The following is a 70877-nucleotide window of genomic DNA, read 5'->3' as shown; positions in this document are numbered from 1 at the left end:
CTCTGGCCCGCGGACCCGTCCCGGGAATAAAAAAGACTGCGAGAAACGCAGCTGTCCGCGTTGCCAAATGCAGTCTGGCAACGGTTTATAACTTAAATTAGTTTTAGCTCCGGCAGCTGATTCCAAGACCGGAGAGACTAAAGGGGAACCGCAGACAGAGCCAAACTTATCCATTTAATGTCAGAACGATTCTTTTTTTGGAGGAGGAGACATTTTCTGCAGGAAATGCAAATGAGGGGGAACAATGTGGCATCACACCACAATGGGTTCAGTTTATTTTCCAGCCTCAGATTCAGATTCATTAAGGAACATGTTTTACGACCAGTGTTGGGAATAATGGGGTCAGTAACAGCAGCAGGCATTACTGTGTGTCTCCTGTTTCAGCCTGTGTTCTGGAGGAGGAGGGGTTACGAGGGTAAAGGGGACAGAAGGGTTGTATTTTTATAAACCATGTGCTCTCCTGCACGCCTGACAGTGATAGAGTAGAAAGGTCCTGGAGTGGAACTGGTGTGCCTTTCACAGACAAAAGAAAGAAAGAAAGAAAGTGAGGCAGACTCCATTAAACTCCATTTATTCAGACTTTATCAAAGTTAAATAACAACTAAAGGTATCCATAAGAAGACAAACGAGGCAGGGCGACATGGACCTAAAGAACCCGTCCAATGGCTTTGCTTCGGAAATCAGCTTGGAGAAGTTACACAAGATGGCTGCAGACCTGACCCTGCCGGGACGGTTCATCCTCAGGCTCCTGAACGCCGCCCTGGAGTTCGTTACGGACTTGCTGGCGGGACTTTTAGGAAGCAGCCTGGTCAGAAGACACTTCCACCTCATGCTGTCTGCCTTGGTTCTCTTCGGGCCCGTGCTCAGTCTCTGGGTGTCTAAGTACAACATTTTCGCAAACAGCAACCACTACCTGTACAGGTGAGAGTGAAAAACTGAAACGGCTTTAAATCTGCTTTAAATAAGTTAAAATCAATGCTTCATATTTAGTCTCACCTGCGTGCTGTTCTCCTAGCTCCATCCAAACTCACCGATTGCGTTAAAGATCAGTAAAAAGTAAAATATACAGCCACAAAATATATAGTTTATAGAAGAGTAATTGTTATTAAAGAAAAACTATGAAAGATTTATCATGTAGTTCCTCTTACAAATGAAGTTCACTAGACTTTACTGAACTCCTCAACTTGTGTTACATTATAATCCAGCCTTTGCTATTACAATGAAACCATTTGGTTCTACTGTTACATATATATATATATTATATGAACCATTTTTCAGTTATAATTTTTAATTGTTGGTAATTTATTCTTGTTTTTAATGATCTGCTGCCACCATTAAGTCACATATAGAACCAAACTATCATGCAATATTAATATGCTACTTTAGTATAAGTGGTGCATTACTATTATATGTTGAGGTAATTGGACGTATAATGGCACCTATTCAACTGTGGACGTAATGTTAGCTACAACTTACAAAGATGTTGTGAAGTTGTTTTTCTGTTTACAATGTGTATACACCGATCAAACATAACATTATGACCACCTTCCTAATATTGTGTCTCCCTCGTTCTTCTAAAACAGTTGTGACTCATCAGAGAAGGGACATGGGCCTTCTGAGGGTGTCCTGTGGTGTCTGGTAACACAATGTTGTTAGTGGGGGGCCTTTGAGGGGAGGGGCCTCTGTGGATCATCACACAGATACTTGATCAGGTTGGGATCTAGTGAATTTGGAGGCCAGGTCAACACCTTGTGCTGTTCTTCGTGTGTTTTTTTAAAGTTGTTGCTAAAGCGTTCCTGCTGGGGATGGCTGCTTCCATCAAGGAGTGTCATTGCTATGGGGTGGGGGTGCCTGGTCTGGTCTAGGTGGGTGCTACATGTCTAAGTAACATCCACATGAATGAATGCCAGGTTCAAACGTTTCCCAGCAGGAACACTGAATTTTCACAAGATGGTCAATGTTATTTACTTTTCCTATCATTGGTCATAATGTTGTGGCTGATCGGTATATGTAGTACAGTGTGTCTCTACCTGTAATGCTGAGTTTCCTAATTCACCATCCTCCAACAGGAAGTTCCTTAAATCTACTTGGGGCTGGACCTGCATCCTCGCAGGTTCCTTCAACCTCCTCCTCTCCCTCTCCGCCCGTCACTCCCTCCCTCTCTCCCTCCGCCATCTCTCTCGGATAGCTCTCGTGGGCTTCCTCTGGTGGGGCTGCCAGCGCCTCCTGACCCTGCTGGAGGACGCAGCTGGGACCTGTTATGAACCCATGACCCTTGCCCAGAGCTCCCAGAGCTCCCAGGGCTCCGCCTCCCCAGTGCAGCCTCTGCTGCTCCTGCACGAAGACCAGACCAAGGCCTCCTGCCTCAAAGCCAACATGCTGTGGAGAGGCTACGAAGTGTCCCAGGACGTCCTCATCCTCTGCCTGTGCTGCCTGCTGCTCGTCGAGGAGATATCCGTGTTCGGCCTCCACTTGGCCCGAGGGAAGCCTCTGAAGAAGTCGCCCGGTGCTCCGCTGAGATTCGTCTTCCTCCTGTGTGTCGTCCTGCTGGTTTTGTGGATGTTCCTGCTGCTGTGTTTGCTTGCACACTTCCCCAAGTTTCCCTCGCAGCAGCTGGGAGGAGCCCTGGGCTACCTGGGGTGGAGAGGACTCTACCAGGGGTGGTACCGCCTCAGACCGAGCTGGGGGTCTCCAGGTTTGCCAGGAGAAGGAGATTTAACCACCACAGACACTCAGAAACATCATCAGTAGTAAACTAGTAAAACATTGTGTTTGAGGATTGAAGGGTCTAAACAGTAAACATTTTTATAGGTCAGTATTATTCAAAAAATTCACACTCAAAGGACAAAGGAAGTGGAGGGAGACTTGTAGGAATCGAGTTGCTTTATTTTTGTAATGTGAACCAAAATTCATGCGCAAGAAGAAAATGAAGCCATCTCTGTCAGGGCAGGTGTATCGTTACTAGATGAGAGTGTCATACTACACGAGTTGTCGCTTGTTAAAAAGCCGGCGAGCGAAGCCCGGTGTCGGTCTCAGTAGATGAGAGCCTTCCCGTCTCCTCTGGGCTTCTTAATCTTGTCATAGTTCTTGTTAATGATGTCAAACAGCACCGCCTGGAGAGAGACATAAAAAGACGAGTGAGCGCAATACGGAGAGAGGCGAGGAGGAGGAGGAGGAAGAAGAAGAAAGGTGGACGGTGTGGCGAGGAGCGACAGAAAGGTTAGCGATAAAAGAGAGGGGCGCCCAGATGCAGAGCGGCTCCTTTCATCGGCGCCTTGTTCATTAACGGCATCAAACACGGGAGGACAATGACCAAAGCAGAGAGACAAACTGATTAATGGACAGGAGACGGAGCGCCAATCAATTTAACACAAGCACAGCAATTAGTTTAATTAGCCTCCTATTGGGAAGGAATGGATTGCATTTAGCCGCCGTCCCCGCTGCCGGGACGCGGCTGGAATATTTTACAGTCGAGCCATTTGATGCAAAACCCGGCGCACGATCGCAGCAGATGGTACACAGCGTTTAACATGACATGTCTTCAACAGAGGTGTCTTACGTATGTGTTGCGGATGTCCAAGACCACGAGGCGGAGCTCGCAGTACTGATACTGATCCAGCTCGTGAACCAGCTGTCTGTAGTCTCCCTGCAGCACAAAGCACACCCACACATGCCACAGTCAGTCATACGTACAAGCATGAACACGTAATAAAAGTCAGTATTAATGTTATAAATGTCAAGACACTGACCACGTGTGATTGTTTGGAGGCTTTGGCCACAGCGTCGCCTCTCTCGCTGTAATATCTGACAAAACAAAGAGGAGAGAGGGGTCAATTTATGATATTAAAACCAACATCAGTGTCTCTCTAAGTGGATCTGAGTGTGACGTCTAAGTAGGGATGTCCCAGTTTGGATTGAAACTGGATTGAGGAGAGAAGAGATTCCTGTCGCAGAGTCGTGATTTTGTATTTGTTGTGACCGTGTGAATGTTCAAGCTAACCACCACAGAGCTGTTTCCCAAGATGTTTAAGTTTGTTAGCTGTGTATTCACTTTGAGCCAATATACTTTTAGTTTCTGTACTGTTATTTATTTCACATGGCAAAGAAGGAAATGGGAAATCTTTGTGGAATAGCTTGCAGGCAGCTATTCATCTGCTTATTGGCTTGATTTTACAAAACATGCAAAAAATACAACTTTAAAAACTCAAATTGGGGCTTGGATCGGTCCATACTCAATATTAAATTATCAAGATAAGATCAGTGGCAAATAAAACTTCACCGGGACATCCCTACATCTAACAAACTACAGCATTTGAGGAGCATTATTCTACTTTTATTGTTGTGTTTTTTTCACATTAAATGTAGAGTTTGCTAAATTTCACACCGATTGCACTGATGTGTAGATTTTTGCTGTTGGCTGCTTGTAAATAAAAGTCAAAATTTCTCACTTTGAAAGTCTCCAGTGCCTCGTAGATCCACGCAGTTTTTCAATTATTGTGGCTGATTATAACTGACCATGATCATATGTGTGTGGAGTGTGAATTGGGCTCAGAGTGCGTCTAAATCACAGAAGATCTGCAGCTCAATACGTCGAGTGATGCCCGGATTGGTTCCGATATCATCTGAATCTGCATGCATGCATGCATTATATTTATTGACTTTTTTCTTCCTCAGATGTTTATATTTTTAGTGTTAGTGACGCAGTTTCAATCCTCTATATGAGCTGCACATGTGGCAGAACAATAAAGCAGATTTTGACTTTTTAACCATGACTAATTCTCAGTGGAATACTGTTTATACTGTATATACTGTATATGCAAATGTGATGATGATCAGTATTTAAATAAATCATGTATTTTTATAGTTTTTTTTATCGGCTTAAATGAAAATAGCAACAGGTGTTTCCACGACTGAACACTGGCTGACATCTTGAATCCCTTCACGATAAAATTATGAACGTTGGCTTGTAACAGACGCAGATTCACTTATATATACACGAATATTTTCCTCATTAACGATGAAGGCATCTGAAACCCATCATCAAGTGGTGGACTTAAATCCAGTCTGTGCATCAATGGCCTGAACCGATCCAGTGTAGTTTCGCTCAGACATCTGTCCTAAACAGAACTTTAACTAGCTAAAACATCTGGCAATGAGAGTGGACAGTGACCTGAAGAATCAGTCCAGAGCGGGTTATTCACAAACCAGAGAGTTAAGCAGTTTGTACATGCACATGAATGGATGGTAGATGTGTCATTGTCTCATATTAATCCAGTAAAATAAAGATTTAAAATCTACTCTTCAACATCTGCACCTGTGCGAGCTCTTACTTTGAAATCTGGGTCTGGAATGCCTCGATCTTGGTGCGTGTGTTGGTCAGCAGCTCAAACACTTTCTCCTGTTGGACAAAAGATAAGAACAAAGTCAGATGGACACATTCAGGAATTCAGGTTTCGATTATCTAAACACGAATACACTCCGCTGGTTCGTTCGTTTTCAAAAGTCACCAACCTGCACGGCCACTCCGAAGTTGTTACCATCTTCAATTCTAGGAATTTGGAGTTGCACCCACATTGACACCTGCAAGAAGCAAGAAGATTTCATTAATCACAACAATCCTGCATAAAAAATCGAAATCACCCCCTTTTAAAACCTCATACTTATAAACAACGTTGCTATGTGAACTCAGCTCTGTTACTTTAAATCTTCAGCACACAGAGTCGCGTTCCTTTTGCAATGCTTTGCACTAGATAAAAGTTTTCTAACCGTGTTGAGCTTCTCCTTCAGTGTCTGGATCTCGGGTTTGACCTGCTGCAGGAGACTCTCCACCCGCTCGTTGCTGGAGATGGGACCGCATGGAGGCCCTGGAGGACAGAACAAGATCACGGTCACTGCACCTTCGCCTGAGCTACTTTCAGAGTAGATTTCCTTTTTAATAAAAGACAGCGCATATACAGATGGATCACAAGCTCCCTGATGACTACCAGTTAGCTAATAAGTGTGTTTGTCTTTGCTTTACAACCCTCAGTTTTTATATTTATGCTAAGGAATACATAAAAAAGTAATAACGTGTCACAAATAACGTTTTCATGGCATCATCATCACCTTCAGCCACTTTACAAACCCATTTACCTGATTCTTCGTCCTCTTTATCGCTGTCCTTGTCTTTCTTCCCTTCCTTAGCCTCCTTCTGCAACACAAGAACACATCGGGTCAAATTGTTTTTCACCGCCTATTCATCTCCGAGACCGGCTCACCCACGCTCTGTCAACTCTCACGGGCTGAATGCAGATGTCAAATGTTGGATTATGTTTCTCTTGCATTAAACATGTACAGTAACCCAGTTGAGGCAGCCCCCTGCTCGTTGAACAGGGCGTCTGAAGTGACTCCAAATCGCATCGCAATATTCTTCCAACTCCAATTTTTCCCACTCGGAAAATCCGCAACACTGGCAACGCTACTCTCTAAATCCCTGCGTGCAATGTGCCAAGCTACTGGTAAAATTAAATTAAAAGCTTTATACTTAGGAATTAAGTTTATCGTGACTTAACGCTGCATAAAGCACCTTGCAGCGTAATTCTTTCCCTCGCATGTATTCTCTGAGCAGCCTTCGCGTGATTATTATATAAAACATGGGACTGCGCGCAGACGAAGGCATCACTTCAGATGTTTTAACAGATCACCCTACATAAAAAGGCCCACTCGCTGCCAGTTTGCAAAGCATAGCCTTGATTGGTTGCCGTGGCAACTGGGGACTCGGCGCTTTCACTCTTCTGTCTTCACATAATGAAACGCTAAATATAAACCCCCCCGAGCTGGAGGACCCCGAGTCGAGTCCGTGGCAGCAATCCTGGAGAAATTCACAAAGGTTAAGAAAATAAAAAAACGCATAAGTGAAAGCTTCTCGTCACGGAGCCGATTACATTTCTGTAATCTAAAATCCTTTCAGCCTCTTAAACACTCGTCTTACCTCCTAACTAATTGCGGCAACAGAAACAATCCGACTTGAATCGCCACAATTGAGCCGAATTAATTGACTGTACGCTGCGTTTAACGTAAGATGAAGCGCCCACCTCCTCCTTCTTCTTGCGTTTGGCCTCCTCCTTAGCGGGATCTGGTATCGGGATGTCCAGGGGAGCCTTCAAGCATTCCAGGTCGTCGCAGCTGAAAGACGACTGACAAGCAAACACAGACACACGTGGCAGAGTTAGAGCAGTAGCTTAAAACACGAGGTATAGGCTGATCGGGTTCATCTCGGGGGGGATTTTATTAAGCAGAAGAAGGGTTTCATGTTTAGATTAGACTCGCTCCCAAGGACGTCATACACTCACACATTTAGAACAACAGCAATTTCAAACACAGGTAAATCAAATCAGAAATTTAGAAGAGTTACGATCCTTCTGTTGTTATTACTATTACTATTATTTATAATCCATACTACCGCTGCAATAAAATGTAAATATATAATCCCTGTAACTCCGGGGACGGACAGTTTGGAAAGTTTTTGTACATATTGTGTATTGCTCTTTGTTTTATTTCTTTAAAAATGTCTTGTTTTGCTCGCCTTGCTGCTCACATGTGCCTTAAATTGCCTCTCCGGCGACAAATAACGCTTTCTGAATCTGAATCTGAATCTTTTTTCCCCACTTTTCTTTGCAGAAACGCTCCAGATCTTCTCAGACCGTGAGGGCATCTCCTGTCCTTCGTATTTCCTGTAGTTACTATACGTACTATTTCACATGAGCTCAATGAGAATCTGTTTCCAAACACGGCCACGTACCCAGTTATATATAAAAAGGGTGCACAGTCACACACACACTGCAGTACAGTTACTTTATTTATTTATTTATTTTCATTTTTATGTATAAATTGTGTTACTCTGGTTTGTCAGTTGCTTTGCATAGGTTATAATTTTTAAAATAAAAGTACAAAAGTGTTTTTTTTAAGACTACCTTCAGCAGCATCTGCAGCTCTTCAATCTTCTGAGGGAAAAATTTTGAAATCAGCTCTTCTGCCTGCAAATATACAAAAAAAAGAAAGTTTTACACTTTTACATTAATACTTTAAAGCTTATATTCATGGGGCAGCTTCTAATGATTAAATTACCTCCTTGGTGAGTTTCTGGCAGAAGTCATCCACCTGGAATAAAGAAGGCATAATTATTAGTAAAAACAGCATGAAGGACATTTAGCATGATGATATTTACACATTTAAACCGTCTGATAACTGCTCACCTCATTTGACCCCATGCAGGGTCATCAAAAACCAACCCTTATCTGAACATTAGCTCCTGTTAGCATCCCCACAAGCTAACGTGCTGCTATGTAACATTTCATGCTAGCAGACAAGTCGCCCTCACCTGTTTCTTCGACTCGAGGCGAATACCCAGAGAAGCCATGTCGCCTCTGCGGATGAAAACCAGTTCAGGTAAGTTTGTAAAAGCGTTCAAGCGTCAACAAATCGGCCTAAAGGGCAAGAAAAAGCTCTTTAATTGTGTAATTCAAAGCCGTGGACGACACGGACAAGTACTCACAATTACTCAGCAGCAAAAGCGAAAATGAAAGTAAAGCGTACTTTCAGACAGTTCCGTACTTTCCCAGTTGAAGATCTTACATACGCTGCTGCATCATGGGACTTGTAGTTTTTTAGAGAGGATCTCGCTTTTCATTTCCTATAAGAGCCACCGGTGAAAGGAAAAGAAACATTATGAGAAAGAGAAACAAGTTAATGTATGAAAAGTATTTTTCACACTATTGCTGATAATATATATATATATATAGCCTATTATATTTTTATTTTAATAAATGATTTATGACACACAAGGGTACATCTCCAAAAACTCTACATCTATTATAGTGACTCAGTTGAAAATATATTAGATATATTAGGAAATTTATGCACAATACTACCACTATTACTACTACTACTACCAATAATAATTATTATAAGAAGACAAGAAGAAGAAGAATACTGAACTTAATTTAGGGGCTATTTTATTAAACAACGTATTAGCACTGATGCCTCACAGCAAGAAGGTTCATGGGTCTGAATCCATCGGCCGACTGGGTCCTTTCTGCGTGGAGTTTGCATGTTCTCCCTGTGTCTGCGTAGGTTCTCCGTCCAAACTGTCCAGAGACATGCTCATTAGGTTAATTGGTGATTCTAAATTGACTGTAGGTACGAGTGTGAATGGTTGTCTGTCTCTCTGTGTTAGCCCTGTGATAGACTGGAGACCTGTCCAGGGTGTACCCCACCTCTCGCTCCCGATGACAGCTGGGATAGGTTCCAGCCCCCGAGGCGACCCTTCACAGGACAAGCGGTCACAGAAGATGACTGACTCACTGTTTTTAAAGACAACGTGTACTAAATCCAATTTAGTCATGACTGGACAAGCTGATACAGAAGGAGGACTCTGTGGTAGGGGCAGAGCTGGAGTCCCTGACATCAGTGGCAGATGCAAGAACCTTGAACAAACTCCGGTCCATCATGAACAATGTCCACCACCCTCTACACGACACCATAGTCATAGTCAGAGAAGCTTGTTCAGTGACAGGCTGCTGTCTCTGTCCTGCTCCATGGACAGGTTCCATAAGACTATACAACGCCTCCCTGTGGTCACTGATGATACTAATGTATATATTTACACAGTATTATATAACTTAAATATCTATCTGTCAGGCCAGGGCTCAGAATAGGACTCAGATAAAGTTTAACGCCGGATGCCGACTTTATTGAACAGAACCACTTTAAGTCTCTCGAGAAAATAAACAAGCTACAGAACTTTAGAAAAATCAAAATCACTCCTGAAAGAGGCAAACAAAAAATGGCTGTGGAAATTATAAAACTAGATATCAAAACACACAAACAAAAACTCACTCACAAGGATTGAAAAAGGAATCTGACTAAAGCAGCGTGAACAGACTTAGCCGTGGCTTTAAACACAGACTTGGATGAACGGGAACAGGGTGCACGGCAGTACGAAACACTCTGTCCCAGGACAAAGGGAGACACAGACTTTATATCTACACATTAATGGGGAACAGGTGGAAACAATCAGGAATCAGGGAAGACAATCAGACAGGTGACACATGACGGAAGGGCAAGTGACCTGAAACAAGAGGAGAGTTACTTTTCAAAATAAAACAGGAAGTGACGAGACAAAAAAAAGTTACTGATTGATTATTTTAATCTAAATCATTTGCATTTATCAGCTTTAGCCTTGAACACAAATGTGCTTTTTGACAAATAAAGTAAAGGAGCTCTTCTCTGTATCTGAAACAGGACGTGGGATTCATTTAATATTTCAATTATAAATACACACACTTTCCAAACAGTAATCAAGTAAAGGGTTAAGATATATTTATTTGTACCCACAGCAAGATTTGCAAACATTAAATCAGTGCAAATAAATGCAATAGAAGTCGGTGTATATTGCATGTAACTATTATCAGGAAAACACATTGTAAAGTTATTCATTACACACAGAAATGGCTTCTATCAGTGTCCTATTGTTATAAAAGTCATGATATGCTGTAAAGTATTTACAGTTTTCAGATAGATGTAGTGGCATATGGTGGAAGTAAGAGCTGGCACAACATTTACATATTCAGTTACATAAAAAGTACGTTATAACGGTAAGTATTTGAGTAAATGTACTTAGTTACTGTACGACACTTTTTAAATATATATGAATGTCAACTGGCATCAGACTCAAGCAGCCCCAGCAGCACCGCTCTCTACTGACCGCTGCTATTCTGAGGACCTGCTGTCGTACTCCTGCCGTCACTGCGCCTATTTCATCAGCGGTCGTGCGGACAGAGCTGGAGCTTGACCCAGTCAGGCTACGGCGTAAAACAAATACAGGATCCTGAGTGGACAGAAGGGAGAGCCTCCCACTGTAGACAGACAGCGGCCGTGCGTCCGTGCTCACTCTTTGCCAGGTAAATCCATCAGGTCTAATCACAGCAGGAGATTTAATCACACAGCTGATGAGCAGGCGATCGCTCTGCTGTCACCCTGACAGCCAGTCTCTGAGCGGTTTTCCTTTGATCAGTGCCACATAAATCTTTCTTTAATTGCCTATTCTCCTGATTGTTTGTATTGTGTCGTATCATGCAGAGCAACACCATATTAATCGCTCGTCAGACACGATTTCTGATGCAAGGTTGGATCTAAAGGGCAAAGGTCGCACTTGTTTACACTGTGAACGCCATTAGTCATTGACTTTTTGATTTGATTGGGTGAGTGATTAAAAGCTCTGTTTTTTTTACAGCGTGTTATTCCGCTGGGGAAGGCTGTTGAGAAATAGTCTGGACGAAGGTCACGTATCTGAACACAAGTGAATGAGGCACCGAGACAGAGAGAGAGAGAAATAACGTTGTGGGGCCATGTCTGTAAATTATCCTATAGTCTAGTTTTAATGCGTGACGGGATTTCATCACAATCCTTTACAGATATGGACTTATTAACTGAATGCTCAGAATGAACATGCATGAGTGGTACATTATGTATATTTCTATCCCTACATCACATGTTTTAAATGGGAAGTCCAACTGCATGTGTGCCTTCAGCCACTTCCTTCAAAGTACATAAGAAACCAGAAATATTTTCTTTAAAACATTGTTGTTTCAAATTTTATTCACCTTTAAGACCTAAATGATTTCACTAAATCACAGTGTCTCTTGTTGGTAAGTGTCAGCACAGTCTTTATGTCTCTTTGAGGAAGAAAAAGCCGTTATCAGCTATGTACATCAATGCATGTGCAGCATTTTTTTTTACTTCACTGTGTTATTTTCAGCTCTGCAAGTTGCCAAGCATAAACAGTAAAAACAGTATTAAAACATAAAATAAAAACATAAAATAAAAACTGTAAAAAAGGGGCGGCACAGTGGCGTGGTGGCTAACTACATGCATGTTCTCCCTGTGTCTGCATGGGTTCTCTCCAGGTACTCCAGCTTCCTCCCACTGTCCAAAGACATGCTCATTAGGTTAATTGGTGATTCTAATTGGCCGCAGGTGGGAGTGTGAATGGTTGTCTGTCTCTCTGTGTTAGCCCTGAGATAGACTGGAGACTTGTCCAGGGTGTACCCCTCATCGGGCGAGAGGTGGGATACACCCAGGGGTGTAGCACCAAATTCTGGGCCCTGTACACTCTTAATGTCAGTGGGCCCCTATCCATGCCAGTGAACGAAGCGCACAGCAAAAAAAATAAAAAATTAAAAAAAATCATGGGCCCTTTCCCTACTCGGGCCCTGGGTAGTCAGGTCCCCCTTTCCCCCCCACTACCACACCCACACCCTCCCTAACCCTAACCCTAACCCTAACACCTAACCCACCCTGGTTTATTAAAAGGAGCCAAATGAAGGTATTTCATACATTTTAGTCCCCTGTGCCCGTGCTCTTCTTCTCCAACCTAACCTAACCCAGGGACACCCCCCCCCCCCCGTCACCCTTCACAGGACAAGCGGTTACAGTAGATGAATGAATCAGAATGTATTATGTATTAATGAATGTATTAAAAAAAATAAAACACTATTAAAAATGCTGCCCTGTCACTGTCCAGAGTGATATATATATATATATATACATATATATATGAATAAATAAATGTAATTGAATAGAATGTAATATAAACATGAATAAATTAATACATATGCCAGTGCAATAGAAAATATGGCTACAAAAGTACTTTCACTACTCCACTGTTTATCAGTAAGGGCTGAGAGATAATAAATAGGGAAAGGAAAATCAGTCTATTACTTAATTGCTGCTGTACAATCGGTTAAGATGGAGAAATTTTAATCCGAAGATCAACATGCAGTCTTTTTTTCTTCAACAGAAAAAACAAATGAGGAGAGAAAATAAAACTTTACACATGGAATTACAGATGGAATTAGTTTTATGAGCTATTAACAATATATGGAGTTCTCTGTAATGATATATAATAATTTATCATATGAGACATTTAATAAATGACGCAAAACTTATAGACTAAAAAGAAAAGAACTTGGCTCGATGGAGAGAATTTAAAGATATAAATATAATTCCTGACTTTACTTCTAGCTAATCAAAACCACATTACTGTATTGTATTAATGAGTCAACACTGATGTTAACGAACGTTTTCCAGAAAATGTAATGCATCAGAAATGAAGAACATCCATTCTAGTACCACCCAACCATTTGTGTTTTTATATAAACAACCTGCTCTATTACAAGGACTTTATGGGCGGTTTTTAAATTTATTTTTTCTCTCATAAAGACTCTGTTAGAGAGTTTTCTAGGGGGCCCCATAAAAATGAAGACACTTCGAAAGATGAGACATCAACAGGCACATTAGATATCCACAAGCCAAACCATATTAAACTAATCAAATACGTCACAGATTCTGATAAGTCGCCTATTTGAAGTCTGCACAAATCTCAGAGAGAAACACAGTTTCATTCTGTATTAATGAGTCAACACTGATGTTAACGAACGTTTTCCAAAAAATGTAATGCATCAGAAATGAAGAACATCCATTCTAGTACCACCCAACCATTTGTGTTTTTATATAAACAACCTGCTCTATTACAAGGACTTTATGGGCGGTTTTTAAATTTATTTTTTCTCTAATAAAGACTCTGTTAGAGAAGTTTTCTAGGGGGCCCCATAAAAATGAAGACACTTCGAAGGATGAGACATCAACAGGCACATTAGATATCCACAAGCCAAACCATATTAAACTAATCAAACACGTCACAGATTCTGATAAGTCGCCTATTTGAAGTCTGCACAAATCTCAGAGAGAAACACAGTTTCATTCTGTCAGCATTACAGCTATACGCATGACAAAAGCCAATAAAGCTTGATTTGATTTGATAAAGACTCTTATACAGTTTTTACAAGAGTTTTCTTGGGGGCCCCATAAAAATGAAGCAGCCTGGAAGGACGAGGCACCAACAGACCAACTCACGCATGTGTACAGTAAAGATAAAATGCATCCGACTCATTTAAAATGACCAAACAGGTCACAGCTTTAAATGTTTTTTCAGTTTTTGCCCATCGCCGTGTTTCTGAATGTTCCCTTTCATAACCCTGGGCTGCCGTTGTGGGCGTATAGCATGCATGCATTCATTCACAGTGAATGTGTGTGCGTTACCCCCGGTGCTATGGGAGCCTCTATGGTCTGCTGCTGACTCTGCAGGCGCTATCAGAGGACATGAGACACGAGGGCTGAAGTTTAACCATACATGTTGTATCACTCTTTATCTGCTATCTACAGTATGTTCTCCCCTTCAGCTCTCCCCCTCCTGCCCCTTTACTTCCCCTCTCTCACAGCTATGAGAGTAAAAACCCCTCCCCCCCAAGTTGCCAGGGAGAGAAACATTAACAGGAAATTCATTCTTTACAAAGCAGATGCAGATTGGACAGTAATGTTAGCGTAAAGTTCAAGTCTCCTCCTGTGTCATGTCTGAAAGTCGTGCAGCAGCCTTATCAATGCTGTAAAAGCGATAATCACAACAATATTCTCCTGGAAGGCCGACTGTAAAAAAAAAAACCCTCAGCCTGCAGCTATAGCCCCAAACCACAGCAGGAGAGAAATGTTGGAAATCTGAGCCAGCACTCAAACACCGTGTAACATGATGTACAAAAATGCAAAAGCAAACGTTGACTTCTCTTTAGGAGGAGGAAGATGGGACGAAGCCGCCTCGTGTCTCGTTTAACCTTTGGATCGTTAAAATTGCTGTTTACTACTATTTCCACGAGAGCTGGAGGCCAATCAGTCGTCAAATTCACTTCTTTTTTATATCTTTAAAGTATGTTCTTCAGACAAACTCTGCGATACAGTGTTAAAAAGCCACTTATTATGTCAGTAATCAAGATAATAACCAGCAGATGTAGACGTATGGGAAAGTATTTTGAATTTTAATCTTAAAAACCGTCAGACGTGTCAAAATATTCACTGAAAACAGCTTGTAACATCCAACTAATTTGACTTGTTCTCACCCTAAATTGCTGCAAAGATTATAATTAAACAAACAGAAAAGCTAAAGCGAGTGAGGAGATGGTCGCCTGGACTACCATGCTTACAGCCTGTTGCCATGGTGATCTGACTTCAGATAAGTGGATGCAAATGGGGATGCACAGAGGTTCGTTCTCGGAGCGCTAATTTTATTTTGTTGAATTGCTAACAACTTAAAAGACAAGAGGATGTGTAGAGGAACGCTGAAGGAAGAAATTAACTTCTGTTTAAGGGCGAAATCGTAAAACAGCACAAATCAGTGTTTTGTGAAATTTTATATTACAAAGTACATAGATCCGTACATCCTGACGCCATAGCTTTATAGCAGAACAGACAACATAGATAGATAAACTATATATAAAATCACAGTCCAGCTGTTTCCTCACAGGGAGGCATTGTATAGTCTTATGGCCTGAGGGACAAACGCCCTCCTCAACCTGTCCATGTCATGTAGAGGGTGGTGGACATTGTTCATAATGGTCCGAATTTTGTTCAAGGTTCTTCCATCTGCCACTGATGTCAGGGTCTCCAGCTCTCCTCCTACCACACAGCCCGCCTCCCCAGCAGTAGACCCAGTAGCTGTGGACCCAGGTGCTTATAGACCTGAACTACCTCTACACACCTTAATGGTCACAGAGTGCAGGTGAGGCCTGGACCTCCAGAAATCCGCTCTCATCTCCTTGGTTTTAGCTGTACTGAGCCAAATACAGCACCATGAGACCAACATGTTCACCAGATTCTTGTACCCCTGCTCTTATCCATCCCAGATACACCCCACAGTTGCATTATCATCTGAGAACTTCTGCATATGACATGACTCTGTGTTGTACTTAAATGTCTGAGATGTACAGGGTGCTCCCAGTGAGATTATATAGCATTGCGATGGAAAAACTGATCTCAAATGTACTTTTACCTTAGTAGACATGGAGCGAGTGGACTCTTATAAGTACCTGGCTGTTCACCTCAACACCAAACTGGACCGGACTCCCCACACTGGTGCACTCTACAGGAAGGGACAGAGCAGGCTCTACTTTCTGAGGAGGCTGAGGTCTTTTGGAGTGAAAGGGGCACTGCTGAAGACCTTCTATGACTCTGTAGTGGCATCAGCCATCCTGTACGGAGTGGTCTGCTGGAACAGTGGCATCACAGAGAGGGAGAGGAAGAAGCTAGATAAGATCATCAGGAAGTCCAGCTCTGTCCTGGGCTGCCCTTTGGGCTCAGTGAGGGAGGGAGGGTAACAGGAGAGTCCTGGCTAAAGTGTCATCCATGCTGGACAATGACAGATTGCTTTACCTTTGATGTGTAAAGGAAAGATACAGAAGTTCTTTCCTTCCTGCTGCTGTTAGGCTCCACAATGAACACACCTGATATATGTGCAAATTATACACCACAAGGTGTAAAAACTTCAAAACACCAGTTCGTCACCAGTCTGTGCAATATTTTAATATTTTTTTTCCCCATTGCAGGACAAATAAAGGTTTTTATTCCTCCTCTTAGTTTTTTTCACAGAACACTAATAGCTACTCTTTTCCTGTGGTTTTGAAACCGGAAACATTTTGTTTTTGCTCATTAAAGTGGAGGTTCTGTCTTCAGTCTCAGTCAGGATTAAAGTGCAACTCTAAATTCACGCATTTAACTCAGATTAACAATTTAAATCAACTATTTAACGATTTACTTTGTCCACAGTGAACGCAGAACATTACTAATACGTAAAAACAAAAGAACAAACTAATTTAAACTTTTTTTCAAGCATCGCGATATTTGAGGAAAAATCGTTTGTGTTCAGCAGATGTTTTTAAGATTAGGTATTTACGGAAAAAAACTTATCTGAAAAGTACTTTTAACTTGGTAGTCTTCCACTGAGCACTGATATAAGCTTCATATAACAAGTTAAGTTAAGTTTTGAAACTTGAATCTTTTATTTATTTATTTTTTTCTTGTTAAAGGGGTGTTTTTGCCTCCAGTCCTCGCCGGTGAGGAGGATCTATTTCCGCGTTCACACTTCCGGTTTGTTCCTCCACGCTGGGTTTCTGCAGAAACTGTGAAAAGTTGCCTCTCGACCTGGAGCTCATTTGCCGGGAGGAAACGGCATGGGCAGAGGCTGCGAAGGAGAGGTGACACACGGGATATTTAAATTTTAAAGCACCTCCTCCTGCCTCTTAACGCCGGGACGAGCCGTGGACGTCTCCACTCGGAGGACGGCGTCCGGTTTTAGTGGCTGCACAGTGCAAGGTCCCCTCAGAGCACAGATATGAGCCGTAACCAGCAGTAGCCGCTGCTCCTCGATTTACCTCCTCAACTAACTTATATGTGACTTTTTTATTTTATTTTTTTATTTTTACTATTTTTTTATTTCTTATAAGCTCGTTTTAAGTTTTGCACCGAACATGTCGAACCTCTTATTTGGAGTCATACGAAGGTGAGTATTTTTTTTATTTATTTTTTTGTAATTTAAATAAAATTAAACACTTTTATCAATGCATCCTTTTAAGTAAAGCTAATGCTAATAGGGTGTTTATGCTTCACAGTAAAACATTACTTCCTGCTGCAGTTTAAATGCCATTTAATTTAGACTGTTTTGTAGTTTTATGAGCACACACTTTTGATTTGAAAATCTTCTTTTACCACTTTTATTCTGAAAGGGAAACATTTATTTATTTATTTATTTATTTATTTTATGGATTGCAACTCAAACTTACATTCATTTGAGTCGCTGGCCAGTTCATTAGGTACACCGGTGAAACTGTCACTGCATTCCATGAAAACAGTCCTGCACTAAATCTTGGCTTCGTGGAGGTTGTGGTGTTCACTTCATGCAGACTAAAATCCAATTTACCAGCACCACGAGCTACATCCTCCTCAATGCAAATCATGCAGTTCAGTTGCCACCTTTCTGACACTGTTCCAGCGTAAACTGAGCATCAAAATACTCACGAAGGGGGGTTTAGTGCAGGACTGTTGCGCCCAATGAACCGGCAAGTGAGAGTGGGCTACATAAATCATTTTGAGGTGAGACCGGTTACATAATTCGTCCTGTTTGCATTTACAGTAGCGGACTCACTCACATTTTAAGCTGTTTGGAGGAACTACACTTTAATCTTATTGTGGAATCACCACTTTTCCAGCTGCAGCCAGGAACTAGTCAGACTTGATCCGTGAGACAGACGGCACATCAGGTGGCACAGCAAATGCGTTTCTTTGTACACGTAGCACGTCGGAGTAGTGTGTAATCTTTACTACGTTTACCCCCTCCAGGCTTTGTGATAAGGCCGCATCACTCTGGAAGTCTGGAGTCAGAAGTGAGCTGTCACTGGTTTTATTTGTGTGCTGTTATTTTTATATTTTTATTTTTTTAAAGGATGCATGTGAAAGAGTGAGCCACGGCAAACACAAGGGAGGCCCGTGTTCCTGTGCTTTTTGTTTGTATTTCTGCCTGAGAGATTGTCCTGCCCTGTGTGTTTTTCCTGTGTACTCAACGTAGTATGAGGGAGGCTAATGAATGCAGCACGTGTGCATGTTCTCTGGAGTTCAGAGTAGACTCTGCCCTAAGGAGGCTATCGACCAGGATCTGCCAGGGTGTCGAAGCGGGAGTGTAGGCGTGTCTGCCTCTGGTGTGTGAGGATTGGCTGGCTGACTTTGAGGTGTGTTTGGAGTTAAAATTGTTCAGCTGGAAGCCAGAGACAGAATTGCTGCCATATCAGGGGTCATGCTTTCTGGTTTAAACTTAAAAATTAGAAAGCTACGACGCTGAAGTCAGGAGCATGCTTGTCCCTGCCAGGTATGGGGGTTGGGGGATGGGAACCGGAGACAAAAGCATGGCTGCAAGGAGAATTAGGATCAAAGGTCACCAGAGTCTGCTGTGAATTCCTAAAAAGATAAACCTCCTCTCTGATGCAAATGAGGAAAAATAAAGCTGCTCATCCCACCCTGCTGTTTTTAACTTCATCTTATGTCTCAGGTCAGCCAACGCTGCTCGTCCCCTTGCAGGAAATTGTACAATTAACACACTCAGAATCACGCTGAAATTCAATCAGGCTCATCTTCTTTCCTAATGCATGTCACACTGGCGATAATGATGAGCACCACCCTGGCAGTTACAGCAATTAGTGGTTTAGTAGTGGGGGATATTTGGAAACCATAAGCATTTGATTTACTGTGCGTGTGTCCGTAGAGCTAACCGGTTCATCTAAAATCACGGGAAACAAAGTTACTTCAGTTGTTTGGTTTCGGAGGACTGAAGAGTTGGAAGGCAACCACGTTCGCAGAAGCTGAATCCAACGTTAAATGCCTCAGACCAGACATTTCCACCCTTTGCCTCCCCTGTGTTTAGTCACAGTACAAATCACTCAGAAACGCGCTCAGATGCTGAACTAAGATCACGATTATACATGCTAAATATTAGCATGGCAGCTAAGTTAGCGTCCTGCTCACAGCGCTGTCATCGTGGTAGTAGATTTATAGTCTTGTTGTCCAATAAATGCCAAAACTCTTATTCATACATTCTTCTTTCATTTCATTTCCATGTCTTGCTCAATCATCTGAGGCATTAATGGCTCACAGCTGAGAAAGTATTTTTTGCTTCCTACCGCCTGAGCTACAAACTGTTTGCAAAATGAATGGTCGCAAATCAGCTGCTGGCATGTCTCTCACTGTACTCTGTCAAAGTTGCATTTTCAGCACAAACTGGACCGCGTTGATGATTAATTTCTCTCGCAGAAATGGTTGAAGTTGCATGGAGCAGGTAATCCGTTTGAAGGGAGTTTGACCCCTGAAGGCTGGAATTAAACTGTTGTCAGCTCTTTGCCCCTCACACTGTCACACAGTGTTATCTTGTCTAACGCCGTGAACTACCTCAACATGCCTGTTGTTCATGCCCTTTGTACATTTACACCAGATTTACGTGTGGACCTGCATGCATTAGTTAAAGTGTGTGTGTGTGTGTGTGCATGACGTTCCTGCACTTTGAATTTAACAGCCAGGGAAATTGCATTCTCAGTCAAATTAGCCATTTCAATAATATTAAATCACATTTTTTCGCCCCAAAAGGTCACCAGGGTTCATCCACAGTAGCCACTGACAGACAGAAAACAAAGCACATACATACTTTGTATGTTCCATTGTTTGGCCACTGCTATGAACAGACAGGAGACACACACCGACACCCACAAGCTTGTGTTTTAACAGCACACACAGCATCATCCCTCTCAGTTTATTGTGTTTGTGAATATCATGCTCTTAACAAACAATAGGCTGGCCCCCTGCAGGCCCCTCCCTGGCCAGTTTGAGGCACTCGGGTTACACTAGTAACACTTCGTCATTGTCACTGCTGTCGCGTGAAATGCACAAGACGACACTGTGGGTTCTGAAAATGGTATTGAAAGTGTTTTTGGGGTTTCATTCTCATTTGTGGCTTTTACAGCTCAGTACAGCTGGTAAAATCTGTAGGGCCTCCTTTATTTGCAATGCTTCATTAAGCGATTGATAATCCTCAAAGAGCAGGGCCTTCTGTAAAACACCTCTGCACAGGACAGTCACCCCTCCTGCCTCCTGCCGTTTGATAAACCCCTCTCTAGTGACAAATGCACTACTATTACTTCACTGATTAACTACTAGAACTCACTCTTGACGGTTGTTTATGAACTGGTTTATTTCATCATGTGACTTTGAAATTGTTTAAATCCTGGGCCTCTTTCAGGCAGAGTGGCATTGGGGCAAGCGTCGGGGTCCGCTCCCTGGCCTCCATCCCCTCACTGCCACCAGCTGTGGCTGATTTTGTGAAGGGAGCGGTGGACGAGTGTAAGCCCACCGGCGTACATGTGGTGACAGGGACGCCGGAGGAGACGGCCAACATCCTGGCAGGTCTGGAGAGGGAAGGCATGGTCAAGAAGCTTCCCAAATATGACAACTGGTAAGGACCTGGCCGTACACCTCAACAGTAAGCCGCTGAACATGTGTATTTCTTTCTTCTCCAGAGTAATTCTTATGTCTTAATTCTCCGTTTTGCAGTTGGTTGGCGCGTACAGACCCAAAGGACGTGGCTCGGGTAGAAAGTAAGACTGTAATAGTTACCAAGAGCCAGAGAGACACCATTCCCATCCCTGCTGGAGGGGCGAAGAGCCAGCTAGGTAACTGGATGAGCGAGTCCGACTGGCAGATGGCAAGACGAGAACGCTTCCCAGGCTGCATGGCAGGTTTGTTGTTGTTGGATGAAAATGAAATACTTGACCAATGAGCGTAACAACTTGTTTGTGACAGTTCACCAGGAATATCTCCAAACCTACCGACTGTCAGTGAATAGCTCTACTTTTTAACCGTGTTGATCAGTGGTTGAGAAACTGGAGCAAGTGTTTACGTCACTCGTGTCCTTGTGCGTGTTGCAAACAAAACGTGTATCTTGTCAAAACACTACTTCTCTCGACGTGACTGATGGTTCAAGGTCCGGATTTCATTTTCAACACTTGTCAATGTTAAAACAATATTTACTGTTGTGTAGAAATAAACCTGCGTCCATGTATTGATTTGTGCGCCCTCTCTCCAGGTCGGACCATGTATGTGATTCCCTTCAGTATGGGTCCCGTGGGTTCATCTCTAACCAAATATGGTGTTCAGGTAACTACTGTTGTTTCTCTAAATAGACACTTCATAATCGGCAGAAAGATAATTTATTGCAGTGATTTATCCTGTATAGTATTGAGCGGCTAGTAATATTTTTATGGTTATTACTCACTGAAAGGTTGTAAGTTGTAGATCAGGGTGATAAAATACTAATTTATTTTTCTTGAAGGTGACGGACTCGCCGTACGTTGTAGCCAGCATGGGGATCATGACACGGATGGGCACTCCTGTTCTGAATAAACTGTCTGAAGGACTAGAGTTTGTCCGCTGTCAACACACTTTGGGGCGACCTTTACCTCTCAAAGGTACAGATTCAGTTGTGCGGTACAGTTGTTATTTGCATTACTTGTATTTTGTTTTTTTTAACCTTCCTTGTCTCCCTGCTTCTCCCCTCTAGCTCCTCTGGTCAACTCCTGGCCCTGCAACCCAGAAAAGGTGCTGATTTCTCACCTGCCGGACATCAGGCAGATCATGTCTTTCGGCAGCGGCTACGGGGGAAACTCTCTTCTTGGGAAGAAGTGCTTCGCCCTCCGCATCGCCTCCCGTATTGCGAAGGACGAGGGATGGCTGGCTGAGCACATGCTGGTGAGAATGGGGAAAATGCTGAAAACCTGCTAAAACACAACCTTAGTCTAAAGTTTGTTTCTATCAAGAACTTATGCATAAACATGGCAACACATTTCTTCTCCTCAGATTCTGGGTATCACCAACCCTCAGGGGGTGAAGCGCTACGTAGCAGCGGCCTTCCCCAGTGCCTGCGGTAAAACTAACTTGGCCATGATGAAGCCCTCTCTACCAGGCTGGAAAGTTGAGTGTGTGGGTGACGACATTGCGTGGATGAAGTTCGACAGTCAAGGTGAGAGCAAAAGCTCACACACAGGGGCTCCCTTCGACTCACCCCCTCCTCGCCTGCATGTAGACATCTACAGTAAATTAAATCCGTCATCTGTCTTGTAGGTAAACTCAGGGCCATCAACCCAGAGAACGGGTTCTTTGGTGTGGCGCCGGGCACCTCGGACAAGACCAACCCCTACGCCATGGCTACAATTGCCAAAAACACAGTGTTCACCAATGTAGGCGAGACCAGTGATGGAGGAGTGTGGTGGGAGGGGCTTGATCCCCCTGCTTCTGGCGTCACGCTCACAGACTGGCACGGAAAACCCTGGAAGCAAGGTAACATCAACCTGGACTCAAGCTAGGTTTACTATAACAGTGGGTGTTATTGTTCTGTAATTATGCCTCTAAAAGGTGGAGTAGGACCGAATGGAGTTGAAGATACTAAAGTGACTTTCATTCAAATCACGGCACCACGGGACACAGAGAAAACATCTGATGTGTGTGAAGCTTTAGAGATGCTCAACAGCACCACCTAGTGGTACACCAAAGCATCGCTACGTTTAAAAGAATTGGACTAAAGACCAGACACGGTGTGACATAAAAAGTTGTTTCCTTCTTCTTTGTACACAGGAAGCTCGACACCTTGTGCCCATCCCAACTCTCGTTTCTGTGCCCCCGCGGCCCAGTGTCCCATCATTGACCCCAAGTGGGAGAGCGAGGAGGGGGTTCCCATTGATGCCATCATCTTTGGAGGCAGGAGGCCAGAAGGTTGGTGCTGCCGTTGTACAACATAAATGAAGAGTCCTTTCTCCCAAAGTAGAAAACGACATTGGGACTGATAGAGAAGTAAAATAAAAGTTAAAACGTGACAAAAGAGTGAAGGTGTAGAAAGACGAAGTACTGAAATTGTGTATTAGTAGACGCAGAGACTAAATACAAAGGAAGCAGTCTGCCTCGTGCCACATAATTATTTCACTTAAACACATTTAAAAGAATTTCATATCGACAGAAAGTAGCTGTGCAGTAAACGTGCTGTAATGTTGATGTTGTCAGGAGTCCCTCTGGTCTACGAGTCCTTCAACTGGCAACACGGAGTGTTTGTTGGAGCCGCTATGAGGTCTGAGGCCACAGCAGCTGCTGAGCATAAAGGTAAAAACTCACTCACATGATATTCTGAGGTTAATCTAAGAAGCACAGTTCAGAAAAACGGTTTGATTTAGGGTTATTGTAATGACTAATATTTAGATGCTACAACAGAGTTGGTCTACTGAGAGGGAAGCTGCTCCGATTTACAAAGTGTCTAATTTTTCCCTGCAGGCAAAGTGATCATGCACGACCCCTTTGCCATGCGTCCGTTCTTTGGCTACAACTTCGGCGACTACCTCGCTCACTGGCTGAGCATGCAGAGCCGTAAGGCCCCCACGCACCTCCCCAAGATCTTCCACGTCAACTGGTTCAGAAAGGACCCCGCGTCTGGCGCCTTCCTCTGGCCCGGCTTCGGTGAAAACGCCCGCGTGCTGGAGTGGATCTTCAAGCGCTGCAGCAGAGAGAGGGAGGACGAGGCGGCCAAGAAGAGCATGATCGGCTGGCTGCCAGCAGATGGCGCCATTGACACTAAAGGTCTGGGCAACAAGGTGGATATGGGCGCCCTCTTCGACGTGCCCAAGCCTTTCTGGCAGAATGAGACCAAGGAGCTGAGGGCCTACTTCACTCAGCAGGTTGGAGCTGACCTGCCAGCTCAGGTGGAGGCTGAGCTGAAGGCTCTGGAGGAGAGAGTGCACCAATAAAACCCTACCAGGAAGTTCATTCATAATCAGGGAGAGAGGCACTGATGTCACAGGGTTCAGTTTAAGGTGTAATCAGAGCCACTGACTGGGTTTACATCCATGGAGAAACTTTTCTGTGTGGATGAAAACACATTCGGTGAGCCCTGCTTTTGTTTTTTTTGTTTTTTTATGAAGAGGAATCTGTTAGGAAAGAAATCTACAATGCCACACCTACCTGTTGGACAGTATTTCACACTAATGCTGCAACACTTGAAGGTCAGCTGCTGGTTGGTTGGAAGGAGGGAGGTTTGAATCTCAACATGAAGGTTAGATTTCTGAGAGAGAAGCTAATATAACTGCCTCCGAAACAACCATGTTGTGCCTTTTAGACTTTTATCAGTACATTGTCCAGACTGTGAGTGTTTACAGGATGAAGACCAACTACCTTTTTAGTCAAAGATTTAAAAGATCAGATAAATTTGGATAATTTTTACCCATTAAAAGCTTTTAAAAGTGTGCATTTTAGCTCCATCTCTTTAAAACACACTATTGAGTGAGACTCATGAAATGTTGTCTACTTCAAATTGAGCTCCAAATTACTATCAGAAGTCCTTGAACTACTCAGGACACTGAAGCAGTTTTCCATCGGGGGGCCGAGGATTACTATGCATTATTGTTTTAGACACTTTTGTAATGTGATTAAAATGTATGATTCCAGCTGATGTTTACACACAATATGTGAAATGTTGGACAAATAAATGCGACTGAGATTACAAAGTATTTTTTTCAAGTTGTTCACCAAAGTTTTTATTACAGTGCAATGAATAAACATCTTTGAATCCACAAGCAAAGATTCATTCACTTTTTTTTATTTGCAGTAACTTAAAATAACCAACAAACTCTGGTTGTCTTAGATGAAACACTGAGAGTCTCTTGTGTCTCTTGGGGATTCACTTCATTTATCAGCAATAGCTCAGCCATGTTGCACTGATAGGATCACGTGACATCCACTCAGCTAGAGCCTTTTACACAGGAACTATACACAGTATTGCAACAATGCAAATACAGTTTTGATGAACACTAACATGGTGGTTAACACATAACAGGCTGCGCTCTACTGTACAAGCAGAGATAAACTGCAGAGGCCTTACAGAGTTCTCTAGGAGTACACAGCAACACATTTTTATTTTTAATGTTTTTATGTTCTTGCTTGATACTAAATACTTCATACAACAAAATACCTTAAAGATGATAAGACAGAGATGAATTGCACACTGCAAAACTTTGCAATAAGAAGAATGATTCACCCTCACATATCATTAAACAATGGATGACGCAACAATTAAAAGGCATTACAATGTGATTTATTTGAATAACAAAGAGGAACACAACAACACACATGTAAGGTCCTCACATAAAAATAAAGGTTTTGAAAACTGAAATAGAAAAGATGCAGATGTGAAACTTTTGAGTTTTTCGTCACTAAACTGTGACTAAATCGCCACATTTTCTTGTCCAGGCTCCAGTATTTTATTACTTTAACTAAAACAAAAAACAAGTAAATAAACAAGCTATTTAATATTGGAAAACATCTAGTTTGTAATATCTCACAGACACATGAAGACTTTGATCCACTGCAAAGATCTAGCATGTATAACTCATCTGCAAAGCGAAGAACGTGGATCCCATAACTGAATAACTTCAACCAAATAACAACACTAGTACACAGAAGATCACAAAAACTCTGGTTTCAGTGACAGTGTACAGAATCCATGTTTGAATTAGTCTAAAACAGATGTTTGTGTGCTCAGGTGTGCACCAGATAAACTGTCTTTGTGTTTCTGTGTTTTCTTATGAACACATATGAATTCAGAACTAACGAATTTTATCTCCATGTGTAGTTTAAAGCTCAGTGCAAAGAATAACCAACATCAACTCAGGAGGAAACTACCTGATTCTGTTCTCCTTGCAGAATTTCTTCATTTAACTCTTATAAAAACTAGCATTTCTTATACTTTTTATCTGTAAGTGACTGAGGCAAATTGAATGTTAGAACATTTATTATGAATCCTCTACAGATGTAATTTGAGTCCCCACACAAACAAAATACACTTCAGCATAGAGATAATCTGTGTCGTTAGCAGTCTGTGTTAATATCTTTGCTGATTTGTTGATGTTGACCTGTGTGTACACCGTGTCCTGCTGCTGTCCACTGTCCTGCACTGAGAGAGAGGACGGGTCACGTCTCTGCTTGTTTGATGTTTGAGGCATCGAACTCAGTTGTTGAGTTTGATGCCTTGACTTTAACCACCTGGAAAACATCAGAGGCTGTTCGATGAACTATACTGTGTTTTAGGGTCAATATATTTGACAGTAAAATGTTAAGACTGATGGGAAACAGATGTTTTTGGATGTGCAGCTAAAATGTCAGCGACAGTAACTGAGTCATGTTTGCTGCTTTAATATGTGATACTTACCAAACAAAGATGATCAAGCAGATGAGTACGATGATCCCAATGATTCCTCCAAGAACTGGTTCCCAGTGTGAGGAGCCTCAAACAAGACATGATTTAATGTGGACGTATTGATAGAATGAAACCAGATATAACTATTACTGTGTTTGAGTGGATTCAGAAAAATAAATACTGAATGATATTTACCTTCAACATTGAGACGAATCCATGGTGACGTCTGGTTACCAAGTTGATTTGAGGCCACACAGTAATAAACTCCTCCATCAGTCACATTGAAGCTGTAGAAGTGTCCTTCAGATACGATCATGGGTCCATCTTTGCTGTTCTTGAACCAGGTGAAGCGTCTGACGGGAGGCTTGGCTCTGCTGGAGCAGGTCAGGTTCACCCAGCTACCTGCTGACACCAAACCTGATGGACTGATGGATGCTGAGGTGTCTTTAGGAGCATCTGAGGAAAATGTGACAGAGATTAATTTTATTCATCACAAGCTGACGTCCCATGAATCATCATGTGCTGACAGGATCCAACAACAAACTCTGGTTGTCTTACATGAAACACTGAGAGTCTCTTGTGCCTCTGCTGTCTTGATGTATTTTCCTTCATTCACAGGATATCTGACAGAACAGCTGATGTTGTTTCCATCATGTGTGTCTGACAGAGTGATAGTCTCCTGGATTTTAGTTGTAAAGGTCCCATCTGTGTTTTCCTCTATTTTGTTGTGAGGGTCTTGTTGGAGATTCCAGGTGAGTTGAGGAGGGGAGTGTGGACAGGGAGTGAAAGCTGAGCAGGTTATAGTGACAGACTCCTTCTCTTTCATATCACCTGAGATTTTAATACTGGGTCTCCAAGGAGAATCTGTTTCACATCAAACACATATTATTGAATTGAACTATTGTTGTGACAAAATTGACTTTATTGTTAGTACAGCTCAGTTTTTACTGTTTTATTGACTCTTTCCACTTTTATGTAATGTAGATAACATGTTTTACAGAGATGCTTAGGGTTGCAGAATTGGTTTACTGAAGCTGAAATGGATTTCACATTATATTTTAAATGATCTGAAAAAATTAAATGAATAAAAATAACAATTACCAAGCCTGTCTTACCTTTAACTGTTATTTGAAGAGGATCACAAACAGCTGTTGACCTGTACGGCCCGTTCTCAATTCTGAAGTAGTATGTGTCTGAATGACTTGTCTTTAAATTAGAAAACAGAGTGGTGCAGTTTTTCTGACTCAGGTCTCCACAAACATTCACTGGATAGATGTTAACTGACTTACTACTGTTGAAGACTACATTATTTGGATTTGGTCCAATTCTCGTGTCATTTTTAATCCACACTCCAAAGGTTTCTCTGCTGCTGTTAAACTCTTTTCCTGAGTTCTCACTATAGTTACATGGGATTATTAAACAAGATCCACTCAGTGCTTCCATCTTCTTTGGTGCAATAATGGAGAGGGCTGAATTCTTCTGACATTGAGCCCAAACACCTGTAAAACCAGACTAATGATGAACATCATGTGAATCAAAATCTGCCTGAAGAGAAAGTTGATGAGACACAAACTCCAGTTCATCTGCAGCATGTTACATGTAGACCCTTTGAACAATGTCAGTAGAAAATATTTCAGACTAGAAATGATTCAAGTAATGTCTCCAAATAAAAGAGACTGAACAAACAGCTGACCTGAAAGAAAGAAGACACTCAGTAACATGTTGACTGTCACCATGTTCACACACAGAGCTGCCATGACACCCATCTCCTAGACTGGAAACAAAGACAAAAACTACTGTATATTTCATTCGCATATTTGAATCAAAACAGCCTTTTTGATAAAGTATACTTTTTTAAAGCCACTTTAAATTCACACATTCAACCCAGGAATTCTAAACGAACAACCAGATTTAATAAAATAGAGAAGGGCTTGGAAAACGTGTTGAAGATAAAATCTAAATAATCCAGCATGAATTCATGTTCAAAATGTTGCTGAAGCAACTTCTCATTTCTTTGTGACCAGTTTCATCAAAACCAACGAACAAAACATATTATGTGTTTTCTCTCAGGTTAAAATGTTAAAAAATTAAAATATATAAAAGAACAAACTTTGATCTTACCAAATGAATCTGCAACAGAGAAAAGATATATTTTTAAAATCCAGTAAGTTGTAAATTTCTGTTGATCATCAGCAGATCAAACAACCAACGTCTCTGTTCAGTAGCTGTTTTATAAAGACTTTATCCTTCCTGCTTTGACCTGAGAAAGAGGAATGAAGTCTTAGCAGCTTGACCTCATGAGGACGTGACTCTGTTGAACAGCAGTTTGAATATTTACACGTTTAATAAGTCGAGAATATTTTAATAAGAGTGGTTGTGTGAGAACTTTTGTTCGCAACTATTCTGAACTTCTCAATAAATGTCAGTCATCAAACTCATTACAGACTTTCACATAAATAAAATAAAAAGACTCAACATGGACAATCGTCACAGTTTATGTGGAGCTACAGTCATCAAACTATTCAACTTCCTCTATTTACTTAAAGTTCTCAGTCTATTCTCAGCACATCTGTTGACATCACACCACTACTCTCTGTTACACTCACTCTTCTCCATCAGACACAAACATATATTAAAATTAAAACCATATTAAAATTACTGATAGAGCAAAGTGGACAGTATTGATTATATTATCGGTGCCTGTCCAAGGTTGGGATGGTATGTTCTTTAATCAGAAGTGAGCAAGTCCCACCTCTGATCTGCTGCCAGTGTCTTGGTGCTTGGTGAAAACCTGAGGATTCATGTTTACAGCAAATGCTGAAACAACACATTCTGCGAAACAGCATTAGTGTTAATAAATTTAAATTATAGTTCTCTTTTTACAGCGTTGGGGTCTTTATTTACTGTCCATTGTTATATGCAGATAATATACCACACCTAAACAGAGGGACAGATATGAAGCCAGACCACAAATAGGAACTATGATAGTAGCAGAGCTCAGAAAACTATGAGAGCTGCAGGGAGTTTCCTGTCAGTAAACACCACATACTACAGTATTTTTGTCCAGGCCTCTGTCTGTTAACATGAAGTTTCATCTTGTATGAGCACACAGTGAAGGTGTGAACTCATTGTTTCTTCACTTGAGTGTACTGTCAGCAGTCTGTGTGAAGCTGTTTTCTGGCTAAGACTCTTTGACCTATGCCTCAACCATTTCTCTCTGCTGTCTGCAGTGACACTATCAGGACTTTTAGACAACATTACAACACCTCAGACGCAACAATTCAGGTCAGACATATCAACTGCAGTTAGTTAGAGATTGTAGAAATTCAACTTTCTACAGTCTGTCTTCTAACAGTCCACTTTTTAATAGCTTGGTGGGAATCACCTCTGGTGAAATCAGACCACACTGTAAAAACTGTCACTTAGATCTAACTCAAAAAAATTAAGGCAACATTTTCCAACCACTTTTTCGAAGTTTAGCGAACTAACTAGTAATTTGAGTAAGTAGAACCTAATAATATGCATTTCACTGTATGCTAAAATATTAAGTAGCATTTGCAAGAAATTAAGTAAAATCAATGAAAAAGCATCAGAATATGAAACTTAATTAAATTAAGTAACATGAAATTAAAAATTAATAACTTGTGTACTCCATTTTATAATTTTTTTTATTTATTATTTATTATTTCTTTGTTTTAGTTAGCATTATCATACACTTAACAAATAAAGAGAGATATCAATTTTGAACATTTATTAAATCACTACCATATCCAAACAGTGGTAAGTAGAAAAACCAAGTCCATCCATATTCAGTGCATAAAAGAACATGAGCTTATAATGTGCTGTTTAGGAAAACACCATAAGTACATAATAAAAACATTTCTACATTAACATTAACACTTTTGCAACAATTTACAAGCATGAACATCTGACCTCATATTAGCAGAACATCTTTAAAAGATATTAGCAGAGCATTTAAAACAACACGGGCAATCTAAATGAATGCATAGCGTGGCTGTGTCCAAAGGTCCTTCATCACGGACCCAACTTTAGGCAAAAATTCCAAAAAAATCTAACTTAAATGGCTTTAAAACGTATCAACAAAGTTAATACACATCAAGAAATCTGGGTCAGGCATTTTCAATCAACAAATACACAGAAAAATGAAATTATGCGTACAGGGGCGGAACAGAGGCGAGGTGGTTAGCAGCACGGATGCCTCACAGCGAGAACGTCCCGGGTTTTCATCCATGGGCCAACTGGTTCCTTTCTGTGTGGAGTTTGCATGTTCTGTCTGCGTGGGTTCACTCCAGGTTCTCCAGCTTCCTCCCACCATCCAAAGACATGCTGGTTAGGTTCACTGGTGATTCTAAATTGGCCGCAGATGTGAGTGTCTCTCTGTGTTAGCCCTGTGATAGACTGGAGACCTGTCCAGGGTGGACCCCCGCCTCCCATCCGATGACAGCTGCGACCCTTAACAGGAATAAGCAGAAGATTAATATAAGATGAATGAATGAATGATGCGTACAGTACATGGTGAGCATACACTTGTTAAGCTGTAAAACTGGTATATTCAAATCAGTGCCGATAATCCATGTTTGCAGCCGATGGGGCCTCTCAGTGACAAGGTGTGTTAGTGGAACAACTGGAATGACTGACAAATGTGTGAATGTACCACAGTGGGACCAACATATACTGTTGGATATCCATAGCAAAGCTTCTTGTTAGGACACCTGGAGGAGTACTACTGTTTATCTGTTACTGCAGGCGGGAAATGTGGCTCCGTGCTAAGGTGCAGGGAGCTCTGCTGGTTGAGAATACTAGACTGTATTATGGTGCCGGGACGCCGTGGTAGTTTGCACTGCTCACCACAAGCTAATGACTGTTATGCCGACCCTTCGGGTCATTCCACACTAAGCCATTGTGCGGATAAACGGTAATGTTCGCCACTGTTTATCGGGTATGTGACAGTCACCACCAGCATGTGTGTGTGTGCCAGACAGACAGTAAGGAAGTCTTAGCAACGATAATGTTTTTTTAGAAGTTACGCACTATCTGTATGAAATAAACTACTGCGCAAATACATAATTTGCTTATCATAAAACGCGCACAGGTATAGACGGTAGCTAGCTAGCTAGCTAACTGGTTGAAGGTCACGAACTGTTGTGTATATTTGAAATGGCGTTGGCGGCCGCTAATGTAGCTAGCATAATGTAGGAAACAGAGTAATGCCTTTGCAACAAGCGCAATACAGTCATGTTAATTCGGACAAAATCTAACTTTGAACAATACAAATAGTTACTTACCTGAGGTGGGTGAAGTATTTTTTATCCGCAGGCTCAGTGAAAAACGTGCGAAGCTACACTCAGAGAAGATGAAGATTCTGTCCGGGCTTGTTGTTCCGTTGCAGGTGGGCGGGGCGTGTCGTTCTACGTCTGACATAAGCTTTAAAACTGAGTTTTGTGAAATTAATTTATGGTCAAATCCAATGAAATTAATTTTATTATAGAAAATATTAAGTTACGAAAACATACACACGTTTTACTTAGCGTTAACTCAAAAAACAAAGAAAACAAAAAGAAATCAATTTGTTGGAGTAAATATACTTTTAAAAATAAAGTCATATGGACAATGCCACTGAGAGGCTTTTTACAGTGCACAATCTGATCCTGCTACAACCTCACTACAAGCCATTGGTCACAAGGCAACCCACCACAAAACGCTCCTTCAGGAAATGGTCGCCTGAGGCAGAGGCTGCTTCCAGTCCACTGGAGGCTAGTAATATTTTTATGGTTATTACTCACTGAAGGGTTGGAAGTTGTAGATCAGGGTGATAAAATACTAATTTATTTTTCTTGAAGGTGACGGACTCGCCGTACGTTGTAGCCAGCATGGAGATCATGACACGGATGGGCTATCCTGTTCTGAATAAACTGTCTGAAGGAGTAGAGTTTGTCCGCTGTCAACACACTCTGGGGCGACCTTTACCTCTGAAAGGTACAGATTCAGTTGTGTGGTACTGTTGCGTTATTTGCATGTGTTATTTTTTTTACCTTCCTCGTCTCCCTGCTCCTCCCCTCTAGCTCCTGGCCCTGTAACCCAGAAAAGGTGCTGATTTCTCACCTGCCGGACATCATGCAGATCATGTCTTTTGGCAGCGGCTACGGGGGAAACTCTCCTCTTGGGAAGAAGTGCTTCACCCTCTGCATCGCCTCCCGTATTGTGAAGGACAAGGGATGGCTGGCTGAGCACATGCTGGTGAGAATGGGGAAAATGCTGAAAACCTGCTAAAGCCTCTCCTCAGTTTGTAACACAACCTTAGTCTAACGTTTGTTTCTCTCAAGAACTTGCATAAACATGGCAACACATTTCTTCTCCTCAGATTCTGGGTATCACCAACCCTCAGGGGGTGAAGCGCTACGTGGCAGCGGCCTTCCCCAGTGCCTACGGTAAAACTAACTTGGCCATGATGAAACCCTCTCTACCAGGCTGGAAAGTTGAGTGTGTGGGTGACGACATTGCGTGGATGAAGTTCGACAGTCAAGGTGAGAGCATTAGTTCACACACAGTGACTCCGTTCGACTCACCCCCTCCCCGCCTGCATGTAGACATCTAAATTAAATCCATCATCTCTCTTGTAGGGAAACTCAGGGCCATCAACCCAGAGAATGGGTTCTTTGGTGTGGTGCCGGGCACCTCGGACAAGACCAACCCCTACGCCATGGCTACCATTGCCAAAAACACAGTGTTCACCAATGTAGGCGAGACCAGTGATGGAGGAGTGTGGTGGGAGGGGCTTGATCCCCCTGCTTCTGGCGTCACGCTCACAGACTGGCACGGAAAACCCTGGAAGCAAGGTAACATCAACCTGGACTCAAGCTTGGTTTACTATTACAGTGGGTGTTATTGTTCTGTAATTATGCCTCTAAAAAGTGGAGTGGGACTGAGTGGAGTTGAAGATAATAAATGTGATTTCATTCAAATCACGGCATCACGAGACACAGAGAAAACATCTGAGTGGATGGTTTCTTTGCTAGTCTCGCCGCTGAGACATGCACTTTGGGCCAATCTGAAGTCTCCTGTTCAGCAGTTTTAGATGATGACTTTACTTAGTTTATGATCAATAAATGAATGAATGTTTGACAGCTTTAGCTTCACCCGGGTGTGTGACGCTTTAGAGATGTTCAACAGCACCACCTAGTGGTAGACCAAAGCATAGCTACATTTAAAAGAATTTGACTAAAGACCAGACACGATGTGACATAAAAAGTTGTTTCCTTCTTCTTTGTACACAGGAAGCTCGACGCTTTGCGCCCATCCCAACTCTCGTTTCTGTGCCCCCGCGGCCCAGTGTCCCATCATTGACCCCAATTGGGAGAGCGAGGAGAGGGTTCCCATTGACGCCATCATCTTTGGAGGCAGGAGGCCAGAAGGTTGGTGGTGCCGTTGTACAACACACATGAAGAGTAGTTTGTCCCAACGTAGAAAACGACATTGGAACTGACAGAGAAGTAAAATAAAAGTTAAAACATGTGACAAAAGAGTGACCGTGTAGAAAGACGAAGTACTGAAATTGTGTATTAGTAGACGCAGAGACTAAATACAAAGTACGCAGTCTGCCTCGTGCAACATAATGATTTCTCTTAAACACATTTAAAAGAATTTCATATCGGCAGAAAGTAGCTGTGCAGTAAACGTGCTGTAATGTTGATGTTGTCAGGAGTCCTTCTGGTCTACGAGTCCTTCAACTGGCAACACGGAGTGTTTGTTGGAGCTGTTATGAGGTCTGAGGCCACAGCAGCTGCTGAGCATAAAGGTAAAAACTCACTCACATGATATTCTGAGGTTAATCTAAGATGCACAGTTCAGAAAAATGGTTTCATTTAGGGTTGTCTTATTGTAATGACTAATATTTAGATGCTACAACAGAGTTGGTCTACTGAGAGGGAAGCTGCTCCGATTTACAAAGTATTTAATTTTTCCCTGCAGGCAAAGTGATCATGCACGACCCCTTTGCCATGCGTCCGTTCTTTGGCTACAACTTCGGCGACTACCTCGCTCACTGGCTGAGCATGCAGAGCCGTAAGGCCCCCACACACCTCCCCAAGATCTTCCACGTCAACTGGTTCAGAAAGGACCCCGCGTCTGGCGCCTTCCTCTTGCCCGGCTTCGGTGAAAACGCCCGCGTACTGGAGTGGATCTTCAAGCGCTGCAGCAGAGAGAGGGAGGACGAGGCGGCCAAGAAGAGCATGATCGGCTGGCTGCCAGCAGATGGCGCCATTGACACTAAAGGTCTGGGCAGCAAGGTGGATATGGGTGCCCTCTTCGACGTGCCCAAGCCTTTCTGGCAGAATGAGACCAAGGAGCTGAGGGCCTACTTCACTCAGCAGGTTGGAGCTGACCTGCCAGCTCAGGTGGAGGCTGAGCTGAAGGCTCTGGAGGAGAGAGTGCACCAATAAAACCCTACCAGGAAGTTAATTCATAATCAGGGAGAGAGGCACTGATCACAGGGTTCAGTTTAAGTTGTAATCAGAGCCACTGACTGGGTTTACATCCATAGAGAAACTTTTCTGTGTGTATGAAAACACACTCTGTGAGCCCTGCTTTTGTTTTTTTATGAAGAGGAATCTGTTAGGAAAGAAATCTACAATGCCACACCTACCTGTTGGACAGTATTTCACACTAATGCTGCAACACTTGAAGGTCAGCTGCTGGTTGGTTGGAAGGAGGGAGGTTTGAATCTCAACATGAAGGTTAGATTTCTGAGAGAGAAGCTAATATAACTGCCTCCGAAACAACCATGTTGTGCCTTTTAGACTTTTATCAGTACATTGTCCAGACTGTGAGTGTTTACAGGATGAAGACCAACTTTTTAGAATCAGAATCAGAATCAGAATACTTTATTAATCCTTCAAGGAAATTGTTTTGTTGCTGTTGCTCCCATAAAGTGACAGTTGCTAGTTAACAGAGCAAATACAATAGAATAGAATAGAATAAAAATAAAATAAAATAAAAGTTGTACAAAAATATATAAAAATAAGTAAGATGCATTTAAAGTAAAAGAACAATATTGCACAAGTATTCACAAAGTATTCACAAAATACAGAGGTAAGAGGTTGCAAATAAATTAACGGCATCTGAAGTGTAAAAGGTGAGTGACTAACACTCAGCGGGAGGAGTTATAAAGTTTGATGGCCACAGGCAGGAATGACCTCCTGTGACGTTCTGTGGTACATTTTGGTAGGATGAGTCTGTTACTAAAGGTACTCCTTAGACTGGCCAGTGTGTTGTGGAGTGGGTGAGATGTGTTGTCCAGGATGGTCTCCACTCTTGCCAGCATCCTCCTCTCTGACACTGTGTTCAAAGAGTCCAGCTCCACCCCGACAACATCACTGGCCTTACGGATCAGTTTGTTGAGTCTATTCGCATCTGCCGCTCGCAGCCTGCTGCCCCAGCATGCAACGGCGTACAGGAGCGCACTGGCCACCACAGACTCATAGAACATCCTCAACATTGTCCGACAGATGTTGAAGGACCTCAGTCTCCTCAAAAGGTAGAGTCGACTCTGTCCCTTCTTGTAGAGTGCCTCAGTGTTCTTTGACCAGTCCAGTTTATTGTCGATGTACACTCCCAGGTATTTGTAGTCCTCCACAATGTCAACCTGGGCCCCCCGGATGGTAACGGGGGTCACCGGAGCCTTTTTTCTCCTCATGTCCACAACCAGTTCCTTTGTCTTCGTCACATTCAGCTGAAGGAAGTTGTCCTCACACCATGTGACAAAGTTTCCCACCACGGTTCTGTACTCGGCCTCCTCACCATCACTGATACATCCTACTACCGCAGAGTCATCAGAAAATTTCTGAAGGTGGCAGGGCTCTGTCTGGTAGTTGAAGTCCGTGGTGTAGACGGTGAAGAGGAAGGGGGAGAGGACTGTCCCTTGTGGAGCCCCAGTGCTGCTGATCACCCTGTCAGACACACCGTGTTGCAGCCGCACATACTGTGGTCTTCCAGTGAGGTAGTCAACAATCCAGGACACCAGGGGGGCATCAACCTGCATAGCTTTGAGCTTGTCACCCAGAAGAGTCGGCCTGATGGTGTTAAAAGCACTGGAAAAGTCAAAGAATGTGACCCTCACAGTGCTTGCCGGTTTATCCAGATGAGCATATGCACGGTTGAGCAGGAAGATGATGGCATCCTCTACTCCAAGTCGTGGCTGGTAGGCGAACTGGAGAGGGTCCAGTTGAGTGTCGACCATGTCTCGCAGCTGTTCCAGAACCAGTCGCTCGAAGGTCTTCATTATGTGGGAGGTCAGGGCCACTGGTCTGTAGTCGCTGGGGCTGCAGGGGTGTGGTGTTTTTGGCACTGGGACGAGGCATGATGTCTTCCACAGCACAGGTACCCTCTGTAGGCTCAGGCTCATGTTGAAGACCAGTTGAAAGACTCCACACAGCTGGGTGGCGCAGGCCCTAAGCACTCTGGGACAGACGCCATCTGGGCCTGTAGCCTTTCCTGCACGGAGTGTCCTCAGCCGTCTCCTCACCTGGTCAGCTGTGAAGCAGGTCGTTGTCATTGTTCTTGGTGGGGGGTTGCTGCCATGCCTCTGGAGAGGGCTGATGGAGGAGGTAGTGTAGGTGGGAGCAAGGCCATCAATAGGAGCAGGAGATCTGTGAGGTGGGGGAGGGTATGGTGATGCCATCGTTGGTGTTGATGATGATGATGGGCAGCTCACAAAGGGGTCTGTGGGGGGTTGGGTGGGGTCCACTGTGTCAAATCTGTTGAAAAACAGGTTTAGTTCATTGGCCCTGTCCACACCTCCCTCTACTGCACTCCCAGCTGGTTTGAAACCAGTGATGTTTCGCATGCCTCTCCATACCTCCCTCACATTGTTCTGCTGGAGTTTCCCCTCCAGCTTCCTCCTGTACGACTCCTTAGCCTCTCTGATCTTTGCTTTCAGATCCCTCTGAATAACTTTCAGCTCCTCACGGTTACTGGTTCTAAAAGCCCTCTTCTTGGCATTCAATATGTCTTTGAGGTCACTTGTTACCCATGGCTTGTTGTTTGAGTAACAGTAGACAGTCTTTGTCGGGACAATGTAGTCCACACAGAAGTTTATGTAAAAAGTTATACACTCCGTAAGCCCGTCAATGTCTTCTCCATGTGGCTCACTGAGTGCATTCCAGTCCGTTAGTTCAAAACAGTCCTGCAGTGAGTGGTAGGCCTCCTCAGACCACCTTTTCACAGTTTTGGTGGTGACTGGTTGTCTCCTAACCAGGGGCACATAGCAGGATTTGAGGTGAACCAGGTTATGGTCTGACCTGCCCAGGGGGGGAAGGGAGGTAGATCTGTATGCATCCCTTACATTAGCATACAGCAAATCCAGTGTCCTCTCCTCTCTAGTCAAAAATTTAAAAGATCAGATAAACTTGGATCATTTTTACCCATTAAAAGCTTTTAAAAGTGTGAATTTTAGCTCCATCTCTTTAAAACACACTATTGAGTGAGACTCCTGAAATGTTGCCTACTTTAAATTGAGCTCCAAATAACTATTTTATCAGAAGTCCTTGAACTACTCAGGACATTGAAGCAGTTTTCCATCGGTGGGCCGAGGATTACTATGCATTATTGTTTTAGACACTTTTGTAATGTGATTAAAATGTATGATTCCAGCTGATGTTTACACACAATATGTGAAATGTTGGACAAATAAATGCAACTGAGATTACAAAGCATTTTTTTCAAGTTGTACGCCAAAGTTTTTATTACAGTGCAATGAATAAACATCTTTGAATCCACAAGCAAAGATTCATTCACTTTTTTTTTTTTTTTTTTTGCAGTAACTTAAAATAACCAACAAACTCTGGTTGTCTTAGATGAAACACTGAGAGTCTCTTGTGTCTCTTGTGCCTTGCTTTCGTTTCCTTGGTTCACAGGGATTCACTTCATTCATCAGCAATAATTCAGCCATGATGCGCTGATAGGATCACGTGACATCCACTCAGCTAGAGCCTTTTACACAGAACCTATACACAGTATTGCAACAAAGCAAATACAGTTTGAAATGTACTTTGATGACGCTGACGTGGTGGTTAACACATTAACAGGCTGTGCTCTACTGTACGAGCAGAGGCCTTACAGAGTTCCGTAGGAACACACAGCAACACGTTTTTATTTTTAATATTTTTATTTTCTTGCTTGATACTAAATACTTTATCCAAACCAATACCTTAAAGAGGATAAGACAGAGATGAATTAATCACTGCAAAACGTTACAATAAGAAGAATGATTCACCCTAACATATCATTAAACACTGGATGATTAAGAGGCCTTACAATGAGACTTATTTGAATAACAAAGAGGAACACACATGTGAGGTCCTCACATAAAAATAAAGGTATTGAAAACTGAAATAGAAAAGATGCAGATGTGAAACTTTTGAGTTTCTCGTCACTATACAGTGACTAAACCATCACATTTTCTTGTCCAGGCTCCAGTATTTTACTACTTTAACTAAAAAAAAAAAATCAATAAATAAACAAGCTATTTAATATTGGAAAACATCTAGTTTGTAATATCTCACAGACACGTGAAGACAAAGATCTAGCATGTATAACTGTATATCATCTGCAAAGCGAAGAACGTGGCTCCCATAACTGAATAACATCAAACAAATAACAACACTGGTACATAGAAGATCACAAAAACTCTGGTTTCAGTGACAGTGTAAAGAATCCATGTCTGAATTAGTCTAAAACAGATGTTTGTGTGCTCAGGTGTGCACCAGATAAACTGTCTTTGTTTGTCTGTGTCCTCATGAACACATATGAATTCAGAACTAATGAGTTTTATCTTCATGTTTTTATCTCCATGTGTGGTTTAAAGCTCATTCAATGCAAAGAATAACCAACATCAACTCAGGAGGAAACTACCTGATTCTGTTCTTCTTGAGTTTCTTCATTTAACTGATATAAAAACTATCATTTCTTATACTTTTTCTCTGTAACTGACTAAGGTTACGAATCCTCCACATATGTAATCTGAGTCTCTGCACAAACAAAACACACTTTTCATTTTTTCTTGACTTCAGCATAGAGATAATCTATGTTGTTAGCAGTCTGTGTTACTCTCTTTGCTGGTTTCTTGATGTTGACCTGTGCGTACGTCGTGTCCTGCTGCTGTCCACTGTCCTGTACTGAGACAGAGGACAGGTCACGTCTCCTCTTGGAGAAGTTGATTTCTCCATAATGGATGTTTTCTTCTTCTTCTGTTTCACCTCCAGGTTCTTCAACAACCAGATCTTCACCTCTTTGACTCTATAAGAAATGAACCACATGTGATGTTTAGTGAGGAAGGTCTTCACCTGAATCCTTCCTTATTAAATCATTACCTTTACTTTTTGAATACGTTGAGTAGGGTGGAACAGTGGCAAGGTGGTTAGCACTGACACTTCACAGCGAGAAGGTCCCGGGTTCGAATCCATGGGCCGACTGGGCCTTTTTGTGTGGAGTTTGTATGTTCTCCCTGTGTCTGCATGGGTTCTCTCCATGTACTCCGGATTCCTCCCACCATCCAAAGACATGCTCATTAGGTTAATAGGTGATTCTAAATTGGCTGTAGGTGTGAATGGTCTGTCTCTCTGTGTTGGCCCTGCGATAGACTGGCGACCTGTCCAGGGTGTACCCCGCCTCTTGCCCAGACTCCAGCAGACCCAGCGGCCCTTAGCAGGAATAAGCGGTTACAGAAGATGAATAAATGAATAGGTTGAGTAGACTGCTCTGACAGAGGTAATACATATCGTGTAGTCAGGTAGATTACAGAGAAGTTTAGTCATTACAAACCTGAGTCTGTTGTTGAGTTTGATGCCTTGACTTTAACCACCTGGAAAACATCAGACATTTACTGATAGATTAACTATACTGTGTTTTAGGGTCAATATATTTGACAGTAAAATGTTAAGACTGATGGGAAACAAATGTTTTTGGATGAGCAGCTAAAATGTCAGCGACAGTAACTGAGTCATGTTTGCTGCTTTGATATGTGATACTTACCAAACAAAGATGATCAAGCAGATGAGTACAATGATCCCAATGATTCCTCCAAGAGCTGGTTCCCACTGTGAGGAGCCTAAAACAAGACATGATTTAATGTGGATGTATTGACATAATGAAACCAGATATAACTCTTACTGTGAGTAATAAATAGATAGGATAGACAGGTTTTATTTGTCACATGCACAGTTATACATAGTACAATGCACAGTGAAATGTATTGTTGTACCTGTCTATTTATTTACCTTAGTCTGTTGTACCTAATGAATGAATAACTGAATGATATTTACCTTTAACAGTCTGGCGAGTCTCAGTAACTGTAGTCTGAGAGGTCTCTGTTCATAGAAAATAAAACCAAGTCAAGCTAAAGTAGAAAGAGAACATCAGAAAATGAAACACGAGACAAGAGCAGACGCAGTTCACTTCTGCATTTACCTTCAACAGTCTGTTGAGTCTCAGTAACTGTAGTCTCAGAGCTCTCTGTTCATAGAAAATAAAACCAAGTCAAGCTAAAGTAGACATCAGAAAATGAAACAAGAGAAATAAGACGAGAGCAGACTCAGTTCACTACTGCATTTACCTGCAACATTCAGATAAATCCATGGTGACGTCTGGTTACCAAGTTGATTTGAGGCCACACAGTAATAAACTCCTCCATCAGTCACTTTGAAGCTGTAGAAGTGTCCTTCAGATACGATCACGGGTCCATCTTTGCTGTTCTTGAACCAGGTGAAGCTACTGACGGAAGGCTTGGCTCTGCTGGAGCAGGTCAGGTTCACCCAGCTACCTGCTGACACCAAACCTGATGGACTGATGGATGCTGAGGTGTTTTTAGGAGCATCTGAGGAAAATGTGACAGAGATTCACCTTATTCATCACAAACAGCTGACATCCCATGAATCATCATGTGCTGACAGGATCCAACAACAAACTCTGGTTGTCTTACATGAAACACTGAGAGTCTCTTGTGTCTCTGCTGTCTTGACGTCTTTTCCTTCATTCACAGGATATCTGACAGAACAGTTGATGTTGTATCCATCATGTTTGTCTGACAGAGTGATGGTCTCCTGGATTTTAGTTGTAAAGGTCCCATCTGTGTTTTCCTCTATTTTGTTGTGAGGGTCTTGTTGGAGATTCCAGGTGAGTTGAGGAGGGGAGTGTGGACAGGGAGTGAAAGCTGAGCAGGTTATAGTGACAGACTCCTTCTCCTTCAGATCACCTGAGATATTTATTCTGGGTCTCCAAGGAGAATCTGTGGTTTCACATCAAACACATATTATTGTATTGAACTATTGTTGTGACAAAACTGACTTTATTGTTAGTACAGCTCAGTTTTTACTGTTTTATTGAATCTTTACACTTTCATGTAATGTAGATAACATGTTTTACAGAGATGCTTAGGGTTGCAGAATTGGTTTACTGAAGCTGAAATGGATTTCACATTATATTTTAAATGATCTGAAAAAATTAAATGAATAAAAATAACAATTACCAAGCCTGTCTTACCTTTAACTGTTATTTGAAGAGGATCACAAACAGCTGTTGACCTGTACGGCCCGTTCTCAATTCTGAAGTAGTATGTGTCTGAATGACTTGTCTTTAAATTAGAAAACAGAGTGGTGCAGTTTTTCTGACTCAGGTCTCCACAAACATTCACTGGATAGATGTTAACTGACTTACTACTGTTGAAGACTACATTATTTGGATTTGGTCCAAATCTCGTGTCATTTTTAATCCACACTCCAAAGGTTTCTCTGCTGCTGTTAAACTCTTTTCCTGAGTTCTCACTATAGTTACATGGGATTATTAAACAAGATCCACTCAGTGCTTCCATCTTCTTTGGTGCAGTAATGGAGAGGGCTGAATTCTTCTGACATTGAGCCCAAACACCTGTAAAACCAGACTAATGATGAACATGCTTTGTGGATCAAAATCTGCCTGAAGAGAAAGTTGATGAGACACAAACTCCAGTTCATGTGCAGCATGTTACATGTAGACCCTTTGAACAATGTCAGTAGAAAATATTTCAGACTAGAAATGATTCAAGTAATGTCTCCAAATAAAAGAGACTGAACAAACAGCTGACCTGAAAGAAAGAAGACACTCAGTAATATGTTGACTGTCACCACGTTCACACACAGGGCTGCCATGACACTCATCTCCTAAATTGGAAACAAAGACAAAAACTACCGTATATTTCATTCGCATATTTGAATCAAAACAGCCTTTTTGATAAAGTATACTTTTTTAAAGCCACTTTAAATTCACACATTCAACCCAGGAATTCTAAACGAGCAACCAGATTTAATAAAATAGAGAAGGGCTTGGAAAACGTGTTGAAGATAAAATCTAAATAATCCAGCATGAATTCATGTTCAAAATGTTGCTGAAGCAACTTCTCATTTCTTTGTGACCGGTTTCATCAAAACCAACGAACAAAACATATTATGTGTTTTCTCTCAGGTTAAAATGTTAAAAAATTAAAATATATAAAAGAACAAACTTTGATCTTACCAAATGAATCTGTAACAGAGAAAAAATATATTTTTAAAATCCAGTAAGTTGTAAATTTCAGTTGATCATCAGCAGATCAAATAACCAACGTCTCTGTTCAGTAACTGTTTTAAAAAGACTTTATCCTTCCTGCTTTGACCTGAGAAAGAGGAATGAAGTCTTAGCAGCTTGACCTCATGAGGGCGTGACTCTGTTGAACAGTAGTTTGAATATTTACACGTTTAATAAATCGAGAATATTTTAATAAGAGTGGTTGAGTGTGAAGTTTTGTTTGCAACTATTCTGAACTTCTCAATAAATGTCAGTCATCAAACAGATTACAGACTTTCACATAAATAAAATAAAAAGACTCAACATGGACAATCGTCACAGTTTATGTGGAGCTACAGTCATCAAACTATTCAACTTCCTCTATTTACTTAAAGTTCTCAGTCTATTCTCAGCACATCTGTTGACATCACACCACTACTCTCTGTTACACTCACTCTTCTCCATCAGACCATATTAAAATTACTTAAAGGGCGAAGTGAGTATTGATTATATTATCGGTGCCTGTCCAAGTTTGGGACGGTACGTTCGTTTATCAGAAGTGAGCAAGTCCCACCTCTGATCTGCTGCCAGTGTCTTGGTGCTTGTTGAAAACCTGAGGATTCATGTTTACAGCAAATTCTGAAACAGCACATGCTGTGAAACAGCATTAATGTTAATAATGGTTTGTTTACTTTAATTTAAATTATAGTTCTCTGTTTACAGCGTTGGGGTCTTTATTTACTGTACATTGTTTTATACAGATAATATACCACACCTAAACAGAGGGACAGATATGAAGCCAGACCACAAATAGGAACTATGATAGTAGCAGAGCTGAGAAAACTATGAGAGCTGCAGGCAGTTTCCTGTCATTAAACACCACATACAGTGTCTCTGTGTCTTTTAACATGAACTTTCATCTTGTAGAACGTCACAGTGAAGGTGTGAACTCATTGTTTCTTCACTTGAGTGTACTGTCAGCAGTCTGTGTGAAGCTGTTTTCTGGCTAAGACTCTTTGACCTATGCCTAAACCATTTCTCTCTGCTGTCTGCAGTGACACTATCAGGACTTTTAGACAACATTACAACACCTCAACAGCAACAATTCAGGTCAGACATATCAACTGCAGTTAGTTAGGGATTGTAGAAATTCAACTTTCTACAATGTCTCTTCTAATATGAGTCAACTTTTTTATACCTTGGTGCAAATCACCGCTGACTCTTTGACTGCCCTGCCCCCTCTGCTGCTCAGTTTAGACTTCTGTATTAAATTGACACAGAAGCTACAGCGACAGCGACAGCACAGACCCCTACACACATCCTGCACAGACCCTACTGACGTGCACCTCCCTAAAAATGTAACTACCCGCCACGGCAACACAGAGCGCAAGAGTGATTAGTCCGCTTGATAGCAGCGTATTTACGCTTTCGTTTTTCTGGCTGCTTCTCGATCTCAATCGAAATCTCAATCGCAATTTTTGAATTAATTGTTTTGGATCAATAGAGATGGAACACATCTGAGGAGGTTTGGAGATACAAACATTTGTATGACTTGTCGTAAAATTTCGGCAAAAGTTTCAGTTGCCATTGGTGAAAGTGAAGCAGGAAGTAGAAACAGAGTGAGCCAGACTGACGAGCACACAAGCATAAATGGCTCCAACCGACGTTGGTTATGTGCATAGATTAAGGCGTCTATGTCCCACAGTACTCTAATAGTGCCTCACCCTCTACATCACCTTCCACACTCACTGCTGCGGACAAGTGGCTTGTAGCAACCCCTCACCCCACCGCCATCACTTCGGCTCAGGTGAACGGACAGCTAAGAAGGCTCGGTCCAAGCAAAGCAGCTGGCCCATGTGGAGAGTCCCCACAATTACTCAGGGATTACTTCAGCATGTATTTAACCTGAGCCTACACCTTAGGAAGGTGCCTCTGCAGTGAAAGACATCATGCATAATCCCTGTCCCTAAGAAGCTACACCCAAGGGAAATGAACAACTACAGGACTGGTCGCCCTGGCATCCAGCATCATGAAGACCATGGACCAGCTGCTACTCCATCACATTAGGCCCTAGGTCCACCTCACACTAGACCCACTGCAGCTTGCGATGCAGGAAAAGGTGGGGGTGGAGGACGCCATCTTCTACCTGACCAGTGGACTATCTCACACTTGGACAAGGGGAATGCTGCTGTGAGGATCATGTTTTTTGACTTTTCCAGGGCATTAAACACCATCCAGCCCTGAGAGAGCTGAGAGCCGCTGAGAGACAAGCTAATGGACTCACAACTCATCCTGGATAGCGGACTATCTCACTGGGAGGCCTCAGTATGTCAGGTTGGGGAAATATCGTCAACAGCACTGGAGCACCACAGTGGACTGTGCTTTCCCCTGTCCTATTCACCCTGTACACCTCAGACTTCAATTACAACACAGAGTCATGTCATACGCACAAGTTCTCAGATAACACTGCATTTGTGGGGTATACCAGAGATGGACAAGAGCAGGAGTACAAGAATCTGGTGAACAACTTTCTCTCATGGTGTGGAGTGATCCACCTTCTGATCAATACAGCTAAAACCAAAGAGATGGTAGTGGATTTCCAGGAAGTCCAGGCCCCACCTGCAGCCCCTAACCATCGACGGGGAGTGTGTAGAGGTGGTTCAGGTCTATAAGTACCTGGGTCTACAAACCTGGACTGGATCACAAACTGGACTGGTCAGCTAACATAAAAATAGGTCAGAGCTGTCTCTATTTCCTCAGGAGGCTAAGGTAATTTAATATCTGCCGGAAGTTGCTGGACATGTTCTACCAGACTATTGTTGCCAGTGCCCTCTTCTACGCTGTGGTGTGCTGGAGAGGCAGCACTAAGAAGAAGGACACCTTGCGTTTGGACAAACTGATACAGAAGGAGGGCTCTGTGGTTGGGGCAGAGCTGGAGCACCTGACATCAGTGGCCGATGCAAGAACCGTGAAGAAAATTTGGACCATTATGAACAATGTCCACCACCCTCTACATGACATCTTCATGACATAAGTGAAATAATATTGTTTCTGCAGGTTGTGTGTTCTTTGGACTGCACAGAAGGTTACATACCTGAAATAGCTGGTTATTTTTACGTGATCAGGTTTTGTCTGATTTAGAATAGGTGTGTGTGCAAGGCTTTAATGTTAGATCCTCAGATTAAACCAAAAATGCAGCCATTTCTGAATTTCAGTTGATCAGCAGCAGATCAAATAACCAACTTCTCCCTGTCTAGTCGTTCTCTTAAGAAGTCTTCATCCTTCCTGCTTTAATCCTGAGAAAGAGAAAGAAAATCTTTTGTGGGACCTTGACCTCATCAGGGTGTGAATGACTCATTTGTTCAAGCGAATCAATCCCATGCACCACTCAAAGACACCTGCACTGCAAGACCAGTGGGGGTGCATCTATTCTCTGTATGCAGAGCATGACATCAATGTATGCAATTATTTTAATTTTTTGCCAAATGTTTCCTGTAAATTAGATAAGTAGACGGACACACTTAATTCTTCCCTTCATTCTGGTTCAGGTTGATCTGATCACCTCAAATTAAAACTGAGAATCTCCACTTTAGGAAGGTCCCGGGTTCAAATCCATGGGCCAACTGGGCCTTTCTGTGTGGAGTTTGCATGTTCTCCCTGTGTCTGCGTGGGTTCTCTCCAGGTACTCCAGCTTCCTCCCACTGTCCAAAGACATGCTCATTAGGTTAACTGGTGATTCTAAATTGGCCGTAGGTGTGCATGTGAGTGTGAATGGTAAGCGAGTACAGAAGATGAATGAATGAATGAATAAATCATCATGACATAATGACAGACACCATGTGAGGTCAGTGCATAAATATGAACTGAAAACTGAAAACTGTGTGATATCTCGATTTGTTTTGCTGTTTCCTCCAAAGACAAGGTCAAAACTTGTTTCGACAGTGTCACACACACTGTGGGAACGCCCATGTTACAGGCCTCGGTTTTCCCCTCTGCTGGTCAAGGGTGGTAAAGACTGGTTAAACGTGATGTCTTGTGTTCTCTCCCTTAGGTGAAGCTGATCTGCTGTAATCGAAAGGATCTGATCAATAGGGGGAGGAACCATGTCTCTCTCTCTTTCTGACACCTTCTTCTTCCGTGTGCTTATAGCAGAAGCTGACTTTAAACCTCAGTTTAGTCCCGACTTCAACAACAGTGCCACCATCTTTGATTAATTTCCTCCTTTGAGTGTTGAACATTGCACTGTAACTTTCTATGTGGCAAAGATTCACTAGAAGCCTTTGACACAGAGATCCTCAACCATGTCTTCTTCTGTTAATTTAATACACAGTCATGGCATCTGGCATATGTCATAGCACTTGTACCAAAATCTAATGTGGAACAAAGGTACTGTCTGGTGAGTCTAACTCTGAGGCCTATTTTATGTCTTGGAACCAACCAGTCAGTGAATTAAAATGTCATGATTCATCCATTTATTTTCAACAAGTATCTAAAACATATAAAACAGCAGTGGTACTTTATATTTGATTTGAAGTAGGTGACAAAAAATTAGCAGAGCAATGTGATTGAGAGAGGTGAAATAAAAGTGAAATATGAAGGAAAGCAGCTGCAGGTGGATTCAAGATGGAGTGTAAAGGAGTTATGTCGCCCTCTGGTGGTGATTTACATTCAAAGCCCAGTGAGAGAATGAGTGTCGATGTCCACAGTGAAGTTTAATGTTACTGTTTCAGTGTTTATAATACTTTGAGTGAATCAATCTGAAAATGAATCTATATGATTACAGGTGATGTTTACACACAATATGTGAAATGTCGGTCACAGTGCAATATAAATATTTCATTTCACTTTCATTTTTCACAGTAACTTGCAATAAAATAATGGACACACAGTAGAACAGTAGCAAATGGAAAAAAGCAAATGAACTGAAAAGCACAAATGGGTGCAGATTAGTGGCATTTATAATTAGCAGTGTTTGATATGTGGATAACTTATGACACAACAAAGGACACATGAAGAGGAACTATGAACCTGTAACTTGCCCGATGACAGCTGGGATAGCCTGCAGTAGACCCTGCGACCCTTCACGGGAACAAGTAGAATAATCAAAGAAATAAAAAGAAGACATGTGAGGTAAAAACCCTCTGAGGAACATAAATACATGACTGTAGGATGTTTAAGCAGCACCTTAGCACTGTCTGTCTGTGCTGCACCTTCTCTCACCACAAGTGGGAGCTCACCGTCTGAAATATACATCACACTATTCACATGTACAGTATGGTGTTCCTTCCTCACTTTAACCAATCACAACCTCTGTCTGTGGGCCAATCATTTTGTCTGCTGTCATTTTAAAACTCCTCCTTTCTCTGCTGCTCTCAGTTTTCATTTCACTGTCAGATCCATTCAGCCCTCCTCCACCTCACTGATGTCTCAGCATCCACACCTCCTCGTTCTTCGCTCCTCCTCCACTACTACCAGGGTCTACACTCTATCAGTTAAGTTTATGTTTCTGTACAGCTTGTTGAATGAACTTTAACTACATCAGCTGATCTAAGCTCTGTTCCTGCTCCATGTTTTATTATTTATTATGGTTTAGGTCCAACCATCTGCAGCTGAACACCTCCAAGACCAAGGAGATGGTGGTGGACTTCAGAAGGAAGAAATCACATCTCCAACCTGTGTCCATCAACGGGGTCGATGTGGAGGTGGTCCGGACTTACAAATATCTGGGGCTGCAGCTGGACGACAGGCTGGACTGGACAACAAACATGGACACACTCCACAGGAAAGGACAGAGCCGTCTGTACTTCCTGAGAAGGCTGGGGTCCTTCAACGTCTGCAAAAAACTGCTGCAGATGTTTTACCAGTCTGTGGTGGCCAGCATCCTCTTCTATGCTGTGGTTTGCTGGGGAGGAAGCAGCAAGAAGAGGGACGCTGCTCGACTGGACAGACTGGTGAGGAGGGCTGGCTCAGTGGTGGGCACAGAGCTGGATTCTCTGGTGACAGTGGCAGAGAGAAGGACCCTGGACAAACTGCTGTCCATACTGGACAACACCCACCACCCTCTGCACAACACCTTCATCAGGCAGAGGAGTGTGTTCAGTGGCAGGCTGCTGTCTCAATCCTGCTCCACCAACAGACTGAAGAACTCTTTCGTCCCCCTGGCCATCAGGCTGTACAACAGCTCTCAGTGATGGCAGGAGACACAATAGACAATGGACAAATCTTTTGCACCTACTTACTGGACACTCTGTCATTTACCATGTCTGTCTACCTCTGCTACATCTGGTGACTGTGATTTTCATTCATTTTTTCCCATTTGTAGCTCTCATATTTATAAAAAAAAAAAAAAAAACCTTCTACTTCTACTGGTCACTTTATATTTCTAACAGGTCACTTTATATTTATATTTTCTAACAGGTCACTTTATATTTTTAACATAGTTTATAGTTGTATAAACATTTTATTTCTAGTCACTTTCTATTTTTTATATAGCTTTTGTATTTTATGTTCAATGTTTGTAACTGCTACTGGATGCTTGAATTTCCCTCGGGATTAATAAAGTATCTATCTATCTATATCTAGTTGGTTAGTCAGAGCTCTCACACAGGAAGTAGATGCATTCACACAGAAATGAACCAGACATAATCTCAACACTATTTTAATGAATGCAGACATGCTGGTTAACACAGTAAGAGGCTGTATTCATCTGTATGTGCAGAAATGGACGACAGAGGACTTGTAGTCAAACTTGGAAATACCTCATCTTCCCCCTTTTTTTTACTGCAGGTTCACACACTTTGGAGGTTACCTCTATTATAAAAAAAACTCAAACAACAAAATATGTCCATGAAGATTAGAGTGAAAGTCATCACAGAATAAAACTGAGCAATAAGAAGAAAAGATGAATCTTAACATGTAATCAGAAACAGGAGTGAATTAAAGCGAGAAGCTGGAAATATATGAACAACAATCAGGAAGGCAAAAGACATTGTCCTGTCTTTTTTTCTTTGTTAAATGAGTTGCATGAATAAAACTTGCAGCACATTAAATATGAGTCTCCACACAAACAAAACAAACTTCTCATTTCTTCTTGACTTCAGCATAGAGATAATCTGTGTCGTTAGCAGTCTGTGTTAATCTCTTTGCTGGTTTGTTGATGTTGACCTGTGCGTACACCGTGTCCTGCTGCTGTCCACTGTCCTGCACTGAGACAGAGGACGGGTCACGTCTCTGCTTGGAGAAGTTGATCTCTCCATAATGGATGTTTTCTCCTTCTTGTGTTTCACCTGCAGGTTCTTCAACAACCAGATCTTCACCTCTTTGACTCTATAAGAAATGAACCACATGTGATGTTTAGTGAGGAAGATCTTCACCTGAATCCTTCCTTATTAAATCATTACTTTTACTTTTTGAATACGTTGAGTAGACTGCTCTGATAGAGGTAATATATAAAGTAACTAAACACTGAGTCAGGTAGACTACAGAGAAGTTTAGTCTTTACAAACCTGAGTCTGTTGTTGACTTTGATGCCTTGACTTTAACCACCTGGAAAACATCAGAGGCTGTTAGATGAACTATACTGTGTTTTAGGGTCAATATATTTGACAGTAAAATGTTAAGACTGATGGGAAACAGATGTTTTGGATGTGCAGCTAAAATGTCAGCGACAGTAACTGAGTCATGTTTGCTGCTTTAATATGTGATACTTACCAAACAAAGATGATCAAACAGATGAGTACGATGATCCCAATGATTCCTCCAAGAACTGGTTCCCAGTGTGAGGAGCCTAAAACAAGACATGATGTAATGTGGACGTATTGATATAATGAAACCAGATATAACTCTTACTGTCTTTGAGTGGATTCAGAAAAATAAATACTGAATGATATTTACCTTTAACATTCAGATCAATCCATGGTGATGTCTGGTTACCAAGTTGATTTGAGGCCACACAGTAATAAACTCCTCCATCAGTCACATTGAAGCTGTAGAAGTGTCCTTCAGATACGATCATGGGTCCATCTTTGCTGTTCTTGAACCAGGTGAAGTGTCTGACGGGAGGCTTGGCTCTGCTGGAGCAGGTCAGCTTCACCCAGCTACCTGCTGACACCAAACCTGATGGACTGATGGATGCTGAGGTGTCTTTAGGAGCATCTGAGGAAAATGTGACAGAGATTCACTTTATTCATCACAAACAGCTGACATCCCATGAATCATCATGTGCTGACAGGATCCAACAACAAACTCTGGTTGTCTTACATGAAACATTGAGAGTCTCTTTTGTCTCTGCTGTCTTGACGTCTTTTCCTTCATTCACAGGATATCTGACAGAACAGATGATGTTGTATCCATCATGTGTGTCTGACAGAGTGATGGTCTCCTGGATTTTAGTTGTAAAGGTCCCATCTGTGTTTTCCTCTGTTTTGTTGTGAGGGTCTTGTTGGAGATTCCAGGTGAGTTGAGGAGGGGAGTGTGGACAGGGAGTGAAAACTGAGCAGGTTATAGTGACAGACTCCTTCTCCTTCAGATCACCTGAGATATTAATTGTGGGTCTCCAAGGAAAATCTGTTGTTTTGTGCAAAATTTCAGTTTTAGTTGTTTTCATTCTTCCTCCTACATACTGAGCATAACAATTTACTGAGAAGGTTTAACGTTAGAGTTTGTGGACCAAGGTAGAACTGCTTTCACATTTTATTCAAGTAAAGTGAAATTATAAAACCTGTCTTACCTTTAACTGTTATTTGAAGAGGATCACAATCAGCTGTCGCCTTGAATGACCAGTTCTCAATTCTGAAGTAGTATGTGTCTGAATGACTTGTGTTTAAATTAAAAAACAGAGTGGTGCAGTTTTTCTGTCTCAGGTCTCCAGTAATATTCATTGGATAGATGTTAACTGACCCACTACTGTTGAAGATTACATTATTTGGATTTAGGCCAAATCTCGAGTCATGTTTAATCCACACTCCGAAGGTTTCTCTGCTGCTGTTAAACCCTTTATCTGGTTTCTCACTATAGTTACATGGGATTTTCAAACAAGATCCACTCAGTGCTTCCATCTTCTTTGGTGCAGTAATGAAGAGGGCTGAATTTTCACGACAATCAGCCCAAACACCTGTAAAACCAGACTAATGATGAACATCATGTGGATGAAAATCTGCCTGAAGAGAAAGTTGACGAGACACAAACTCCAGTTCATCTGCAGCATGTTACATGTAGACCCTTTGAACAATGTCAGTAGAAAATATTTCAGACTAGAAATGATTCAAGTAATGTCTCCAAATAAAAGAGACTGAACAAACAGCTGACCTGAAAGAAAGAAGACACTCAGTAACATGTTGACTGTCACCACGTTCACACACAGAGCTGCCATGACACTCATCTCCTGGACTGGAAGCAAAGACGATTATTAAAATATATCATGTGCTTCCTCTCATATTAAAATATTTAAATTTAAAAAACAGTAACATTTTTTTTTTTTACCAAATCTGCAGTTAAAAGAAAGAAACAATATGGTTTTAATATTCAGTAATTTGTGAATTTCAGTTGATCAGCAGCAGATCAAATAACCAACTTCTCTGTTTAGTTGTCGTGGTGTAAAAGGAAACACCCAGACTTGACTTAGTTTTTTGTACTTCTGCTAGTTATCACTGAATAAATGCAAAGATACAAGAAGTCTTCATCCTTCCTGCTTCATCACTGTGAATGAGGAAGTCACCTTTTATGGTCATTTTGAGCTGATCAGGGTGTGAATGGTTTATTAATTTCCGATTACGTTCACTGTCTCACAACTGTCACTTACTGTCGATCACAGCTTTTCAATATTTATATCTACTGTAGAAGCAATGATATACTTATAAGGCAGAGCACAAAGAGGAACTTTGATAATATCATGGCTGAGAACAAACATATGAGCTGCAGGATGTGGAGAATTAAGTGTCCTGTTATTGTATTGTGATCAGTAAATGCAACATAATCTCGTCCAGGCCTCTGTGTCTTTTAACATGAACTAACATCTTGTATGAGCTCACAGTAAAGGTGTGAAAAGTGTTTCTTTACTTGAGTGTAGGACCATCAACAGTCTGTGTGAAGCTGTTTTCTGTCTTGCACTGAGACAGGGGAAGGTTCAGGTCTCTGTTGAGAGAGGACGTCTTCATGCAGGACGTCTTCCTCTGATAATTTAAGATCTTTTCACCTGTTTGACTCTGTGAACAGACCTGTCGTTATTTATAGTTTCTTGAAATTGCACAATACATTAACAACAGCAATTATGGCAAGTTACACTGTTGTTTGTTATATTGATATATGTTGAGGGGAGGGACCTCTGTGGATCATCCCACAGAGACTTGATCAGTTTGGGATCTAGTGAATTTGGAGGCCAGGTCGACATCTTGTGCTTTTCTTCATATTTTTTTTTTAGTTGTTCCTAAAGCGTTTTTGTGTGTGTGTCTGTGTCAGGCTGCGTCCTGCTGGGGATGGCTGCTGCCATCAAGGAGTGTCATTGCTATGGGGTGGGGGTGCCTGGTCTGGTCGAGGTGGGTGGTACATGTCTAAGTAACATCCACATGAATGAATAGCAGGTCCAAAAGTTTCCCAGCAGAACTCTGAATTGTCACAAGATGGTCAATGTTATTTACTTCTCCTATCAGTGGTCATGATATTTTAGCTGATATGTGTATGATCTCCTATTATTTTAGTTATTTTTTTGTTATATTATCTCTGATCCTTTAACAAAGAAGTAAATCTATTTGCCAGTCCATCATAACATTTTCATTTGCCGTATATTTAGCTGAAGTCATGAAGTGACTGAGGGCAGCTATATGTGGAGATGTAAACTGGGTTCAACTTCCCTTCAGTCAGTGTTGGCGCGCACAGAGACATTTTTTGTAAATTATTTTTGGATTTCCTCTTTTGATAGGCAACCTTTCAGCCTTGTAATGCCACCACCACAGTCTCCCTCTCACTGGCAGACACACATGTGGAGATTATTATTATCTTATTAAGAGTTTATGGACACAGGAGTTCCCTCATGAAGGTACGCTTTAATGCTGACCTTATTTTAAACATGATGAGGAGGATTCTTAAAGACATGTATTGGATTGTAACAAAAAGATTGTTCAGAAAACATCACGTACACCATTTATTGTGAAGAACTTGTGCAAACTGTTCACCACAGGGTGGCTTACAGATGGGTGGCTCCCCCTTCATGCAGCTGTTGATGGTCAGAAAGTGTTCTGCAGAGGAGAGATTGAGCAGCACCAAGCTCCTAATCATTTTAGATGAATCTCTCACTCAAAGATGTTTATTAATTTAGTGACTTTTTTCAGTTTTTCTGCTTTTATCTTTTCTCCTCTTCCTCTTTCTTTTTCTTTCCATCAATGTCAGATGAATAACTTATTTTCATTTTGATTTGAGCACCGTTGTCATAATGAACTATTTTAAAGAGTCATGCTCATGATATATAACAGGACTGAATGTTTTCAGAGTTGGTGGGGGTCCCCTGGGGGGGTTTCCTACTGTCAATGAAAACATATCAAAGCGAATCCAACATATCTATGACTGTCCTCTTGTCGACTTTGTCAGCCTCAGACTAAATGTGTGTGTACATGTATCTCTATAGGGGACAGAGGTTTGAAAGGCTAAAATGGATAAAGAAGCTTTTTTAAATTATTTTTTACATTTTCCATAAAGGCATCATTTAGAGCTTTCATTTAAGTTGAAAGAATGTTTAATGTTGTTTCAAAAGAACAAAGTTGTTCCTTAAATTCATATGTTCAACTCTTCATGAACAACCAGACTGTCCTACATCATAAATAGTATCTGACAACATGAACCAACCACAACACACATTTCCAAGACTTCCAGAAAAGCAATAAAATAACAAACCTGTAGGTTAAAACACTAAAATATAAAAAGTCGTGACATGTTTCTTACCAGATGAGTCTGCAGGTGAAACAAAGACTGTAGAACGTTTTGATATCAGTGGTTTTGAACTTGAGCAGATCGGAAAGAGACCAAGTAACAACTTCCCTGTTAAACCTACTTTGAAAGAAGGCGGACGTTATATATTAAGACTGTGAGAACAGTTGGTTTGGTTGTACAGCCACAACATATCACATGACTTCCTGCTTAACTTGTGTTAATCAGGACATATGAATTTGTGGTTTCTTAAGCTCATCAGGTGTCTATGACTAATTTAAACTGTTGGACCTGGTATTCATTAATGTGGATGTTACTTAAACATGTAGCACCCCCCGAGACCAGACCAGACACCCCAACCCCATAGCAATGACACTCCTTGATGGCAGCAGCCATCCCCAGCAGGATGCAGCCTGACACAGACACACACACATAAACGCTTGAGGAAATAAAATAAAAGTGATTGATTTCTGCAACCCTTCACAGGACAAGCAGTGACAGAAGATAAATGAATGAATGAATGATTTCACAGGAATCATTCTGTGGAGGAAGCTGTCGCTCAGTCTGTTGGTTCTGATGTTTCTGTACCTTTTCTGTGAAGGAAGAGGAACAAACTGTCCATGGCCCAAATCTGGGAGAGGACCCCTACAATCCCCTGTGCAGTTCTTAACACCCAGTCTAGGTCCCTCTTGTCCTGTGCTGTGCAGCTCCCATACCACACTGTCACACAGAGACAGAGGATGTGTTCTATTGTGGTCCTGTACAAGTTTGTCAGTCGTGACAGGAGAGTCCAGCCCTCTTCAGCTTTCTGAAGAAGAAAAGCCTCTGTTGGGCCTTCTTCACCATGTGTGGAGTGTTCACAAACGAGGTCAGGTCAGGTCAGATGTGATGTGATTGCCCAGGAATTTGATGTCATTGACCCGCTCGACCACCTCCCCTTATATGAGGAGAGGAGCATGCTCTGTCTTCCTTGACCACCTGTAGTCCACAGTGACCTCCTTGGTCTTGCTGGTGTTCAGAACAAGGTTGTCTTCTGAGCTGGGATGGATGGCAGAACATCACACATTTGTGAAGAGTGTGAAGAGAGCTGGGTGAGCACACAGCCCTGCAGCGTTCCTGTGTTCAGGACCAGTGTGGACGATGTGCAGTCCTCAAGTCTCACCACCGAGTAGAGTTTGTTGCTTTAGAGGAAGTTTTCTGTTCTATAAAACACAGTCTGTCAAATGTAAATGTTCACATATGAATCTGACAGTACATGTAGACACGGCTCCTCTGAGGTCAACAGCATCTAAATCTCATCAGTTGTTGAAGTCGATGTCTAAACACGGTCTGTTAAATATATGAGTGACCCATGTATTTAAAGCGGAGCAGCTGGAGGACATGAAGATCTACATTATGGACTTCTGCAAGATTTTTATATTTCAACCTGGAGACAATAGTCGATCCTGACATCAGACTGAGCGGTCAGGTGATGATGTTGTGTAGATGCACTTTACGTCACTGAAATTGTCTTCAGATGACGTGATGCCTGAGGACAACAGGTAAAACGTTTAAAGGACATAAACTTGAGGAAAAAGGAAAAGATTTTTAGTGAAATAATGTGAAATAATATTGTTTCTGCAGGTTGTGTGTTCTTTGGACTGCACAGAAGGTTACATACCTGAAATAGCTGGTTATTTTCACATGATCAGGTTTTGTCTGTTTTAGAATAGGTGTATGTGCAAGGGTTTAATGTTAGATCCTCAGATTAAACCAAACATGCAGTCATTTCTGAATTTCAGTTGATCAGCAGCAGATAAAATAACCAACTTCTCTCTGTTTAGTCGTTTTCTTAAGAAGTCTTCATCCTTCCTGCTTTAATCCTGAGAAAGAGAAAGAAAATCTTTTGTGGCACCTTGACCTCATCAGGGTGTGAATGACTCATTTGTTCAAGCAAATCAATCCCATGCACCACTCAAAGACACCTGCACTGTCACTGCAAGACCAGTGGGGGTGCATCTATTCTCTTTATGCAGAGCATGACACCAATTTATGCAATTATTTTAAATTTTTCACAAATGTTTCCCGTAAATGAGATAAATAGACAGACACACTTAATTCGTCCCTTCATTCTGGTTTAGGTTGATCTGATCACCTCAAATTAAAACTGAGAATCTCCACTTTAAGCCTGTATTCATTATACAACTGTACTGTGAATATGTTTTGATAAAATGCTAAAATAAAGACTTTATGATGAACATATGAGCACCAGAAGTGCAACCAAATCTGATCAAGCATCCGTTCAATCCATGGAAGAACCCTCCATACAACTTCTCAGGATCTGCTGCTAACATCTCGGCGCCTATAATTTCACAGGTCACCTTCAGATGAGTTCATTTCACACGTCTGATATATAAATAACAGCGAAACTACAAACACAAGGTTAGCACTTAAATGGAAACGTGCTGATGACCTGACGACCCAGAGTATCTCTGTTATGCAGCAAAGATTTGTTGTGTTTGTTTGTGTAAAGGCTCCGATGACATGTGTGTAAGAGTCACAATAAATATTCTAACAAAAAAAACAGAAGCTTGGACAGGAAAATATCACTTCACTTCAATATCACTATCTTATACTTTTACGTCTTAGAGTTCAGTGAAGAAAAACTCAAAGGCTCCTCCTGCAACTTTAATATTTCAGTTGTTACTACTAGAAACTTCTCAGGATCTGCTGCTAACGTCTTGGGGCCTAATTTCACAGGACAACTTCAGATGAGTTCATTTCACACGTCTGATGTATAAACAAATATAAATAACAATCACCATGACATCATGACAGACACCATGTGAGGTCAGTGCATAAATATGAACATGCTGAAAACTGTGTGATATCTTGATTTGTTTTGCTGTTTCCTCCAAAGACAAGGTCAAAACTTGTTACTACAGTGTCACACACACTGTGGGAACGCCCTCGTTACAGGCTTCGGTTTCCCCCTCTGCTGGTCAAGGGCTGTAAAGACTGGTTAAACGTGATGTCTTGTGTTCTCTCCCTTAGGTGAAGCTGATCTGCGGTAATCGGAAGGATCTGATCAATAGGGGGAGGAACCATGTCTCTCTCTCTTTCTCACACCTTCTTCTTCCATATGCTTATACCAGAAGCTGACTTTAGACCTCAGTTTATCCCCGACTTCAACAAGAGTCACCATCTTTGATTCATTTCCTCCTCTGAGTGTTGAACATTGCACTGTAGCTTTCTATGTGGCGACGATTCACTTGAAGCCTTTGACACAGAGATCCTCAACCATGTCTGCTTCTGTTAATTTAATACACAGTCATGGCATTTGGCATATGTCATAGAACTTGTACCAAAATCTAATGTGGAACAAAGGTACTGTCTGGTGAGTATAACTCTGAGGCCTATTTCATGTCTTGGAACCAACCAGTCAATTTATTAAAATGTCATGATTCATCCATTTATTTTCAACAAGTATCTAAAACGTATAAAACAGCAGTGGTACTTTATATTTAATTTGAAATAGGTGACAGAAAATGAGCAGAGCAATGAGTGAGAGAGGTGAAATAAAAGTGAAATATGAAGGAAAGCAGAGATAATACATCAGTAACTCTTGTCTGAGCTGCAGGTGGATTCAAGATGGAGTCTAAAGGAGTTATGTCGCCCTCTGGTGGTGGTTTACATTCAAAGCCCAGTGAGAGAATGAGTGTAGATGTCCACAGAGAAGTTTAATGTTACTGTTTCAGTGTTTATAATACTTTGAGGGAATCAATCTGAATATTAATTGATATGATTCCAGGTGATGTTTACAAACAATATGTGAAATGTCGGACACAGTGCAATATAAATATAAATCCACAAACAGGGATTCTTTCATTTTTCACAGTAACTTGCAGTAGAATTCGAATACACCCCATCATCAGTGAAGTGCCCGGGGTTATAGGGTGTTTCGGGTCTTTAATCTTCATACACCCTCACCCGGGCGACCCAGCCGGGGGTGATCAGTCCCCGGCTTGTGTCCAAGTGGCCTGTTGCTCCACGGATCCCCCCTACGGATTCACAGCCACCGCGAGGCCCTCTCTGCGGCCTCCAAGATGTTTGTGGTGGCTTTTTTCATTTGCAGTCCTCTCACTCCAAGGAGTTTGAGGGTTCGCAGCAGTGAGTGGCCTGCGAAGCCTCGACACCCAACCTCGACTGGCTCACAGCGAACTTTCCAGCCGTTGTTCCGGCACGCCGAGCTGAGCTCTGCGTACTTAGCCCTCTTGCGCTCGTGGGCCTCTTCAATACGGTCTTCCCAGGGGACTGTCAGTTCCAGGATAACCACTTGCTTGGTAGACTCAGATGTTAGCACCATGTCTGGGCGAAGAGAAGTGGCTGTGATGTTGCCTGGGAACTTGAGCTGTCTTCCTAGGTCGACTTGAAGTTGCCAATCACGAGCGGTAGAGAGGAGCCCCCCTGTAGAGCTCGGCCGGTGGTGTTGTTCCTTCTGCCCAGCTCTACTGAAGGTGATTGTTTGTTTGGGGGCTGGCTGGGTCTTGCTGTGCTGGATCGCTGTGCAGATGGAGTCCGCCAAAGCCTTTAACACCTGGTCGTGGCGCCAGCGGTACCGCCCCTCCCCTAGTGCTTTTGAGCAGCTGCTTAGAATGTGCTCCAGGGTGCCCCTCTTCTGGCACAGCTTGCAGTCTGGAGTGTCTGCCAGGCCCCAGGTGTGCAGGTTGGCTGGGCTTGGGAGGACGTCATAGACGGATTGTACAAGGAACTTGATCCGAAGTGGCTCGGCTTTCCAGAGCTCTGCCCAGGTGATTCTGCGGGGATCTGCATGTTCCCACCTGGTCCACGCTCCTTGTTTGGACATGCCGGCCATTTTGGTGTAGCGTTCTTCCTCCACCTCTGCTCGTATCTCGTCCTGAATCAGTCTGCGCCTCTCTTTTCCACGAGCCAGATCGTAACGTGGCTTGGGAAAACAACCAAGACCTGCTCGTCCCGTTGCCACGGAGCCCACCAGCGTTTTGTGCCTTAGTCGCGCCTCAGCTTTAGTGAAGGCTTCTTGCGCCTGCCACTTCCTCCCGGTCTTCACTTCAATAAAATAATGGACACACAGTAGAACAGTAGCAAATGGAAAGAAGCAAATGAACTAAAAATCACAAATGGGTGCAGATTAGTGGCATTTATAAAACCAACCACAACACGCGTTTCCAAGAGTTGCAGAAAAGCAGTAAAATAACAAACATGTTGGTTAAAACATTAAAATATAAAAAGTAGTGACATGTTTCTTACCAGATGAGTCTGCAGGTGAAACAAAGACTGTAGAACGTTTTGATATCAGTGGTTTTGAACTTGAGCAGATCAGAAAGAGACCAAGTGACAACTTCCCTGTTAAACCTACTTTGAAAGAAGGCGGACGTTATACATTAAGACTGTGAGCACAGTTGGTTTGGTTGTACAGCCACAACATATCACATGACTTCCTGCTTATCTTGTGTTATTCAGGACATATTAATTTGTGGACACTTAAGTTCATCAGGCGTTAATGACTAATTCAAACTTTTGGACCTGGCATTCATTCATGTGGATGTTACTTAGACATGTAGCACCCACCAACACCAGACCAGGCACCCCCACCCCATAGCAATGACACTCCTTGATGGCAGCAGCCATCCCCAGCAGGATGCAGCCTGACACACACACACACACAAAAACAGTTTAGGAACAACTAAAAAATCATGAAGAACAGCACAAGGTGTTGACCTGGCCTCCAAATTAACAAGATACCAAACTGATCAAGTATCTGTGGGATGATCCACAGAGGCTCCTCCCCTCAAACGCCCCCACTAACAATATTCTGTTGCCAGACACTACAGGACACCCTCAGAAGGCCCATGTTTCATGTTTTGCACATATTATGTTTTATTTTTGTCCACCTCAATTATTAAAAGTAACGAGACAGTGAAGGATGATTTGAGATCATCCTGACACCAGACTGACTCAAACTAACTGAAAACATAAAGGAAGTCTGTCACTTCTTTGACGTCCTTCCCTCTTTCTCTGTTGTTTGAACAAAGTTTACTTCATTTTCTCCGTTCACCTCACATCACTGCTCTCTGGAAACCTCACTGTGGCTCTTCAGCCACACTCGAGTTGAGTAGTTATTTATAACTGATCAATTATTATTATTAAGCTTCCTGGAAACATCTGATTCAAATTGATTAAGTGTGTAGAGACTGAAATTCCTTCTTTTCTGAATCAGTGTGATTTGTAGAAAAGCAAAGAAATAAAAAGAAGACATGTGAGGTAAAACCCTCTGAGGAACATAAATACATGACTGTAGGATGTTTGAGCAGCACCTTAGCACTGTCTGTCTGTGCTGCACCTTCTCTCACCACAAGGGGGAGCTCACCGTCCTGAAATATACATCACACTATTTACATGTACAGTATGGTGTTCCTTCCTCACTTTAACCAATCACAACCTCTGTCTGTGGGCCAATCATTCTGTCTGCTATCATTTAAAAAACTCCTCCTTTCTCTGATGCTCTCAGTTCTCATTTCACTGTCAGATCCATTCAGCCCTCCTCCACCTCACTGATGTCTCAGCATCCACACCTCCTCGTTCTTCACTCCTCCTCCACTACTACCAGGGTCTACACTCTATCAGTTAAGTTTATGTTTCTGTACAGCTTGTTGAATGAACTTTAACTACATCATCTGATCTAAGCTCTGTTCCTGCTCCATGTTTTATTATTTATTATGGTTTAGGTTAGTTGGTTAGTCAGAGCTCTCACACAGGAAGTAGATGCATTCTGTCCATGAAGATTAGAGCCAAATGCATCACAAAATAAAACTGAGCAATAAGAAGAAAAAATTAATCCTAACATGTTATCAGAAACAGGAGTGAATTAAAGCGAGAAACTGGAAATATATGAACAACAATCAGGAAGGCAAAATAAAATAAGACACAATGTTTTATGTTACAAATCACACAACAACATCTGCTGTATGTGAGGTCAGCACATAGATATGGACATGGTGATAACTGAAATAGAAAAGAATAACGACATCATCCTGTATTTTTTTTTTCTTTTTTAAATGAGTTGCATGAATAAAACTCTCTACATGAACAAAACTGTTCTCATTTCTTCTTGACTTCAGCATAGAGATAATCTGTGTCGTTAGCAGTCTGTGTTAATCTCTTTGCTGGTTTGTTGATGTTGACCTGTGCGTACACCGTGTCCTGCTGCTGTCCACTGTCCTGCACTGAGACAGAGGACGGGTCACGTCTCTGCTTGGAGAAGTTGATCTCTCCATAATGGATGTTTTCTTCTTCTTCTGTTTCACCTGCAGGTTCTTCAACAAACAGATCTTCACCTCTTTGACTCTATAAGAAATGAACCACATGTGATGTTTAGTGAGGAAGATCTTCACCTGAATCCTTCCTTATTAAATCATTACTTTTACTTTTTGAATACGTTGAGTAGACTGCTCTGATAGAGGTAATATATAAAGTAACTAAACACTGAGTCAGGTAGACTACAGAGAAGTTTAGTCATTACAAACCTGAGTCTGTTGTTGAGTTTGATGCCTTGACTTTAACCACCTGGAAAACATCAGAGGCTGTTAGATGAACTATACTGTGTTTTAGGGTCAATATATTTGACAGTAAAATGTTAAGACTGATGGGAAACAGATGTTTTTGGATGTGCAGCTAAAATGTCAGCGACAGTAACTGAGTCATGTTTGCTGCTTTGATATGTGATACTTACCAAACAGAGATGATCAAGCAGATGAGTACGATGATACCAATGATTCCTCCAAGAACTGGTTCCCAGTGTGAGGAGACTAAAACAAGACATGATTTAATGTGGACGTATTGACATAATGAAATCAGATATAACTCTTACTGTGTCTGAGTGGATTCAGAAAAATTAATACTGAATGATATTTACCTTCAACATTCAGATGAATCCATGGTGACGTCTGGTTACCAAGTTGATTTGAGGCCACACAGTAATAACCTCCTCCATCAGTCACATTGAAGCTGTAGAAGTGTCCTTCAGATACGATCATGGGTCCATCTGTGCTGTTCTTGAACCAGGTGAAGCATCTGACGGGAGGCTTGGCTCTGCTGGAGCAGGTCAGCTTCACCCAGCTACCTGCTGACACCAAACCTGATGGACTGATGGATGCTGAGGTGTCTTTAGGAGCATCTGAGGAAAATGTGACAGAGATTCACTTTCTTCATTACAAACAGCTGACATCCCATGAATCATCATGTGCTGACAGGATCCAACAACAAACTCTGGTTGTCTTACATGAAACATTGAGAGTCTCTTGTGTCTCTGCTGTCTTAACGTCTTTTCCTTCATTCACAGGATATCTGACAGAACAGATGATGTTGTATCCATCATGTGTGTCTGACAGAGTGATGGTCTCCTGGATTTTAGTTGTAAAGGTCCCATCTGTGTTTTCCTCTATTTTGTTGTGAGGGTCTTGTTGGAGATTCCAGGTGAGTTGAGGAGGGGAGTGTGGACAGGGAGTGAAAGCTGAGCAGGTTAAAGTGACAGACTCCTTCTCCTTCATATCACCTGAGATAGTAATTCTGGGTCTCAAAGGTCTCCGAGGAGACGCTGTGGTTTTGGGCAAAATTTCACATCAGTTTTAATTGTTTTCATATTTCATCTTAAATACTGTGTAGCAGGCAAGTGATTGCTGCTGCACTGTGTAGAGAGAGAGAGAGGGGGTGTGGTGTAGCAGAGAGGTGAGTTAATTGTAGACACCTGTGAGCTGTGAGAGGACAATGGAAATCAGCAGGGAGTGTGACAGAGAGTGGAAGGAGGGTGACAAAGAGTAGAAGGAGTGCAAAAATATCCAAAAAAGCATTTGTTTCAAAGAAGATACATATCTGCCAAGGAAAAACAGAAGTTCATAGGAAACCAGAGTGGGTGCAGTAATTGATTGACCTTGGAAATCTGGAAACTTACGTGGAGCTCGAAAATCCAAAGGCAATAACAAAGAAGTCTTCTACATGCGGGGCACTGAACTCTTCTGCCAAGACTACCCAGGATAAGGATTATTAACCTCCTGTCCCTGACAATATCCCTCTCCAAAACCGCAAGTCTTCCATTATCCTCTTTCTCTTCATCCTACACTTTTCTTTATCAAAACCCCTTACCTTCTTTTGATATATAATATTACATACCCCTATTGAACTTTGGGTTGGTTAATTTTGTTTGGACTTGGGAATATTTTATTTGGTTTTGCAAGAACTTTGGAAAAGGGACATTTGATTGAAGGACTGGTTGCATTTTGGAATTTTTGAAGAACTCTTAATTTTGATTTTGCTTGAACAATTGGGGGGGGGGAGGACTATGGTCTCGGGATATTGAAATTGAAATTGTTTTGTTTATACTGTTGGGCATTTAGTTTTTCTTATTGACTAATCATATGAAGAAATTTTGAGAAGAGTTTTTTTTTGTTGTTGTTTTTGTTGTTACCCTGACACTTAGTTAACGAAAATACAAAAAGTGATCCCTAACTGATTTTGGCCTTCATTCATTTTTGTAGCGAGATTGTTATTTCCTTTAGGCCTTAAAGCTATTTTTCTCTGCCCTGAGATTTTAAATGACAGACTTGGTTGTCTGTCTGGCGCCCAATTAAATTTATATCCGTACATATTTTTGGCCTTTAGTTACGCCCCACATTGGGCGCCATTTCTGTAGCGTAACTAAAGGCCAAAAATATGTACGGATATAAATTTAATTGGGCGCCAGACAGACAACCAAGTCTGTCATTTAAAATCTCAGGGCAGAGAAAAATAGCTTTAAGGCCTAAAGGAAATAACAATCTCGCTACAAAAATGAATGAAGGCCAAAATCAGTTAGGGATCACTTTTTGTATTTTCGTTAACTAAGTGTCAGGGTAACAACAAAGACAACAACAAAAAAAAACTCATCTCAAAATTTCTTCATATGATTAGTCAATAAGAAAAACTAAATGCCCAACAGTATAAACAAAACAATTTCAATTTCAATATCCCGAGACCATAGTCCTCCCCCCCCCCAATTGTTCAAGCAAAATCAAAATTAAGAGTTCTTCAAAAATTCCAAAATGCAACCAGTCCTTCAATCAAATGTCCCTTTTCCAAAGTTCTTGCAAAACCAAATAAAATATTCCCAAGTCCAAACAAAATTAACCAACCCAAAGTTCAATAGGGGTATGTAATATTATATATCAAAAGAAGGTAAGGGGTTTTGATAAAGAAAAGTGTAGGATGAAGAGAAAGAGGATAATGGAAGACTTGCGGTTTTGGAGAGGGATATTGTCAGGGACAGGAGGTTAATAATCCTTATCCTGGGTAGTCTTGGCAGAAGAGTTCAGTGCCCCGCATGTAGAAGACTTCTTTGTTATTGCCTTTGGATTTTCGAGCTCCACGTAAGTTTCCAGATTTCCAAGGTCAATCAATTACTGCACCCACTCTGGTTTCCTATGAACTTCTGTTTTTCCTTGGCAGATATGTATCTTCTTTGAAACAAATGCTTTTTTGGATATTTTTGCACTCCTTCTACTCTTTGTCACCCTCCTTCCACTCTCTGTCACACTCCCTGCTGATTTCCATTGTCCTCTCACAGCTCACAGGTGTCTACAATTAACTCACCTCTCTGCTACACCACACCCCCTCTCTCTCTCTCTACACAGTGCAGCAGCAATCACTTGCCTGCTACACTCTTCCCCCCCTTACGAAAAAAAAACAACACAACTTTGTTGTTGTTTTTTTTATTATTATTATTTTTTTTTATTATTATTATTTGTTTGCTGGTTGTCTTGTTAGAGGTATTGGTTGACTTCGTGTTCACATTTCACTCTTCTGGGAATCCAAGAAACTCCTCGTCAGAGGAGGAGTCTTGAAAGATATCGATAATCTTTTTCCTCTCATGACGTTCTAGTTCGTCAGCAGTGGGATAAAATGGTTTAAGGTTACAGATATTTATTGTACGGATGTCGTCACCAGTCTCTTCCATCACTACTTGGTAATTTACAGGTCCAAGCTTGGCCACCACTCTATATGGTCCTTTCCATTTTGGTGCCAACTTTGCCATGAATTTATCTTTAGCACTGGACTGTGGAAAGTGTCTGATCCATACTCGATCTTTAGGTTTAAAAGTAGCATCTCTCCTTGTTTTGTTATAGTTTCTTAACTGTCGTTTGCGGGCTTTGTCTCCACTTTCTTTTGCACTGTCATAGAGCTGTTGTAACTGATGGATAAGGTCATAAGTAGAGGAATCAGGAGTTGGGACACCTTTTTGTAATAGTTTATCCATTGGGCTTTTTAGTTTCCTCCCAAGTTGTAGCTCTGCAGGTGAAACACCTGTTGTCTCTTGAACTGCAGAGTTCACAGCAAACCGGAATTCTGGGATATATTTGTCCCAGTTCTTATGATTGTCTTGCACATAGGAAGCAATCATGCTTTTCAGGGTGCGGTTCACTCGTTCTGACATGTTAGTCTGCGGATGATAAGCGGTGGTCAGCTTTGGGATGACGGTCCATTGTTCACAGATCTCCTTGAAAACAGAAGAAACAAACTGGGATCCTCTATCAGACAGGATAAAATCTGGAACACCCCATCTTGTAAAGATTTCCTTTCGCAGGATTTGTGCTATGTTCTGAGCTCTGGCAGCTCGGAGAGGGAAGAGCTCGATCCATCGAGTGAAATAATCCACAAAGACCAAGAGATACTCGTTCCTTTCAGGGCTGCGAGGTAGTGGACCCATTATGTCAACACCTATCATGGAGTTTGGTCTTGTTACTACAGTTTGTTGGAGTTTTCCAGCAGGTTTTTGATTGTCTGCTTTTAGACGTTGGCACTGTATACAACATCTTACAAAGTGTTTAACATCTCTCCACATTCCAGGCCAAAAAGCAGTTTCTTGCAGTCTTTTGTAAGTTTTGAAGATTCCCAAGTGGCCACTAAGAGGGCTATCATGGTAAGCATTGAGCATGATGGGAATTAAGGTTTTTGGAATATAAATGCGATAGTGATATTGATTGTCTGTCAGTTTTTTCTTGAGATACACTTTGTCCTCCAAAATAATATAGTTTGATGTAAGGTCCACATTTTCTGCAAGCTCTTGGAAGATTTTCTCAATTTCAGGGTCTTTGTGCTGTTCTTCCCAGATCATGGCAAGTGTCATCGGAAGGGTATCCACATTTTTTTTACTTGATAACAGGTTACAGACACCACCATCAGGCATCCTTGAGAGGGCATCAGGTACAACATTTAATTTACCTTTTCGGTATTCCACCACAAAGTCAAATTTCTGCAATCGCAGAGCCCATCTAATAAGACGGCTGGTAGTTTTAGTGGAACTCAAGACCCACTGTAGAGCTGAATGATCAGTTACAACAGTAAATATTTTGGGTTCAAGGTAATGTTGCCATTTTTCTAAAGCCCAAACTACTGCAAGGCATTCTTTTTCGGTGGCTGAATAATTCCGTTCCGCTTCATTTAATGTTCTACTGGCATATGCGAGTACTTCCTCTTTATTTCCATCTTTTTTCTGAGTTAGAACTGCTCCAAGTCCGGTCTCACTCGCATCTGTATAGACAACAAAGGGCAGTTCAAGGTCAGGGTGACCTAAAATAGGAGGGGCCAGTAGACTAGCCTTCAACTGGTCAAAAGCATTTTGACATTGCTGAGTCCAAAGGAATTTCTTTCCTTTCTTCTTGAGAGCATTGATTGGTTCAGCTGTCTTTGAAAAGTCAGGTACAAATCTGTGGTACCAACCAGTGAGCCCAAGAAATCTCTGGACTTCTTTGAGATTTCTAGGCACAGGGTAGTTCTGGACCGCTTTGATTTTTTCTGGGTCCGCTGAAATTCCCTGACCACTGACAGTGTGACCCAGGAACTTAAGTTCCTGTAAACAGAATCTTGATTTTTTTAGATTGATAGTCAGTTTGGCTGTATTAAGTTTTTCAAACACTCTCTGAAGGTCCTCAAGATGCTGAGGCACTGAGGAAGAATAGATAATAATGTCGTCTAAGTAGACAAGACAAATGCTTCCTCTCAATTCTCCCAAGACAGTCTCCATTAACCTCTGAAAGGTAGCGGGAGCATTCTTTAGGCCAAATGGCATCACATTAAAGTGATACAAACCAAAAGGTGTGATGAAAGCTGTCTTATCTTTGCTACTCTGATCCATGGGTACTTGCCAATACCCACTGTTTAAATCTATTGTGGAAAAAATCACAGCACCAGATAGGGACTCAAGAATTTCACTAATGTTTGGCAGAGGATATGCGTCAGTCTCTGTTATAGCATTGACTTTCCTAAAGTCCACACAAAATCTATGACCACCATCTTTCTTTGGTGGTAAAACAACTGGAGAAGCCCATCCAGAATGGGAAGGCTCTACTACACCAGCTGTCAACATCTCCTGCAGCTGTTCTTTTACTATAGCTTGTTTGACTGGAGACATACGATAAGGCTTCTGTTTAATTGGTAGGTTACTAGTAGTGTATATCTCATGCTTCAAAACCTCAGTTCTTCCTGGTTTGTGGGTACAGACTTCTGGGTTGGATTCAAGTAAATGTTGTAATTGTTTTTTGTCTGAGTTGATCAAATCTGCTCTTGGAACAGCAAGTTGGATGTAGTCAGCCACATCCAAGCGAGAAGGTTCCAGAGAGAGTTCAGGAGGAGGAAGGGAACTGATCAAAGCTACTGTTTTCATACACTTTTGTTTTTTATCCTGTACTTCTTGCTTTTGTTTTTGTCTAAGGTGGATCATTTCTGGTATGCGGGCCCCACCAGGTTGGAAAGGATAGACAATGGAGGGAGCAGACTTGAAACTGTATGCCATATCTATTACGTTAATTTGCATTCCACTGAGGAACAGATAGTCAAGTCCCAGAACAACCCCATAAGCAAGTGCTTTGGGGGTCAACACTGCTATTGGTAGGCTAACAGTGTGACCTTGAACCTCGATCTGCATTTCGCTCCATCCAAGTGGTGTGGCTTCCTCCCCATTAGCCATGTATAATGGGCCTTTTAGCCAGGTTTTCAGAGGGGCTGTGGAATCTGCAAGATCTGTCCAGAGGTATTCATGAATAAGTGTATAGCTCGCTCCAGTATCCACAATAGCTTTTCCCTGCCATTTTCCGATTGTGATGGGTACCACCAGTTGTTCAGGTTTAACAAGTTGGCCAAAACATTTGTCTTGGCTATTGGCAGGAGCAATGTTTTTGTCTCTTGATGCTTGAGCACGATTCCGTTTGGGTTCCTTACATGTCATGGTGGATACAGAACTGTTGCTAGGGGTGTTAGTTGGACGATTGTAGTTTTTGCTCTGTTGGCCACTTGATACATTTTTTGACGGGTTAGGGGCTGTCAACCTGAAATGTGGACATTGACCAGGTGGGTGTTGACCATTACATCTCCAACACAACACAGGGTTGTGTGCTGGCTTATTCGGGACAGTTTTTGGAATTCTGGATACATTTCGGACATGGGTTCTTTGTTCATATTCCTGCTGTTGTTCGAAATCTTTTTCAAGCTGATGCCCAAGGCGCACAAGACTGTCAACATCATGTACTCTACCTCGGAGCTGACTGGCTAGGTGTGGTTTAATGTTTTTTAAAATCATCTTTACCACTGAAGACTCAGGGAGAGAGGGGTTCCACCGGCTACATAGTGCTCGATAGGAGTAAGCAAAGTCTCTAATGTTTTCTTCCTCCCCCTGTTTTCTGTTTCTCACTCGCTCTGCCAACTCATCCTCATAATCATCAGCAAGAAATGCAGACAGAAAAGCCGACTCAAACTCATTCCATGTGTTAACCCTAGACTTAGCTATCTCCCACCAGTCACGGGCTGTACCGTAAAGTACGGTTCTGAAGGTTGCCAATAGGTCAGGGTCAGATAAAGGTTGTATGGCTAGAAAATCTCTACATTTAGACAGATAGTTAAGTGGATCCGAATCATCATGAGGCTTTCCAAAGGTTGGAAACATTAATTTGATATGGTCACCCCTTACAATAGCGGAGGAAATGGAGGAAGTAGCAACAACAGTTGATAATTCACTTTGCTGTTTCGCAGAACTTAAAGGCAGTACACAAGGTTCAGACTCTAGTTTTTTTTCTGAATCAGTTAGTCTTTTCTCATCGCTTTCTTGTTCTTTCAAATTACTTTCCAACCTTTCCACCTTTTTAACAAGGTTGTTTATTTGTGTAACACAGTTATCAACCCCTTGTGCTAAGTTACTATTACTGTCTTGGACATTTTTATGCAAGGCACTCACTTCTTTTTGCAGCTCAACTTGAAGTTGTTCAGTCCGGAACTGAATCTCAGATAACATAGAGGTTTCTGAAAGTTTTACTACTTCGGTAGTCACAGTTTTAATTCCTTTAATCATTTGATCAAGTTGTGTATTCATTTGTTCAGAAGTGGATGATATGGCTGATTTGAGGTAAGTATAGTAGAATTCATTTTGGTCCCGTAGAGCTTGAATTTGGTCTTTAGAAGAAGCTTGATTTTCATGAACATGTTTGATCAGCACTTTCATTTCTTTATCGTGATTTTCCATTTTTTTCATCATTTTTTCCCAGGTGTCGTAGGTTTTTGTTGCAATTTGACTTAATCCTTTTGCTGGAGTTGCCAGTTCTCCTGGTAATTCGCACTGAGACACTGAACTGGAGGTTGAAGATGAGAT

The 70877-nt window shown here is 41.9% G+C and overlaps 6 protein-coding genes across 8 annotated transcripts; 3 read left to right on the top strand and 3 right to left on the bottom strand.

Annotated features, from left to right (window-relative positions):
* Nucleotides 1-640: 640 nt before the first annotated feature.
* On the top strand, nt 641-2751 carry LOC311503864 (fat storage-inducing transmembrane protein 1-like; the record flags this gene model as incomplete). The annotated part of the gene is made up of 2 exons (XM_084566762.1): nt 641-921; nt 2070-2751. The coding sequence occupies 2 exons, from the start codon at nt 641-643 to the stop codon at nt 2749-2751; spliced, it is 963 nt and encodes a 320-aa protein (XP_084422888.1).
* A 109-nt stretch (nt 2752-2860) lies between these two features.
* psme1 (proteasome activator subunit 1) lies at nt 2861-8649 on the bottom strand. Its single transcript, XM_084566724.1, has 12 exons — nt 8534-8649; nt 8360-8405; nt 8107-8139; nt 7953-8015; nt 7074-7175; nt 6133-6190; nt 5767-5864; nt 5512-5580; nt 5331-5398; nt 3750-3804; nt 3560-3646; nt 2861-3113 (listed from the first exon to the last, which is right to left on the bottom strand). Exons 2-12 carry the CDS (start codon nt 8396-8398, stop codon nt 3033-3035), a joined length of 753 nt encoding a protein of 250 aa, XP_084422850.1. The 5' UTR covers nt 8399-8405; nt 8534-8649; the 3' UTR covers nt 2861-3032.
* An 8391-nt stretch (nt 8650-17040) lies between these two features.
* On the top strand, nt 17041-25111 carry LOC311503454 (phosphoenolpyruvate carboxykinase [GTP], mitochondrial-like). 3 transcript variants are annotated; one of them, XM_084566176.1, is made up of 11 exons: nt 17041-17422; nt 20699-20911; nt 21010-21194; nt 21542-21612; nt 21788-21923; nt 22016-22203; nt 22312-22474; nt 22576-22791; nt 23086-23223; nt 23509-23604; nt 23773-25111. In XM_084566176.1, exons 1-11 carry the CDS (start codon nt 17391-17393, stop codon nt 24240-24242), a joined length of 1908 nt encoding a protein of 635 aa, XP_084422302.1. In that variant the 5' UTR covers nt 17041-17390; the 3' UTR covers nt 24243-25111. The 3 variants fall into 3 exon arrangements, with proteins under 3 accessions (XP_084422302.1, XP_084422303.1, XP_084422304.1); XM_084566177.1 differs by lacking the exon at nt 17041-17422 and adding an exon at nt 17463-19744; XM_084566178.1 differs by lacking the exon at nt 17041-17422 and adding an exon at nt 17464-18302 and having other exon boundaries at nt 23773-25109.
* A 520-nt stretch (nt 25112-25631) lies between these two features.
* LOC311503737 (myelin-associated glycoprotein-like) lies at nt 25632-28185 on the bottom strand (the record flags this gene model as incomplete). Its single annotated transcript, XM_084566611.1, has 4 exons — nt 27802-28185; nt 27245-27550; nt 26882-27142; nt 25632-25657 (listed from the first exon to the last, which is right to left on the bottom strand). Exons 1-4 carry the CDS (start codon nt 28127-28129, stop codon nt 25632-25634), a joined length of 921 nt encoding a protein of 306 aa, XP_084422737.1. The 5' UTR covers nt 28130-28185.
* Nucleotides 28186-31625: 3440 nt separating this feature from the next.
* Nucleotides 31626-35176, top strand: LOC311503736 (phosphoenolpyruvate carboxykinase [GTP], mitochondrial-like; the record flags this gene model as incomplete). The annotated part of the gene is made up of 8 exons (XM_084566610.1): nt 31626-31646; nt 32548-32702; nt 32770-32944; nt 33069-33231; nt 33328-33543; nt 33982-34119; nt 34407-34502; nt 34676-35176. 8 exons carry the CDS (start codon nt 31626-31628, stop codon nt 35143-35145), a joined length of 1434 nt encoding a protein of 477 aa, XP_084422736.1. The 3' UTR covers nt 35146-35176.
* Nucleotides 35177-50356: 15180 nt separating this feature from the next.
* Nucleotides 50357-54547, bottom strand: LOC311503735 (sialic acid-binding Ig-like lectin 13; the record flags this gene model as incomplete). The annotated part of the gene is made up of 7 exons (XM_084566609.1): nt 50357-50602; nt 50782-50821; nt 50987-51062; nt 51170-51430; nt 51536-51841; nt 52005-52388; nt 54460-54547. 7 exons carry the CDS (start codon nt 54545-54547, stop codon nt 50357-50359), a joined length of 1401 nt encoding a protein of 466 aa, XP_084422735.1.
* Nucleotides 54548-70877: the final 16330 nt, after the last annotated feature.

This window comes from Chelon labrosus (genome assembly GCF_963514085.1).
Source record: "Chelon labrosus genome assembly, chromosome: 18".
Classification (NCBI taxonomy): domain Eukaryota; kingdom Metazoa; phylum Chordata; class Actinopteri; order Mugiliformes; family Mugilidae; genus Chelon; species Chelon labrosus.
This window is presented reverse-complemented; position numbering and strand designations above follow the sequence as displayed.

What these genes read in the sequence shown, in the direction of transcription:
- psme1 (XM_084566724.1), bottom strand. Translation starts at nt 8,398, where the DNA reads ATGGCTTCTCTGGGTATTCGCCTCGAGTCGAAGAAACAG. An exon ending in TAAAGAGGACGAAGAATCAG is followed by an intron (nt 5,865 to 6,132) that starts GTAAATGGGTTT and finishes TCTGTCCTCCAG; the next exon opens with GGCCTCCATGCGGTCCCATC. An exon ending in CCTCCAAACAATCACACGTG is followed by an intron (nt 3,647 to 3,749) that starts GTCAGTGTCTTG and finishes TTTGTGCTGCAG; the next exon opens with GGAGACTACAGACAGCTGGT.
- LOC311503454 (XM_084566176.1), top strand. Translation starts at nt 17,391, where the DNA reads ATGTCGAACCTCTTATTTGGAGTCATACGAAG. An exon ending in GCGACCTTTACCTCTCAAAG is followed by an intron (nt 21,924 to 22,015) that starts GTACAGATTCAG and finishes TCTCCCCTCTAG; the next exon opens with CTCCTCTGGTCAACTCCTGG. An exon ending in TGGAGGCAGGAGGCCAGAAG is followed by an intron (nt 23,224 to 23,508) that starts GTTGGTGCTGCC and finishes TGATGTTGTCAG; the next exon opens with GAGTCCCTCTGGTCTACGAG.